The sequence below is a fragment of the Acanthochromis polyacanthus genome, chromosome 7 (assembly GCF_021347895.1).
Source record: "Acanthochromis polyacanthus isolate Apoly-LR-REF ecotype Palm Island chromosome 7, KAUST_Apoly_ChrSc, whole genome shotgun sequence".
NCBI classification, from domain to species: Eukaryota; Metazoa; Chordata; class Actinopteri; family Pomacentridae; genus Acanthochromis; species Acanthochromis polyacanthus.
In genome coordinates this window covers 41,647,470-41,719,558 of record NC_067119.1, presented here as the reverse complement: position 1 = coordinate 41,719,558, position 72,089 = coordinate 41,647,470, and the positions used below count along the sequence as shown (strand labels likewise).

Sequence of the window (72,089 nt, the reverse complement as noted above, 5' to 3'; positions counted from 1 at the left end):
AGTGACTACTTTGTTTCCATTGGTAGTAGCATATCCAGCAAAATCAGTCAGCCTCAGGATGCCTCTTTTAAAGACTATCTCTCAGGTAACTACCTGGACTCCTTCTTCCTGAATCCAACTACCTGTGATGAGGTCTATAAAATAATCATGAGTATGAAGAGTTCAAACTCAGCCGGAACTGACAGGATCTCTAGTAAAATTCTGAAAAGCATCTCCAACATAATTACTGCACCTCTTACGCACTGTATAAGTGTATCTCTACTCTCTGGAGTAGTACCACAAATGGCAAAAATTGCACAAATTATACCAGTTTTTAAATTTGGGGATAAGAATTATTTGAGCAACTATAGACCAATATCAATTTTACCCACTCTCTCCAAGGTTTTAGAAAGAGTAGTTTATAACAGACTCAACAGCTACCTTGACAAGAAAAACATCATTGTCCCATCCCAGTATGGATTCAGAAAGAAAAACACTACATATATGGCAGTACTTGATTTAACCGATAAAATCTATGATGCAATCGACAAAGGCGACTATGGGATTGGCATTTTTTTGGACCTGTCTAAAGCTTTTGATACCATCCAGATTGATATCTTAATCAGTAAATTAAAACACTATGGCATTAGAGGCTTAGCGCTCGACTGGTTCCGCAGCTACTTGCTCGGAAGACATCAGTACGTTTTCATCAACAACCATAATTCATCATACAAACCCACTAACCATTGTGTTCCTCAGGGTTCCATCTTAGGGCCGCTCCTCTTCATCTTGTATATAAATGACTTTGTTAATTGCTCGTCCATATTACACAAAGTATTATTTGCCGATGATACAAACCTGTTCTTCTCCCACAAAAATCCAAATACACTTTACCTAATCATAAATAGTGAATTAGTGAAAATAAATACATGGTTTAAATGCAACAAACTCTCTCTAAATATTAATAAAACAAATTACATTGTGTTCCGCTCCCATAAAAAAAATGATATTAAACAAATTTGCCCAAAAATAAACGGGCAAAACATTGAAAGAGTGAGTGCTACGAAATTCTTGGGGATCTATATTGACGAATTCCTTAATTTTAAAAAACATATTGACGAACTGATCACTAAACTGTCCAAATATGCTGCTCTGTTTTTTAAGTTGAGACATTATCTTCCACTCTCTGCACTTCTCACTCTGTATAAATCTTTGATTGAACCTCATCTACAATATTGTAATATCATATGGTGCAATACATTTCCATCTCACTTAAAAAAGCTTCAGATACTCCCAAAAAAAGTCATACGTGCCTTAACATGGTCGGTATTTAACTCCCCCACAAAAACAATCTTCCATCGCCACAATCTCCTGAGGCTCAGTGAATACAACTACTTTCAGAATGCTTGTATAATGTTCCAGACTGTCCACAAATTAAATAGTAAACTATGTCACCTCATCCCAGTCTGTGCTCCTACGCACACTTACACCACCAGGAATAAAAACCTAATCACTGGAAAAAAGAGAAGACTAAAATGTACAAGTTTTAGCATCGTGTGCAGAGGACCACAGATCTGGAATGAGCTTGATGAACAATTAAAAATGTCACATTCTGTTTCCATATTCAAGAAAAAACTAAAAACTCAACTACTAGAAATGTATGTTTAATGTGCTGATTGGAAATTGTATTAGCACCTGAACCTTTCTTGCACGTGTTAACTCCTCCTTGTCAAAACTACTATTTGGTACTTCAAATTGAATTCAACGTAACCTGAACATTGAAATTGTCTATTGTTTATCTGTACGTAAATTATTTGTTTGTATGTCGTCCATAATTATATGGATATCTGGCCAATATCCTATATTCATGGTAAACTGGGCCCCCTATTTAAAAGCTTTAAATAGTTTCCTTGGGGTGACCCTTTTCACACATCTGCCTGTGTAAAATATTGGAAACAAAAATATGTGTTGTATACACCATGTATTGTATTGTTTTGATGTGTGAATAAAACTAAAACTAAACTAAACTTTCTGGTTTCACAAAGACATGGCAGGTGGAACCAAAGATCTCACATTTGGACTCATCTGACCAAAGCCCAGATCTCCACTGGTCTAATGTCTATTCCTGGTGTTTTCTGGGCCCAAACTAATCTCTTCTGCTTGTTGCTTTTCCTTAGGCGTGCTTGAAATTTTCCAGACTGATTGACCTTCCATTCTTAAAATAATGATGGACTGTTGTTTGTAGTAGCTGATTGGTTTTGCCATAATATGGATTGTAACAGTTGTCAAACAGGGCTGTGAACTGTGGACCAACCTGACCTCTGAACAACATGACTGTCCAGCCCCATTAAGAAGGAAGAAATTCTACAAATGAACCTTGACAAGGCACTCACAAGTGGTCATATGTTTTGTTTGAGTGTCTCTTGTTGAAAATGAGGAGAGGTTTGAAATCTGCTGAGCAAAGAATTAAGCCCTATGAAAGCAGGACAATTGAGATTTGTTGTTTTTTTGACTTCCTGACAAGCTGGGATTAGCAAGAGCCAGTTTCCCATTGCGTGATTTATTTATTTATTTATGTGTCTATTTATTTTAATATCCCAAAAAATAGAAAGTGGGCTAACCTAGTATTTTTTTGAGGTGTAATTCAATTGTTTTCATTTCTGAAAGAAAGGAGCAGATATTTTTTTTACATTTTGGAAAAAGTCAGTAAATCTGCTATGATTTTGGCTGTTTTTCTGTTTAATTTCTACTTTAAAAACATTCTAGAAATATCTTATTTAAGATAAATCATATGATCACAATAAAGAGAAATGAAAACATCAGTTTCCAGTTCTGACCCAATGCATAGTTAATGTGTTTTGGTTTGCAGAGCAGTATTTGTCTTCTGGCAAGTATACAGACATGCATTACACAGAGATGCACAAAAAAAGCAAAATCACTTGAGAAATGATCTGAGGAAAAATCTAATAATAGCTTAGATTGCATGAATAAACCAGGATTCCTTTAAAATGGTAAACGGTGTTACGACTGCGGTCGTTTATGGTTGTGTTTTTTTCTTCTGCGCTCTGTGTGTCCTTTGTATTTAGCCAATCCAATATGAAAATAGGACTGCGCTGTACCACCGCCAGGATTGGACATCACGTTGACGGGTCGGTGCTGGATTGGCTCGGTCTGCTAGGAAGTCGGAGATAAAAGCGGAAAGAAGACGTCGTTTCATGGGGGTCAGGGAGGGAGGACCAGATGGGCGAGTCCTCCTGCGCAAAGTCCCAACCAGCAGTCCATCCATCCCGTCTTTCGTTCTTTGTTTAACTACCCAGGTTCTTCTGTAAAAGAACAGATCGAGCTGCTACCTTTTGTTTCATTCGTTGTTTTCAGGAAGCTTAACGTGGTTTTGTTTATGGCTTTGGCTCAAGCTCATCCATACTTTTAGTTTTGTTTAATACAACCTTTGTTTATATTCGTTTATGGAAAATACATTATTAATTTCATTGGAAAATGCTTCAGGCCTCAACAGGATGACAGTTTCATGTTACATTCAGTGACCTCTAGGCTGGGCGTAACAAGATGATAATTACTTCTTTGAGCACATGTGTATAACAAGTCACATTTTTGCACCCAATTCCCCAAGGACATGATTTTCTGTTAAACTAAATTCAAATCATCAAGAACATTTACAGTGCTATAAAATCAAAGCCTGATCAGTCAGTCTGAGCTTCAAATGAGTGAGAACACCACTGGCCATGTGACATAAATGCAGCATATGTTTCCTGTACATAGCTTCTCCAGCACAGATGGGGCTGTTTAAGGTGGATAGCAGAAGAATCCAATGTTCACTAATTAGATTTCAAGCTACTGCACATGTGCAAAGCCTCTACACACCACAGAATTAAGCACACAACTGTAAGTGGGGGTGTGATGTGATCCTTAGAAGCACTGTGTCATTTTTTCATGAAGGAGTTGATGGTTTTGAAGCTTGCAGACGCAGAAGAAGCATCTTGGAAGCTCAGTTTGCCTCCCGCTGTTCTCAGCATGTAGTGTTTCTCTCCCTTCACCTTCCCAAACACATGCTGAGAGCTGGAGGCGAACACTCAGACATACATGAATCCTTTGTCTGCACAGCATCGCTTTCTGTGTTTAGCGACTAGCCGGCCGACACCCTCATATTTGCTTTTTTATTGCTGAAAAACAGCATGTCAGCCCGCTGGAATCGCCTTCTCTGCACCTCACTGCCACCGCGGCTTTTCATGTATTGCAGTCATGCTGAGGCAGGCTGGATTGTCCTTATGATGTCCCCATACAAACAAACTGTCAAACACCTCCCTCTTGTGTATCTGCACTTTGCATTTGGCAAGGGGAAGGTAACCAGAGGGCTCCGCCAGCAGAGACCAGTAAAAAGTAAAGGTATGAACCATGAAATATTCATGACTGTATATCCAGAGCAAAGCCTTCAGCAGAGCCTCTCACAGCCTGTGATGCTCAGGAGGGAAGCACACGACACACACCGCTGTAGCTAGACATCCCCGTAAACCAGCTCCTTCTTCTGGTTGTTAATGAACCATTGTCCTGATGATTATACTAATCTGCACAGCTCTGAATAGTGTGGAAGTGTTAACATACCGAAATAAAAACAAAACAAGAATTAATGCATAACCATATGTTATTAATTTATATGTATTTCCCTTTAACAGACGCTAACCGTGCCATGCTACGTCACAGACAGTATGTGACAGTGCAGTTTGCCTTCTGAGACCCAAACAGTTCTCACCACATTTTCACCTCGTTTTTCACAAACACCTCTATGGAAACAGCACAACCACAGCTAGAAGCAGAGAGAACTTTCCTTCTGTTATAATGCCATAAATCAGATGGAAAAATTGCGTACATGTTCATTATATTTTTTTTCATTTTTGTCAAGTAAATAATCTAATAAATGCATTTTTTCCTTTCTTCCAAGTGCCAACAGGAGTTACCAGTACTGAAAAAGGGACTCTGCTTACACTTCTAATGTCTTCCTATAAACGCCTCCAGGCTAAAACCACGGCCTGCAGTTCAGCCGAACAGTCCTCAGATTTTTGTCCTGTGATCATTGGTTTCAGCTGAGTCACTCACAGCTTCTCAGTTACTGTGAATTTTCAAATGAAACTTGAAGAAAAAAGCCATTATCATAAAATATCACAATTCTAAGATTAGTTTTAGTTCATTAGAAGCAAATGCAGGAGCTGTATCAGTGTCGGTGTTGTCCAGCAGAGGGCAGTGTAACGCTGCTCACCAGCACGAGAACCAGACCGAAAAACACAACTTCAGAAGGTTCTCAGAAAGCCTAGGAAATGATTTTAAAAAGCATCTTTGAACAGATATCATAATCATCAGAATTAGTTAATGTAACGTAGTTTAGCCCATCTGCTACATGGACAGGATGGGGTGTATGGTCTGTACTAAAACCAGCCACCAGGGGCTGATCTGGATATTCTGGTTAGATCCACACATTGCTCTGGAACCAATCTCAGAATAGACTGGGGTGTCAAACGTATGGACGGTGGTCCAAAACCAGTCCACCAGAGGGTCCAGTCTGACCCACAAGAGTGTAAAAATTACAGAAGGCATCAATTGCAAATTTTAAAATTGTAAATTTAAAAAAAATGTGACTTTGAGGAGTTGTTTTGATCATAAAGTAAAATACTGTATTGTTTAGTAGTGCTTTGAGTGCCTAGAAAAGCGTTATATAAATCTAATCCATTATTATTATTATTATAAATTGAAATGTGTAAGTGATAAACTGAGGCGGAATGTCTTCAAAATGTGACTTATTTTTCTTAGGAAATTTTTTTTGTGAAAAGATAATTCCTTAAATGTGAACATTTTCAGAATGCACTTTTTTTGCACTAAAACAAAGGAACCATTAGGAGTTGTGGTGATTTATAGGTTATTACGCTGTGGTTTTACTGGTCCACTGTAGATCAAACTGGGCTGAATGTGGAACCAGAACTAGAATGAGTTTGGCATCTCTGGACTAGACAAAATAATGCAGCATGGAAAATTCATAATTCACAATGAAAACAGATCATTCAGTCAATTCACAATATTTACTGTTTGTTTTCATCCTTAATGTATCAATAAATAGCTGAACTATAGCTTGCTATAAAAATAGTTATAGAAATGTGTCTTCTCAAGACTTTGTTGGATTTTCTTTAAATGAGGCATTTTAAATCTTCCACAGATCTACCACATGGACATAGATGGATTTATTCAGCAGAAAAAGGTGCTTTGTGGTTTGATACAAGCACTTTCTGAGATTTGTGGGGCTGATTCAAGTCCACGGATGCACTTGATGACAGATGGCAGCTGGCAGACAGATTGTGGTGCAAGTGGCCTCTCAACAAGAGTCAAGGTAAAAGCAAATAATACCGAAAAAATGACAGAAAATAGCTTTTCCTTTGGCTTTTCCAGATGCTCCTCTGTGCTGCTCCATGTTTAGCCTATGTTTCCTATACCAAACCACTTACTGAGGTGACCTGAAGCAGAATTTGTTCTTTTCAAAGCGCTGCTTAGTATTGCTAAATATGTGGTATATTAGTAAGAGAAGAATCAATAATTAAATGTTGGAACATTCATGTAATTTCAGTTTTGTCATCACTTGGTTTTCACTATTTAGTATCGTTTAAGTGTGCAGGATGTTCTATAGTACGAAAAAGGATCCAGATCTATGGAAAATGATTCAGCGCATGACATGAACTTTTAATAAAACACATCTCCACATCATTAGAGTGGTAGAATAGCTTTAGTCATGTTTTGTTCCTTAAGTTCCTAAAAATAGCATTCTGAGTTTAAACACTTTAAGACTTTTTTCAGCTTAGAAATAGTTCATTTTCTCACATATGACAAAATAGATACAAATGTGTGATAATTAGCTTTTTGATTTCAGTGTGTGTGTGCGTGTGTGTGTATTTTTTACTACAGTCGTTGTGAGTTTTCCTTTAAAGTTGGTGCAGATTACTGTGTATATAATGTAGATTTAATGTTACAGGGTGAGCCACCATGACAACTTCATCATGAAATATTTGATTATAATTAATGGAATACTGGACTTTGGAAAGTTTGAAACAGACTCCTGCACATTGTCTAACTTCCAAACAATGCATTTATTTCCAGTGTTTGATTAGATGTGAGTCTGTTAGAAGCTGTGATACGCTCATCCCTGTTTAATGACGTAGAAGTGTGAAGAATTTCTTTACCTTTGATTACTGGACATAACCTGATGGTGACAAACAAAGATGAATGCTAATTCTCAATGTCTGCAAGACGACGTAAACACTTTTGGCAAGTTAACTTTATGATGTCAGTGTTGTGTTTAGAGCTCATTCTATTGCCACAAGACGGGTCCAAAAACTAAAGAACAAGAAAAGCACTCAGAGAGCTCAGTCCTCCTCCAAGGCTGCTCAGTCGTACCATTTTTGACGGCTGAAATCTTGAAGAAATTTGTGGCAGAAATCGCGGCAGCATAGAATGTGTCCATTTATTATAGATGTACCCACAAATAAAATTATCATGCGCTGAGTACAGGTGTGTGTTCTGCATACAGATCTACGTTATGTACGGATACCGAATCACGTGACCTAAATATGTAGCGGACGGCGGGAATTGACGGGACTCAGAAACACCCCCACAGTTTAATCAGTTGTTCCTTGGATCATTTCTGATGGATAAGTCCTGATAAGTCCTCAGAGGTGGATTTGTAGTAGGATCACAATCAGCTGATGTGGTGTTCACTTGTTGTCATGGTTCCAGTGACACCGTCCCGCTATCTGGCAATGATACAGAAATCTTTAACAAATCAGTGGATCCAGACTTTAATTTGCATCACTGCCAGAATCTAATCACTTTGTCCTTGTGTCATTTCTGACCTTTCCTGAAAATTTCATCCAAATTTGTTAATGTGTTTTTGTGTAATGTTGCGGACGGACAGACGAATACCGATCGTCATAAAACTCAGCCTCCATGGCGGAGTAAAAATTACTTAACATAGCTGTAGCAGGAGTAATGGGGAGTGTTTTGTTTGTGTTTTCTGAGTTTGTGTTTGACTGGGCTGTAAAAATCATTTAAAATAAATTCTGTCATCCTCATTTTTACAGAAACACTGAGCATTAACTAATTCATTCGTCTTGGGGCCACTGATTAGATAAGACTGTGAGGGAACACACTCATAAAAAGTTTCCAGGGAAGTTGGTATAAAAGCATAAATAACCACTAATTCAGCTCCTCTTTGATGGGCTTCCCTCTGCATCTGCCTGACATTCACCATGTCCACTCCGGTCCTCTCCCAGCTGTCACTGCTGCCCTGCTCTCCAGGGGTAATTGCACCGCCAAATCATTACCACACTCTCTTATCAAATGGCCACCAAACCCTCTGAAGCCAACAGTTCAGAACCCTTCCACATAAAACAAAGTGAAATCCAATAAGAAGCAGGACAACAAAGATGAATCTTCTCTCAGACTTGTCTGATCAAAATGATTTCGGATATAAATTCTCCGTAAAGGGCCTCACTGTTCTTCTTGTAAATTTCCAAAGGCGAGCTGCGAGTTACAAGGCCAGTATTTCTTACACGGCTTCTCAGTCAAGCCGGCAGTAATAAAAGAACTCATACACCTTTGTTGCCTCTGGTAGAAAAAATATTTCCTGTGTGTGATTTGCCTCTGAGAGCCACAGAGAAGCTGGAAGTTGGGCTGTTTTCAGACACTAATTACTATAAAAAGCACTGCAGCATAGCTCTACTCAGTAGCATGAGCTGAGATTTACTCCATATGTGCAGATAAAGATGGTAATACAGTTCAAATCTGTCATGAGTGAACGGTCACCAGCTCCACAGTAAAGGAGGGAAGAGCTCATGGGTGAGAAGAAGCAGCAGATAAAGTTTCACAAGCAAAGTATTATAGATAGACTTATAGATATATAAAATCTGATCTGACAGGAATGCAATGCAAATCAGTTTTTATTTTGGTTTTGGAGTGGCAGTTTTGGTACATTTATCATTTTACATTAATCAATCAATCAGTAAAAGACTGCAGAAGTAAGTAACTGATTGCATGGCAGCGTAAACAGGGCTGTAGGTGAGGGGAAGCACACCCATCACCCACTAAAACCTCATGTTTCTCCAAAGTATGGGCAAAGGAAGAACCCATTCAGTGTTGGCATAGATCTGGATCACTGTCTTCTAAACTATGAGACAGAGTACTGACCTTGGTGGAGGACTGTTGGCGTGTCCTTCTGTCTCTCTGCTGGAACAGTGCTTCTCTATTCCAGCGCTTTTGCACCATCAGTGACATCCAGAGCAGCTACCGTCTACTCACACTCCCGTGGTTCTGATTATTGAAGCAATCCATTTTTGTGCTTGTTTCATATTTTGAGTTCAGAAACCTGGATAAGCCTTTATCCTGGTTTAGAGAATATGTTAGAGTTTACCAACAGGAGTAATTTTGAGATGGGATTTCTGACTCTTTGAAGGGAGCCGTTCCTTTTGAAACACTGGCTCGCTGTTATATGTATTTATTTTTTAGAACTGGTTTTTATCAGGGAAACAATCGCTGACAGCAGTTATAAGATCTGGATCAGAATAATTCAAACTGACACTTCCCACCAATATACTCTATTGAGTTTTATTTATGTTTTATATATATATATATATATATATATATATATATATATATATATATATATATATATATATATATATATTGCTTTTGTTATATTTTTGCAAATTTTCTTCTATATTTGGATTATATAATATCCTTATTATTATTACTATTAGTAGTAGTAGTAGTTTTATTTTCTGTTCATTTTCCTCTACATTTGGGTTTACATATACAAATTTTTGTTGCTTATTTTGTTTTTTGCTCATTTTTTTTCTATATCTGAGTCTTACAGGGTTAAACAAAATGTTAAAATATAGTTTAATCTAATGTGGTTATTTTCTTTAAATCTGTGTGTTAATATACAAAAAATAGTTGTTTTGTCCACATTTAATATTGAACAGTATATGTAGGTATGCTGCCTGTTAGGCTATATGTTGTCCAATATAACGTGCAATAAATACAGTAAAAGAAGTGGCATATGTGAGTTTAATATTTTCAAGGCTGTAGGTTTGATTTGCTGATAGAAATCCATTCAGTGGGATAGCATACATTAGTTCCTGTTCTTACACTCTTACATAACTAAAGGCTGGGGGGTGATAAAATATCTGTTTCTTCTCTGGTTTGGTGGTGACAGTAAAAGTCCTCCTCCATGTGTTCCCTATCTGTGGACCCCTCGGCTGGATGCTGCTACCAAACAGCTCCTTAATGAGTTTCTCCCGGACCACCGCCACAGTCGCCTTCACCTCTTGTTCTGTAGAATTTCCTGACATTAAGAAAGCTAATTCTCAGACACTTCTGCCCTCAATTTCAAACTAGCCCTAAATCCTCTTAATAGATTACGTGCCATCAATCAGCACACACAAAGGCGGGTGAGGGAGTAAACTCAATATCCATGACTAAGCTTATTTGCCCTGGTGGTGATCTGACAGCCAGCACCGGAGAGGGGGATGTTGGGATGCACTTTGCCACCACATTACATCTCATCCACAACAACAGACAAGGCTAATGAAATAGGATATGGAGAGTTCCCCTCCAACAGCCCGGCTCTGACAATTGCCATATGGGACCTTTAAAAAGCTGCACCTCAGATAGTCCAGAGGGGCTGTCATTTCGCTTCACTTTCGTTTTCAGTGTCACAGAGGCAACCCATAGCCAATTAGTCCAGCGGTCATCAGTGGAAGAGGAGACGGGCTGCGGTCAGCGCTGGTCCTCAGATGGCTGACCTTGGAGCAGCAGACCTTCCCTGCATGCATCTGGGTCTATAGAGGCAGTGGAGCTTAAAGGCATCCTCCCTACTGCACCTCCTGCCCCAAATTAGATAGAAGACACTAGATTACTCACAGCGTCTAATGTAGATCACTTCTGCCCCCTGCTGGCCGGAGGCAGCCTCTCCAGAGGCAGCAGCAGACTGAGGATCAAATGGTGCACTGCTGGTATAAAAGGCAGGACTCTGGAGAGGCAGAGTCAAGCAGAGGCACTGGGACAAGTCGTGGTAGTAGAGTGCACTGAACAACCCTGTGAACAACAAGTTTGTGTGATTTGGACTTTTCTTCACACGAGGACAAACCGGCTCCTTTCAAAGTTACTGAAAGAATCTGTAGAAGTTGGAAGAATAAAAGCTTTTGAAACTGTTCTTGACTTTCAAAACTAGGCCACTCCTGATCAGGAAATTGCACAAAGGACGCACACAGCCTCTTTAATTCACACCCTCTGTAATGAGCTTATGAATTATGAGTTTTCCTGGGGAAATAATGGATTTGTATGCTGAAGGAGCAGCCGGAATGACAGCCGCTATAAATGAAAAAAACGACTCGCGCAGTTACAGTCAGCCATTATAGAAATGTCAGGTCATTTCTTTTGGCTCTGATGCAAGGCTTCTTAACTGCACTATGTTAAATGCAGTCCATTTACCATGTGGACATACTGTAATTATAATCATAACAAAATAATCAGGAAATTGAATTCCACCACAGTCTGCCATTATTATGTCTCACTTTGGCAATTATCCAGTCAGCTGGAGCAGGAAAGCAACGTGGGCTGTGCTTTGAAAGGTCCGTGTTAATTGTCACAGTCGTCACTGTGAAATCAGCCAAAATGCTCAAGTTCAGCAGAACCTGTGTGGAAAAAGTGCTCATATATATGTCACAAACAGACTGAGTGTTGAATGATTGCTTCGTGTTCTGTTAGATTTAATTTTTCCCTTTCAAACAGGATGATTTGTGTTTGGCTAAAAGTGCCTACAGATAGAAGCTCTGTCGGCGGCAGAATGAACCCTGGCAGATGCTGCTCAATGGTTCGTCTGCTCTCCATCACCATATAATGGAACCTGGAAGGCAGTCAACACATCATAGAATGCCATGTAATTGAACCCTGGCCAGCGGGTGAGGCGTTTGTAATGCCAGTGTCATTACTTTTACCCAAACTGTTAACATTGTCATCAAGAGCTCGTTAAAAACATCACACCTCCATATGTTTTAATCAGCCGCTCCAATTACTACAGCAAAGTCCACCCCTGAGGTGCATCTGGGGTAGCCGGTGATGGTAAAAGAAATTATTATGATGTAGGACTTGACATGTGTTCAGGCTGAACAGAAGAGAAGATGGATGTAATGTGGGGGGGACAGAAAGGTGTTTGTTAATGTAAAGAGAAAAGTGCAGCTGCAGGATCAGGTGATATCTGAGTGTTTTATTCTACATATCCTTGAAATATGTCAGACAGATACTTCTGCCTTTTTTCTATATACTGGTATATATTAAACTGCATATATGCAAGAAAATGCTGTATAATAGACTATATGTTTGTGTATGGACGTATGCTTTGACCTCGTATTTTACTTGTGTATATTCTGTCATGTCTATCCATATCCATCCATCCATTATCTATTAGAGTCTCATTAGAGTCACGACAAACAGTCACACTCACATTCACACCTACAGACAGTTTAGAATCACCAGTTAACCTCAGCATGTTTGTGGACTGTGGGAGGAAGCTGGAGAACCTGGAGAAAAGCCACACATGTACAGGAGAACATGGAGACTCCATGCAGGAAGATCCCAGGAAGGAAGGGACACGAACCGGGGAACTTCTAGCTGTGAGGTGACGACGCTAACCACTGACCCACCGTGCAGCCCCCATCCACAGCGCACACACTTACATTATGTTTGTCGGATTTAATGATAATTCAAATGGCTGCGATTTTTACAGACATTGCTACTTTTATGAGAAATGTAGGTTTTATGTTAAATAAAAATCCACAAATCTGCACAAACATAAAACAGTGGAATGATGTTTTCAGTCTTAGTTGGTGTCTGCAGCTTTCCTTCATTCCTTCAGAAGACAGCTTGTTGCCTGATAGGAAAAGTCCAGGAGTGAAACCAAAACCTGAGGGCAACAAAAACAGAATTTTATTCTCCATCTGTAAAAAAATTCACCAAACACAAATACACAAAACAAAAGCAACAAATGTTGAAAACATCAGATAGATCACAGCGTATCATTAATAACTTATTGGTGTAGCGTTAAAGCGTGGCCATTCATGTGCTGCTTCCCTCTTCTGGTTTTAGGTTTTGCCTCCATGAGCAGACAACGTGATCAGCAGTAGCAGTAATATGATCGTATCATTTACTGACAGAGCCACGCATTCAGCTCACACTGTCATGTGTGAGGACTTACAATATTTAGTTTCTGAGTGAGACCACTTCAGTAACTAACACATTTGCCCACATTTTGTTTCCACTTCCCCATATTAAGAAGACAGCAAGTGGAATCAAAGAGCCACTGGTGAAATACTCCACGGTGTCGCTGCCCCACTGAGCTGGCAGCATGTCAGAGCTTTTATCAAGATCTCTCCTCCCAAACAGAATGAACACACTCAAACTGAGAGCAATCCCAGTGTCACTGACCACAGAGATGAGAAAATAAATACACAGATGGACGATCTATGTCTCCCAATCAACACAAAATAAATTGAGTCATCTAAGAGCTGTAGAACGGCCACCAGCACACTGAATCAGATCTCTGCTGTCACAAGTAAGAGTAACGTCAAGTGTTGAAAAGTTTATTTTAAAAAGAGGTGAAGATATTATGTCATGTCACTTCAATAGATTCAGAGACGCTACAGGCAGACACTCCCTGAACAAATGTTTGGTTTAAAAATGGGAATGAGATATGAGTCAGCAGCCACACATTGAGCAGCTAAAGGGCTAATTATGCCCTTCAGAAGCTGTTGGAGACTTCCAAAGTGACTAACAACAGAACTGGAGAGTGAATACTTGATGTATATACGAGCAGAAATACAACTCCATCAGTGTTAATGTTGTTACCAGACAGCTCGATGTGAAAATGAGGAACAGTTTTCTTACAAGTGCAGCTGAAAAGGTGATAATATTCCAAAGTTATGCTCAAAATTAGGTTCCAAAGCCAAAGCTGCCAGAAGATTCAGTGTCTTTCCACTGCTGTATTTAAATTTTTGCAGCTTCTGCGTTGTATGGCCCACTGCTCAACATGCTGTTTGACCCATTTTACACTGGAATGATGAAGCATAAAAAATGTAGCATTCTAGGCACTGGGGAGGTTTCAGGAATATGAGATCTCAAGGGATTTAAAATCCAGAGTAGAAAGAACAAAAACTTACTGTCAACAGTTTTACAGATGTCTCATTTATAATAGTGGTCTATGGGAGAAATGTTTTTATTGCAATGCTGGCACCGACTGGCATCAGAGTGGTGTGGTGGCACCATATGTACTTCCATGACTTAAGCATCCATCCAACCATCCATCCATCCATCATCCATCCATCCATCCATCCATCATCCATCCATCCATCATCCATCCATCACCCATCCATCCATCATCCATCCATCCATCCATCCATCATCCATCCATCCATCCATCATCCATCCATCATCCATCCATCCATCCATCATCCATCCATCACCCATCCATCCATCATCCATCCATCCATCCATCCATCATCCATCCATCCATCATCATCCATCCATCATCCATCCATCCATCCATCATCCATCCATCATCCATCCATCCATCCATCATCCATCCATCCATCTATCCATCATCCATCTATCCATCCATCATCCATCCATCCATCCATTATCCATCATCCATCCATCCATCATCCATCCATCCATCCATCATCCATCCATCCATCCATCCATCCATCATCCATGCATCCATCCATCATCCATCCATCATCCATCATCCATCCATCATCCATCCATCCATCCATCTGTCCATCTATCATCAGGGTCATGGGGGGTGGAGTCTATTCCAGCTAACTGAGGGTGAAGGCAGGGTTCACCTGGACAGGTAACAGTCTATCACAGGGCTACACATAGAGACAAACAATCACACTCACATTCACACCTACAGACAGTTTAGAATCACCAGTTAACCTCAGCATGTTTGTGGACTGTGGGAGGAAGCTGGAGAACCTGGAGAAAAGCCACACATGTACAGGAGAACATGGAGACTCCATGCAGGAAGATCCCAGGAAGGTGACAGTACTAACCACTGAGCACTGTGCAGCCTGACTTAAGCCATCCGTTATAACTTTGTAGTCAGATTGTTTCCTTGACATGGAAAATGTAGATAAACTTTCTTGACATTTCAGACCATTACTAACCTTTTCCAACCTCTAAGTCCCTGTAATGAGACTCAAGTGTCACTGTGACCTTTTAGCCTTTTTTAAAATAAAGAAGTATTACCACCTGTGCAGCATAGAGTAGTTGTACAGCTGGTGTGCTCGAGCTGCAGCAGCAGTGAGGGGTGGGTGGAGAGAAAAGCAGAGACTGTACAGATTTTAACGGAGTTCCAGGAGAACAGCAGTCGCTTCACAACAACATATAAACCAAGTCACATACTCTCATGTATTAATTCAGTATTGATCATCATGCTGCATTTTAATCAGCGGATGATGAGTTTCCTGTATATGTCCAGATCAGTTAAATAATTTACATGTAATCAGTCAAACTGTGTCATATCCATCACATCAGTAGGGCAACATCATATATCAGTTTAACTGTGGCTTGTCAAACCTGTCAAACATTAAATAAAACCTAGAAGGTCCACGATGTATTTGGAGTTACACTGCTTTAGGAGGATCCTCAGCCTTTGTTTGTGAATTAGACCTCAGAAGATTTGGATTCCAGTGTCCATCTACAGGCTACAGAATACGATCAAAGGCGCTTTGGATCTGTGAGAGGAGGCCCTTAAAGCTGACATGGAGGAATCACACTGAGTTAGCACTTAACAACTTTCAAGAGATGACATCTGTGGATCAAACGAAAGCAGCGCCTTCAACAGGTGCAATTTAGGTGAGAGTGATCCGAGGCCCTGTGATCGATACGTAGCTATTCTCTCACTCATAACCAGAGCAGACAGTTAATTATGGCGTCTCAAAGCCCAAACAAAGAAGATCAGGAGCCGAGTAAATTACAATGAAACCTGCATCTTTTGAAGACAGCTGACTTGAATCTCAAGTGCTTGTAAGGCACAAAGAAGGACTGAAATGTGTGACTAAAAAAGTCTTTTTCTCGGCATTGTCAGAGGAAAAAATCCCCAAAAGTTCAAAGTTCTCCCACAAAAGAGCCGTGGAACAGCCTGTCTAGGATTTTAAGTAAATGTAAAGTAAAAAGCAGTGAGAATATAACTGAAAATAGGGTTATAAAGAGGTGGCAGGAGAGATCCATTAAAGAAAAAAACACTCAGATCACGTCTGTAAGACATCAGCATAGTGGGTAGTTAGCATTTATAAGTACAGGCTTCAGTGGTTCTCTGGTAGGACAGGAATTCATATGCAAAGGAAAAACAACTTTTATGCATGTAATGTATTTGTGGGGGAAAAAATCGTAAGTTCCTCATTTAATCTGAATAATTCATCATTTCCTGCTCTGCTGACATTCATTTCCAACATATTATGTGCCGTGAGCTAAGGAGTGAACATGTTTTCTTTGTTATTTAGTAGAAAATCCTCCAAATAGGACGGCAGAACGAGACATTTTGACGTGTCTGCTTATACAGTACTGTCCTGTCCAGTCACGACTTGCTAAACAGCATCAGAGTGCTGATCCACATCCTAGATTAGTGTTTTCTCTTTCTGATGATCATCGGACTTCCTGCATCAAATAGTGACAGATGCCACTCTGTCAAAATGTGATTTTATAAAGTTTAATGAAAGCTGACATCTTAATTCCTGTACATTTACATGTGCTAAAACAAAACTGCAGGCACTGAATTTTCTGGCAGCTTTGGAAACTTTGGAATATTATCACCTTTTCAGTTGCACTTGTTAGAAAACAGTTTCTTATTATCACATCTAGCTGGAGTTGTGTTTCTCGCCAATGTATACGTCAAATTTTCTCTCTCCCTCAGTTCTGTTTTTAGCTTTTAGTCTTCAACAGCTTCCGAAGGGAATAATTAGCTCTTTAGCGGCTAAATGTGTGGCTGCTGACTCTCACAGTATTTATTAAAAACATGATTCCATGACTTTAAACTAAGCAGTTGTTCAGGAAATGGCTGCCTACAGTATCTCTTTAAAAGTGAAGTTTTTAACACTTGACATCACTCTTCCTTCATAAACAGTAGACATGCATGTTGTTTCCTGGCAACATAAAGCTGACTGTACGTTGCAGACTTTTTACAGACTTCATGTTGTAGCATCAGAACCAACACTCTGGCAAACACAACTGTTGTCATTCTTATGATCCACGACTTGTTCAAGATGCTGGTGGCACTACATAAATATACACTTTAAAGCTGCTCTCATTAATATTTTAACAACATTTAATGTAAAGTAACATGTTAGTTCATAGTCTCAAACTCCCCCAGCTCCACCAGGACGTTCAGCTTTATTTGTTCCACTGTTGACAGAATTTTTTTAGCATCTTTGAGTTTATTCTTTTGGTTTTTTGTCCATTCTCTATACACTGCAAGGCTGGACCCGATCCTAGGCATGGTTCACCTGGACAGTTTCACAGGCATCTGTTAGTTAAATAAAAGGTCTCAAGTGCCAAATGGTAGCCAAAGTTTATGCCTACAGCTTCTAACATTCTGGATTATTTGGCAGCTAAGATATGTTTGTAGGCAGTTGGTGGAGACGAATCAAAAGAGAAAAAATAATTTACTTCCATTCATCATGTCGCTCTCAGCTGATGCTAATGTGTCCAATAGATGCTGAGTTTCTAGATACCTGTCCAGGGAACATTTACCCTTTAGCATCATAACATTTAGCATCAGTTTCTCTGACATCTGCGAAGCGTTCACCTTCAGAATCTTCTGAAAACAGTCTTCAGGCAGTGATACCTGAAGCTTAGTGTTTTTGTGCAGCGTGTTTTGGTCTTTGTAGCTGCTAACACTCCACAGCGTGTTCACTAGTTTGGTGTTAGCGTAGTCTGTTTCTCATCCTGACCAGGTTTAGGTACTCTTTAGTCAAATTAACTGCCTGCAGCTCTTCATACTAATGAGAACTATGAGGCTGAAAGATGCTAAAACTCTCTGTGGAGCTGAGCCAGAGATAATTCACTGATTTAAAAGTTTGTCACTACGAATGGCTGCGTTTACATTCAGTCCAGTTATTGGTCTCAGTAGCCATGCTGCCATAACACGATTTTATACACAGTTTTAAGTATCACATTAGCAAAATACAAATGACACGGTCTGAAATAATGGCCCCAGTTTTGGTGTGAACGCTCACTTGGCTTGGTTTTCGATTTTTTTTTTTAGAGTTAAAGAGCTTCAGGGGAGATGGAAACATCTTTTTGAATAAGTTCTGACTTGGTGAACATTAATCTCAGATGACTGATCAGCTGTTTCTGCTCCTCTCTACACCTCCAGACCGAAACATGTCCAGAGATATGAAGGAATAATTACGGGCATCCTGACTGCAAACAGCTCTGGAAGACTCTCTCTACAAGCCAAAGTTCAGTTTGATGCTTTTTAGAGGTTTTCTGGCACTTAGAAAATAACTGGCATCTTTTTTCTTCTTCTAGTCTGAATTGCATTTTCTGTTTCTACATTTTTTTTTTTGACATTTCAAAAATTTGATTCTAATTCTTTTGAGAACACGGCTGTTTATTGTTTATTGTTTTTTGGATCCCCATTAGTTGTCACCATGGTGACGACTATTCTTCCTGGGGTCCCTAAAAAAATAAGACAATTCCCAAAAATAGAAATCACGAAAAATACAACATAAAATATCAAACAAGCAATTAAATTATTCTCATAAACTAACTCAAATCATAAAATAAAAATAGATATAAGCATACATCATAACATGTGCGTGCACACACCCTCTCACACACATCAAATTCTTAAAGGGTCATATAGTATGCATACACAGTACAAGTATAAATACATAGTACAAACACCTACATGCACATACGTACGCACACATGTGCCTACACATACACAGACACATTCAGAGATCAGCTCATTAAGAGCTGTCTCTATACAGTTTAAACTAAAAATACAAAAATAAGGCACTCTGCAGCTTTACAGACATCAATCAACTAAATTTAACCTAATTTCTTTACTCAAAACCGCTTTTTTCAATTCCCTTCTAAATCCTTATCTTTTACACTTAAGAATGAGGCAGTAAGGAAGTCCATATATGCAATAGCTCTGTACAATACAGTTCTTTTCAGTGCATTTGTCCTAGGTCGAGGTAGTCTGAAACGACAGCTTAAGGCCTGTCTGGTTTCATAATCATGTGTGATCTTGATAGGTACTAATCTAGAAAATAGGCTACTGGGTTTACATGAAGTAGAGATATTATTCAAATACAAAATAAGGCTGCACGCCAATCTCTCCTCTACTTTCATCCAGGAGAGTTTATCATGCATATCAGTTACATTATTCCTAATAGAACAGTGAAGTGCCAATCGTGCAGCTCTATTCTGAGCGAGCTGGAGTTTAGCAAGTTCTTTTTTTGAGGTGCCAGACCATATTACAGGGCAAGGGTGGGATAAGACTAATGATTGAATAACAAGCTTGATTGTTGTGTCAGTTAAAAAACAAGCACATTTTCTTATGATTGAAATACTTCTACTCATTTTACTGACTATATTGTTTATGTGAGTAGACCAAGATAATGTTTCATCTATAGTAATGCCCAGCAGTTTGGCTTCTCTAACTTGCTCAATAGCTGCACCATGTAATGAGAGGACCAACTCTTGATTAGATCTAAGTGAGTAGTTAGACCCAAGTACCATGCATTTTGTTTTAAAAATATTGTTTTCTGTAACTCAGTCAGCTATCAGTGTCAGCTCATCTTGAAGTGTCTTATTAACTTGTTCAGTACTGTTTGCAGATGTAAAGATTGTTGTATCATCCGCATACATTACTATACCCGCATTTCTTAACACATATGGCATATCATTTACAAAAATAGAATAAAGGAGAGGTCCAAGGCAGCTCCCCTGGGGAATACCACACTGAAGTGTCTCTATATCTGAAAAAGCACCATTAAACTTAACACATTGTCTCCTGTCAGTCATATAACTTCTCAGAAAATCAATCGCAGAGTTATTAAAACCATAGGCTGAAAGCTTCAAAAGTAACAATTCATGGTCAATCAGATCAAAGGCTGCACTAAAGTCCAGAAATACAACACCTACCACTGACTTCCTGTCTATCTGTGTAAGCAGGGCATCAGTGAGACATGTAAGAGCAGTGCTAGTGGAGTAGCCTCCCCAGGGCCGGCCCTAGGACTTTGGTGGCCCTAAGCAAGATTTTTTTTGTGGCCCCAAAACATGCACAGGGCAACTACCAAATCACGTGCACAGCTTGTAATTGGGTTAAAACACACATGCACATGATTAACAGCAAATATTCAGTCCACTCCTGAACTTCCTTTTTGGAGCCATGATGCCATCTCTAGTGCTACTGCTTTTCCATCTGTGGCTTCTCCAGACCAGTGTAATCGATCAAGTTTGAAACGTGCCGTGGTGTCACAGTGGCCTAACTTACGCATGAAGCATGGAGTCACCAACTGACTGCTGGTTTATTTTTTTTCTTTCCTGTATTTTTCCCGTATAGTTTTCTAATAAGCCAGTTTAAATTGATATGTTACCATGATGATTTATGTTTTATTGGAATAAAGACAGGCATGGGCGTAACCACCATCTCAGAAGTGAGGGGGACAAATTTTTCAGAGCGATTTATCATTCTCTTACATTTAATTGCACCGTCCTTAGTGGCTAAAGAACCACATAATCCCTAACAGCCACAGTACAATACCAGGGGACCAACTAGGCTAGTTCTTTAAACTATAAAGTATAAAACTTTAAACTATAAAATCTAAAGTTTTAGTGGCCAAACTCTAGTTGAATTGACAACAATGTCCCTTGAACATCTACTGGACGAGTAGCCAAAGGTGCCAAACACTGAACATGAAATGATCAGTACTGCCTGGTTTCTCCCTGCAATAGATATCTTATTTTCAGGAAGTTATAATCTCTCCTTACCTGTAAAGACCCTACATCCTTGTCCCTGCTGCTGGCCTCTGATCCATCTCCTCCCTGACTCTGCTCTTTCTGTTATGGCAATAAACATAAAAAATGTGGTAAGAAAAATTCTGAAATAGCATTAGGAAGAGTAAAACTTGCAGTAGAATTTAACCTCAAAATCACTTTAACCCACAGATACATATATTTTTCTCAGCCACTTATATATTTTTTCACCTCTGCAGACCCTGCATGGTCACATTACTGCTGGCCTCTGGTCCATCTCCTGTCTGACTCTGCTCTTTGTTATGGAAATAATCATTAAAAAATCTGAAAATCAAAATTCTGAGATAGAATTAGAAAGAGAAGGAGTAAAAAATAGTTGTAAATTTAACCACTTTTATACCATAGATAGCCTATTCTTTTTTCTCCTCCCTGACTCTCCTCTTTTGGGACCAAAAGACTTAAATACATGGAGAGCAATTGTGAGCACATCTTCTGCCCAGAAATGAAAGAGGACTGGGTTTATTCCAAGAATAAACTAACTAGCAGTAATGTAACAGAGGCAACCACATTTAAATTGTTAACAAGCTTAACATATTGATATATTGCCACGTTTTACCTTGTCATCATTTAGCTAACAAGTCTAACATTGCTTGCATCCAACAAGGTCACACAACTTACACGGTTTGTTTGGAAAAAACTGTGTAAAGTTTTTTGCTTCTTGCTGGCTCTGGCTGGTTTGCTAAACATTACTCCAGACGCACGTTCAGCACTGCTCAGCACAGCAGCACGTCTCCTGTGGAACACCTGCGTTAGCATGCGCTCATGGTGCATTCAAAGACGGCTCGGGAAAACACGTTACTGGATGGTAATAACGGGTTTAGCTGTTGTAACGGCTGAAAAAAGTGCAGGGGGACAGAGGGGACAGATGTGGAAAGTGCGGGGGACATGTCCCACGCGTACCCCGCGTCCGTTAGTCCGAAGCAAGTAATGTTAGATGGCAGTCTGTGGGTCAGACCATCAGACACAGTTAATTCGGGGGCCCCCTAGTGGCAGCGGGGCCCTAAGCAGCCGCTTAATTCGCGTATAGGGCAGGCGTAAACTAACCGTGACGTCACACGTTGGTTTCAACGCCGAGAAAATGAAGCCCGGATTTTGCTACTTCCTGGTCGCCGTTTTGGATTTTTTGGAGCCAGTGACGTAAAAAGCGTCATCAAACAGACTGGACCGGAGAGCAACGAGGGGCAGGATTGGCTGAGGACTCTCTTATCCCGCCCACGTTTTACCGCAGAGGCTTCTGTTGCTGTCTATCAAGTATAGCCACGCCCCCTGGCTCCGCCAACTTTAACGATTTATTTAAAATTCAGTATTGATTTATTTTAAGATCGGCCACCTGATCTCTCATTTTGACCATGAAAACTAACGGGAAACAAATCCTGAGCTGTAGAAAATCAGTCTATCAAATTTTATTTTCTCCAAAAATGAATTGGGGTCTATGGAGAAAAAGCTTCTTGGAGCCAACCCTAGCGGACGGCGTGATGTCACAAGTTTTTGACACTTCCGGGTTGGCTTCAATTCTGGAGCCAGATGCTACGTCCACTATATATACAGTCTATGGTATAGGGAGAGCCGGCCCTGAGCCTCCCTTATATGTGAACTGGATCTCCCGAGAAACTTTAAAATCAAAGCTGCAAAAGCAAATCGTACTAGAGCAAAAATGAAGCTCTACAATCTGAAAAAAGAAACACATTTACTTTACTTTGCTGAGAAAAAGAATCATAATAAAGCAAACTGATGGTGTCTTCAACACATTTCACTGTCAGGTGGTTATGATTGTTGACTTATTCCACAAAGAATGAGAAGATTCTTCCATGAAAATGACAAAAACAAAAAAACTGCTTCTACGTGTCAGACATATTTTATTAAATTGAAACTGTCAACAAAAACAGTCACATTCAGTTTTTGTCAGTAATTATTAAGGAAACATGAAATTTGGATTAAATATAATTTAAAAAATAAATATTGTGTATACATTAATGGAACATCTAATTATGTCTGATTATTTCACTTTTCACATCAGTAGCTCTGAACCCCGATACAATCTACAAGTCTGTTTTTTAATTTACTGGAACATTCAAAAGTTATTGTGAGGAAGAACAAGTAGTGCAGGTTGGAAGCAACTTGAGTGTTTCATGGGATGAAGATGAATAAACTGTGACAGGATAACTGACAAAATGATTTAAGAACGGACACAAACACGTTAAAAGGCAGTGAGGATGCTCTGCTTCATAGACAGATCTGTGTTATAACTCCACTTCACTGAAATACTGAAACATGTTGTAACTAGAAAAGCACTCGGAGAGTGCAGGCCTCCGCCAGGCCATCGCTCAATTGTACAGATGACCAATCCGAGTTTGTTTGTCTGTTTGTCTGTTTGTCTGTTAACAGCATAACCCAAAACGTAACGGACGGATTTAATTTAGTTTTAACAGTTTGTGCACAAAGCATAACATGCATGTACAGTGTACATGCATGTACATGCAAGCAGCAGCTTGTGGGTTTCCATACCATAAACGCTAATCCAGCTGCATTCCTCAGTGATTACAGGAACATGAAGGTGAATCCAGGACCAGCATGCTGCTACTAGAACACACACTGATCACTGGATCCCAGCCAGTCCTGGAGGCTATGAAAAGAGCAGAACGCTGTCTGTGAGAGTGACTTCCATCAGCAGAGAAGAAGAAGAAGAAGAAGAAGTCTGCTGTGGGGTCACCATGAAGCTGCTGTCTTACTTCACCCTGCTCACCTCTGCGGTCCACGCAGGCCTGCTGAGGAAGCGAAACACCTGTCCTCAGGTGTGTGACGTCTCCCAGTGTCCCGCTCCTCCGACCAGCTGCTACTACGGTCTGGTCAAGGACTCTTGCGGATGCTGCGCGGTGTGCGCGGCCGGGGAGGGAGAGGTCTGCGGCGCCCGCCTGTCCTGCGGTGATGGCCTGAGGTGCGACTCCGTCCCGGGGAGGCCCGCGGAGCTCCACAGCGTGTGCGTGTGCGCGTCCTCCGGGCCGGTGTGCGGCAGCGACGGCAGGACGTACCCGAGCATCTGCCGCCTGAGAGCCGAGAACAGGAGAGCCGAGCTGGGGGAGACTCCTCCGGTCATCCTGATCCAGAGGGGCCGCTGTGACTCTGGTGAGCTGTGGACCAACTCTGTCTCACTCTTTACCTTTAATTCATTTATTTAAAAAACCTTCACCTGCCCAGGTTTGACATCAGCAGTAAAAGTATATATTTCTTTACTTATAATCTTTTCATTTCTGCAAAAACACATAAACAAGAATAGACCAACGATAATGACAAAGTTATCAAGAGTTAAGATATTTATTTGCTATTTGGACACATAAACAGACAATTTAGGCACACGGGAATTCTTGAAGTGGAGTTAAAAAACAGACAACACAACTTTAAAAATAGAATTAATAACAGAGACACTCTACAGGAGCAATATAAGGAATAAATACAAAAAAATAAGAGAACCAGATGCTGCAGCTGACCTACGAAAAGGTTTCAATGTCAATTACCCATGTATATATATATATATATATATATATATATATATATATATATTCTGTTCTGGGAGTGCTGAGTGTGTTGAAGCTCCTCTGTCAGTTAAACATCCTCTGAACAAATATGGATTCAGATGTTTCATTTTCTGTTCCTCTGGTGTGTGGTACCTTATCATCACCTTACGCTCTTTACGTTCACTTGAAAAGCTGAAAGCCGTTCTGCAGACAGCATGACTGAAAATGATGTATTCTTATGTCTTCCTTGGATCTACTGATGCTCTGCATATTCATGCTCAGAAATGCAACAAGCCAAGGCACAGCAGCAGGAGGTCCGATGCATGATGTATTCTTCCACCTCTGTGGACGGCTATGATAAGAAACTGCACATTATGAAAATGGATAGGACAGGACGGGAAATGAAGAGGATATATTTGCACAGCAGTGTGATGCTGGGATTCCCTGAGGAGAATTAAACACCATCAGTGGTGAATGTGTGACTGCATTTTGGCTTGTTGCGTTTCTGAGCATGAACGGCATCAGACCTCCTGCTGCTGTGCCTGATAGAAAAATCTCTGATGGGGGGCTTAAAAGCTGCTCCCATTGATCACATTCTGGGGTCATTGATGTGTGAGCGTCTTTGTTGAGGCCATGGTACAGGACACCGTAAATCAGTTTATATTCTAAAGCAGGGCTGCTCTGAGAAATGCAACACATTCCCAGCTAATTAGATTGACACCATTTGTGTCTGCTATGTTAGCAACAATTAATGTCACGTAACAAATGGAGACGGTGTTCAAATGGAGCTGTAATAAGGTCGTACCTTACACTCAAACACCAGCAGAAGGGGCAGGAGCAGTTGTTGATAACTAGTGTGTTTTAGTTTGACAAATGCTGGCCTTGTCTCTCCTCATCTTAAATCTGTTCATTCTTCTGCAACAAAGCAGTGAGGCTTTATGTTGTGTGAACACCGTCAGCCATTAAAACTTCAAATCTGCATTCAAAATTCCCTGCATTGAGCCAAACTAAAATCCATGATTTAATAGTGAAAATTGTGTGTAACTCCATTTACTGGGGCCACGTGCTTCTGAACTGATCTGCTGATCCCCAGTAAAACTCAGTGGATTCATTTAGAGTTACTGTAACGGAAAAAAAACTGTCTTTGTAATGCATGATGTCAAAGCAGTGCAGGTTAACCCAAGCTGAGGTGCAGAAACGCACAACGTAACGCTGTGCACCACAGTGTGCATGTTTCTGATGTCAGACCGCGGCACACGCTGCAGTTCATGTGTGAATGAGAACAATATAGACTGCTCGATAGACTCATGTTCCTAACGTTGATGCAGACATTCAGAGATCCATGTAGGCACATATAACTGATGTTAACACTCAGTGTGCTGAACCAGTGAGGCTAGGCAGAGGAAAGCAGAGTTTCAACAACTTGGAGGTAGAGATCACATGTACGCTCATACTGAGTACACACACACTGTCATTTTTTATATATATTTAGTATTTGTTACCTCCGCCAGGAGGTTATGTAATCACCGGAGTTTGTCTGTTTGTCTGTTTGTCTGTTAACAGCATAACTCAAAAAGTCATGGATGGATTTTCACCAAATTTTTACAGAATGTCCGGAAGACCAAAAGTAACAATCGATTAGATTTTGGAGGTGATCCGGATCACTGTCTGGATCCAGGATTTTTTTGAAGGACTATGTACAATTGAGAGATGGCCTTGCAGCCATTCTGTAAAAAATTGGTGAAAATCCATCCATGACTTTTTGAGTTATGCTGTTAACAGACAGACAGACAGACAGATGGCCTGGCGGAGGTCTGCGCTCTCCGAGTGCTTTTCTAGTTCTTCATGTGGAGTGCAGAAGAAGGCAAATGTGCAGTCATTAAGTCAGGTCAGGTCTTGTAATTCTTTGCATATGCAGCCTAAAACACACCTAGAAACATGTTTGAAAGTGTATGTAATGTATGATTAAATAAATACTGTCATTAAGATGATTATCTTTGCAGGTTTACCTTCAGCAGCAGTAGTACAGCAGTGACAGTGGGCTAAGTCAGGGAAGATCATAGAGCACATTTAATACTTACAGAACATATTAAAAAAGAAAAAACAAGTGTGATTTGAGTAAATGGAGGCCAGCAGACAGTAGTGTTTGTGTGTGACGATGCCACCGGTAGCTGTCCAGTCTAAGACACACTTTGCTGAACTGTTTAGCTCTGTAAATGCGTTATCTTTTGATTGGAGCTCTGCCCTGGTTAGTCCAGTTCATAACCTTTTGGTGCTGTATGGATTAGAAAAATGAGACGCACCATTTAAAGTAGTGAGCTTTAGATGGGCTGGTGTGTTCTGTTACCGTGGGACAGCACTTGGCTGCTGTTTCCCTTCATTTCCAGTCCTTATGCTAAGCTAAGCTAACAGGCTTGATATTTACTGTCAGCTGCTTGACAGCCTTGTCAGCAGCAATACTCATTCTGAAGGTACCTGGAGAATAACTCCACTTAAAATGTCTTTCTGTCTTGTAGATGTTGTTTAAAAGTCTTTTCTAGAAAGACAGCCCAGTAGCTATCCCAAGGAATCACTTTAATATTAGATGATTCTTCACTGTGAAGTTCATGTCAAGTTCAAATGTTTAGTCTGTGCCTTTTACCTAAAGACTAGAGTGATAGCAGGCTGGTTCCCCGTCTTTGTTTCAGCTCAGATTTGTGGGTACATGGGTGGAGTGGCTGATGCCAGGCTTTAACTGTCTGAAAACACGTGTGACAACACAACTTGTTGCTGTGTAGCTGCAGCAGTTTTCTGTATTATGTCTTGTAAATGAAGCCTGCCCTGTTACTCATTGATGTAAATTATTTTAAATGCCAGCTGACACTAATGTTATTCACAGTGATAATGGCCTACAGCAAAACCCCCAGACCGCAAATCCTTATGGACTAGCAGCTGTCACCACGGAGCCACCAGCGTTGTATAAAATTAAATAACTGTTACATAATGTATGTGTGTATGTCTTAGCATGCTGGATGGTGTCTGAGCTTTCATTTTTCAGCAGGTTATCACATTTCAGAACTGGTTTAACCTTAAGTGACCGTTTATCTCATTAAATCTGGAGTTAAAGAGTCAGTTCACCCAGAATACAATAAATACATTAAATTATGCTTCTCACAGGATTTTTTTTCGAACTTCTTTATTCAATTCAAAAATGAATTCAGTGCTTTGTAAACAGTACTTGACCGAGGGTTGTAATCATACTTTCAGATAAATTGTCTCTGGAGTCCATCTTTGTGCGAAAAGGTCTGTTTTCAGTTGAAGTTTTGCAGTTAAAAGTTCCATTATATAAACTTGTTTCAGTCTCTGTTTCCATTCTATTTTCATTGGAAGAGAAGGTTTCCTCCAATTAACAGTAATAATCTTTCTTGCAATCAGCAAGAGGATGCGAAGTACATATATGCGATCTTGGTCATCAGTGTTGTTAGGAGGAATTCCAAAAAGAAAAAAAACATTGGATCCATGGTAAGTTTAACATTGAGAATGGTTTCCATCTCAAGCTTAATGTCCTGCCAATACTGAAATAGTACTGGGCAGTCCCAAAAAATATGTGAGTGATCTGCCACCTGATTACAGTTTCTCCAACATAACGGGGAAGTGTTTTTTGAAAAAAAAATTATGACTAAAGGGGTCCTGAAGTATCTAATTTTTGTTTTCCAATCAAATTCTTTCCAGAGATTGCTGTTTATACCTTTGTGGCTGATCTCACACTTATTCTTCCATGTCTTATCTTCAATAATAACATTCAGTTCCAGCTCCCATTTATAACGAACGTCAAATGTGTTGTCTCCTAAACTTTCCATCAACTTTTTATATATAAACGACACTTTTTTGTTGGGCAAGTGTTTTTCTTCTACAATTATGAAATATTCTTCAATACCTGTGGGGTTTATTTGTTTGTCCCACTCAGTATGACTTTGCAGATAGTGTCTTATTTGCATATATCGATAGTGGTCTTTAAAAGGCAAAAGAAACTGGTTTTGTAATTGGGCAAAAGATTTTAAGTTATTTCCTTCAAATAGCTGGTTAATTGTGCATAGACCACTACTCTCCCATCTTCTAAATCCACTATCCCACAGTGACGGCTGGAATTCAACATTACCGGCAATAGGGATGGCTCTTGACAGGTTAACTGTACCTTTTAGTTTTTTTCTTACTTGGTCCCATATTCTGAATGTATGTTTTACCCATACATTTTTCAATTTCAGTTTCTTCCAGATGTTTTTACTCAGAAGTGGTAAGGCTGATAATCGTACAACTTCTACCGAATTGTAACCCAGCCTACCTCCCGTTCATTGTTAATCCACTGAGTTATAGCAACCAATTAGCAGCACAATAATAATATTTCATGTTTGGAAGAGAGACTCCACCTCTGTGTTTAGATGAACACAACACTTTCAGTCTAACTCTCGGTCTTTTATTTTGCCATATGAATTTAGTGAGCATTTTGTCCAACTGAGTGAATGTGGACATAGGAACCCATACTGGTAAAGACTGAAATAAGTACAGGATCCTCGGTAAAATGTTCATTTTAATTGTCTCAATCCTACCAAATAGTGACAGAGGCAGAACCTCCCATTTTGAAAGATCTGCCTTAATTTGTGTTATTACTTTATTAGAATTGGATTTGTAGAGTTGCATTGGGTTTGTTGTTAAGATTATCCCCAAATATCTGAGGCCATGATGGGACTGTCTAAATGAAGCTATTGTGTTTAGTTGAGTTGGCCACGTTCCAGACAGCATCATTGCCTCAGACTTATTCTCATTCATTTTGAATACTGAGATATTCCTGTAGGCACTTCAGAAGGGTTGGAACGGAAGATTGTAAATTTTGCAAGTACAACAGTACATCATTAGCAAATAATGCAAGTTTGTGCTCCAAACTGCTCTCATCTCTGATACCCCGTATAAACTGGCTCTGCCTCACTGATTCAGCTAAAGGTTCAATGCTCAAGGCGAACAGAACCGGGCTCAGTCCATCGCCTTGTCTTGTTCCTCTGCCGAGGTTAAAAAAATCTGAACAGTATCCATTAACTCGTACTCTAGATCTCGGAGTTTTATAGAACATCATTATCCAATTGACAAATTCATCCCCGAAGCCCATAATTTTCAGTACTTGTTGTAGGTATAGCCAATCAACTCGATCGAAAGCTTTCTCGGCATCTAAGCTGAGAAGCATCGATGGTTCCTTTCTTAACATAGCTAGTGATTGCAAATTTAAAGTCCTTCTTATGTTATTTGAACCATGGTGACCATTAATAAAGCCTGTTTCATCTGGCTTTATGAATTGTTTAATGTGTTTTTGTACTCGTTTGGCCAGGATACAAGTTAAGATTTTTAGGTCAACACATAGGAGACTTATAGGTCTGTACCCAGTACAAAGGGTCGGGTCTTTTCCTTCTTTTTTAATCACCGTTATTATAGCATCTGTCCAGGAGGCAGGTGAGTCCTTGTTATTTAGAGCGTAGTTGTAAGTTTTTGTCAAAACTGGAGTTAGTTCGTTTATAAATGTCTTGTAGTATTCGCTGGGGAATCCATCGATTCCTGGTGATTTGTTGTTTTTTAATTTGCCAATACTCTCTCTCATTTTAGATATTGTAATGGGTTTTACCAGATCAGTAGTCTCTTCATCAGTTAGTTTTACCATGTTCAGAGGTTCTAGGAATTCTTTAACCCATTAAGCTTCAGTGTTCCACCCGCGGAACACTTTGAGATCTGCATAAGCATTTCCTTAAATGTCTGAAGCAGCAAACGCGATTATACAAACACTATACACCGACGAAAAGCTTAGATTCTCATGAATCTGCCGGTATAAACCACTTTCAGATGTGATTACCACAGCGGTAATATAAACACATTTGTCCGACAAACAAAGAATATCCATCCATCCGTTCTCTATTCACGGCTTCAACGTACACAGCGCGACTCACATGTCCGGGTTTATTATTACACACAGATGAAAATATTCCACAAAAAACGGCCATAATCCAACCTTGGACATCCAGACGAAACAAGCCAGTAACATATTTTGTCCAAAACATGTCTTGAAGTCGGTATAAAATCCACGAATCGGTCGTTTTCAAGGAAATGCACCTCGCGATGCGCGTCCAATATTCCCTGTATTTCTCGTCATATTTTTTATTTACAAATAGAATATTAGCGATTTTATGTACTGAAAATGGCTGGAATTGACTGCACCTTATAGGGCTATTCTTTTCAGATTTGTCAAGTTGGTTTTGGCTCTCATATAAAGTTTTATAGTAGGCTGCAAAGGCCCCCGCTATGTCTTCAGGTTGTGTTGCTAAATGGTTAGTTATTGGGTGTTTAATTTTTGTCACTATTCGACTTGATTGTGTTTTTTGTAGTTGGAAGGCAAGTAGTCTACTTGCTTTATTACCCATTTCATAATATTTTCTTTTAACAAGCTTTGTAGGTAAGTAATTCATCTAATTTCTGCTTTGTTTCTTTTAATAAACTGAATGTTTGTTTGCTTATGTTCATTTTGTAGTTTTTTGCTTCTCACAGGATTATAAAATAAGCCTGTGATACGACAAACAGAAGTCTACTGGCAGCAGGATATGTGCCACATATCACCTGTTAAAAAACAAAAATAAATGTGTTTTGATGTGACAACGCTAGGATAAAGGTCTGGTTAGCTTTACAGAGAGTTCAGCTTTGGGTTAAATGGAGTACTTTTTAAACTCCTTTAACCCTACGCTTTTATTCAAAATATTCTACCTGAAAAAAATCCAAATCCAGCAAGCAACAGCTACACAACTGCAAAGCTAGAATTAGAAAGCAAAAAACAGCCTTGGGGGAAAAAAATGTGACACTGATGTTATTGAGCCTGTTCTAAAACATGTTCAACTGCAAGTTAACGAAATGTGATGCAACAGATGGGAAACACAACGCTGCATCCGTTTTAAACATAATAATAGTAGGTAGCATCATCATTACACCTTCAAAACTCTACAAGCTCTTAAAAAATGCAGCGAGCTGCGTTTTGTTACCAGATACAACCTATAAGGGAAGCTCCAGAGTGGAAAGGGTTAAGGACAGTTGTTGCCATGGTTACGATAATAATCAGGAAGTTAAGGGTTTGGTGTGGTCGTGGTTAATGCTGGACTCTGACTACAGGAGTTTTTAGCGTGAAAATCTGAGCAAACATCTTGTCTGAGGTCTTGATCTAAATCGATGTTGGGTCCAGAGTATTACTGTGAGTTATGTGACGACTGGCATACGTTTGTCCTTCCACCTGTCTGTCCATCCGCCCGCCTGTCCATCCTTCCGTCTGTCAGCAACATTACTCAAAAACGGACTAACAGGTTTGGATGTATATTTCAGTGAAGGTCAGAAATGACACAAGGACCAAGTGATCAGATTCTGGCAGTGATGCAGCTTATAGTCTGGATCCACGGATTAGTTAAAGATTTCTGTATCATTGCCAGATAGCGGCACAGCATCACTGTAACCATGACAACAAGTGATTGCTACGTCGTCGATCGTTGTTGACTTACCAGGACTTTTTCATCTCAATTGCTACAGTGACTGAGCAGCCTTGGAGGAGTACTGCACTGTCAGTTTACAGATCCAGTCTGAAACCTCCAGAACTGCTTGCAGACTTATGGCCACAGTTAATACCAAACATTATTTTATATGTATGTGTCAAAATTGGCAAGGTTCTGATTAAAAATGTCCAGTTGAGGTGTTCAGCCAAATACTAGTTGTACGTGTATTTTTGATGTAGCAGAATTTGTCATATTTCCAGAAGACATATAATAACTGTGAAAGAACCAAAATGCATGATTGGTGTTTTTTGTTTGTTTGTTTGTTTGTGACAAAGCCGTTTAGGTTTTAATGATTCAATCATAGAAAATTCAGAGTAATGGGAATCTTTGGAAACTCGACACTGCCATGATATATCTGGTCTTTACAAGTGTATGGAAACTTTAATTCGTACGTATAACAAAACTCACTAAAGTCCTCACTCCTTTGTTGAAACTGATGTTTTTGAAGGAGAATATTCCTAAACTTCATAAAAATCGTATTTTGTCCTTTGGCTTGCAGTAGTGACTGACTTTAGGTGGCTGAATTTGTTAGACATCCAGTTTTATATATATATATATATATATATATATTTTTTTTTTTTAAATACGCTGATTGGACGTTTTTGATTTGCATTTTGTAGCAACCACACAAGTCATGGGAAAATGCCGATTTGTCACGTGTAGTTTTCTTTTAAGGATAAAATGGCCGTATCATCTGCATCTCTTTATTTTCTCATTCATGCTAGCTTAGCTTTCTGTTTGGGGAGTTTGCTACAACCACTGATGCTGGAGCTGACCTCACAATGCAAGCTAACTGTAGCTCTTTATGATGCCAGATAAGGTAGCTAACATTTGGGCTAACTCACCCTGTAAGGCCAGAGGAAAACAAGCACAAATGTGTCATCCTAAACCCACTACAACAAGTTAGAGAAGGTAAAACGTTGACAGTGTGGCCCTGAGACTTGCAGATAGCAGCCTGTATGTCAGCAGGCCTATTGGTACATTTCATTACTCCGCTGCTGCTCAGCAACCGATGTAATCAGAAAACAGACAAGCCGTTATTACCGACGTATCTACAGCTGCTCTGCTTGTGTGTCAGTCTGTGTATAAGCCAGAACATCCATTGTAATACTGAACACAAACTGCTCATAGGAACACTGAACCAATAACTGTGACCTCCTGTCTCTTTTGTGTATCTGAAATAATGGAGATGTTGCCGTTACATAGCATGGATCAATTTACTTTTCAATATTCTAAAGAACCAATAAACTTAGTATTAAATGCATGCATTTATTATTTATTAAGGTGAAAACAACATTTACGCTGCCATTCATTCCATTATTCCTGCTAACTGCTATTTGTAAATACAGGTTAAGGTCAAAACACTCTCAGTTCACTTATTTCACTGCAGGAACATTGCTGTCCTTCCAAATGTACACTTTGCAGATTGACTGCTAATTCATGAATGAAGTAAAGGAGGATAAAAAACAAAAGAGGCTCATCTGAAGAAGTTTCAGGATGTAGTAAACAACATTTCTTCATTCTTTACAACCAGACGCTATGAGACAGTAAAGTTATTGTGTAGTTTGAAAAACTGTAGCAAGATTCTTAATCTGTTAATGATCCTTCTTTTTAAAAGCAGTGCAAATATACATGCAAAAATAAAAGTGCATTTTTTTACACACCTTTGTAATTTGTTCTTCTTTTATGACCAAGAGCTGTTTATGATCCAAATATTACATTAAATAAGTAAAATAAAAATAGTATTGGTCATTTAAAGTGATCTGAAACTCATGATATGCAACACAATCTTTTAAATCTCGTTTATTCACTTTGTTAAGCAATGGATGCTCATCTGTTCTGCCGTTTCTGACCTGTATCCAGAAACAAGAGCAAGTATTTCTGGAAAAGTTGTTACCACTGATAGTGCCCCCATTGGTCCTGATTATTAGCTGTATTTCCATTATATTTCATAAAAGTAAATTCCAGAATCATCCTATTAGTATAACTATTTCTTCGCTGCTACATCCCTCATACATAGCTTTCAGCTTATTTCAGTTTGGACCACAGTGGTGGACCAACAAACCATCGAACAGAGCAACACTGCAGTCTGTACTACCCTGCTGCTATCATGGCCAACAATGTCCATAACCATACCTGTGGACATTTTAGTGCAGTCTGCGATTTCAGAGAAAGATTGTTGATAGCTTGTTAGCATATTTAGATAATTAGCATGTTCCAGTCATGCTTTAAAGATGATACACATTATGACTGGCTGTACACTGGAAAAGAGAAGGGATGGATCGTTTAAAGAGCAAATTTTGTCTCGACGATTGTTTGTCTTTTATGTGTGTCTTTGCAGATCGATTTCAGCGAAATATAATATCTAAAAGTGTTGATCTGCGATGGACAATTTGAATTCAGAGTGCCCTATGAACACGTTTCCACCTGTTTTACAGTTTGGAAGCTCAATAACAGATTAGATAACACATCAAGCGTAAACTATAATCACTGACTGTCTCACAAGTTGGCATGGCCGTACAGTGTAACTGAGATGATAGTGGAAGCTACAGTTTTCCCTGCCAGTGTGGAGCAAACTGTTGATTTGTTAGTGGAACTCTCTGACAGGCAAAAAATAGTTGGTGCGCTGCCAAAGTAGCTCTTGGCAAAAGCCGCTCTGCCATTTGCATTTAAGGCTGTTTCTGCAGAGACAAGTTCGTTTGTGCAACTTTGTAAACACGCAATCAGTCAGAGAATGTGGTGGATTCAGGACAGAGATGTTAGCAGAGGGAGCAGAGGAGGAGGACTCTGGAGAATATGTTTAAGAGGAGGTTCCATCAGTGCTGGTGTCCCTAACAGGTCATACTTTACAAACCTCAGCTACTCTGCTCCTTTGATATGACATCAAAAAACAGGCCGTCAAAGAGATTAATAAAACCTAATCTGCATGAACACACAGACACGTAAAGCTGGGTATGTGCTATTACATAACCTCATCTCTGTCCTGATGAAGTTGTTTGTTTGTGTTTGTGGTTTGTGGGTAAAGCCGGTAAAACTGATAGTCGTAAATGCTCCCAGTGGGCCAACGGCACGTCACTACCTGCCTGATGAGCGAGAGTGTGATAAGTGTGGAAAACAAAAGCGAATAGCATGCAGAGATCAGTGAGGACAATCTGAGAGACAGTGGCAGGTATGAATACTAGGGGCTGGTTAGACGACTAAAGGCAGATGTGTGGGTGGGTGTAGGACACTGCAGGGCAGGGAGGGAATACACCTTAGCCCCAGCAGACGTCCTGGCTTGTCATAGCAGGAAAAGCACAGGTGTACGTGATAACTTGTAAATGACTGCGTTCCATCCAGGTGAGCCACTGTCAGGATCCTTGTATTGTGCCGACTAACTCTGTGTATCTTGCTGCTAACAAGGTAAAAATCCTATAGTCTAAACTTTGGCCACACCCAGAGGAAAATTTTACTGCTCAAAGCTTGCTCTTCTACAGCTCAGGAGACAAATTGAGATTCTCATGTCAGCCTCATTTTAGTTTCTATTTTGTCTAAAGGTTTCTCATACGTTTCTCCTACAATTCACTAGGAGAAATAGGTGAGACAGGATAATTAGAGGGAGTCATACTTGAGACTTGTGGGAGATACCTTGCTAATCTCAATACAGTGTGTTTAATGGCTCCTTTATTTCTCCTCTGGAAAAGAAAATGAACAATAGTGGAGCTCCTACAGAGCAATATGTGAGACTCACTCACATCTCCACAACAGACTCAGAATCGAGCCCCAGCCTTCTGGGTGTGAGACAGCCACTCTACCCACTGAGCTATGCCACCCTATGCATATAGTAATCTGCACACACACACCTTACAAATGCTGCAACAAATAAGAAGTTGCCAGGATACAGCCTAAACATCTTGAGGCACTTATAATAATATATGGTGACTTCAATCATGTCACCCTCTCCTCCCACTTGACTGGATTTATCATTCTAAACACCACGGATCATCCACTCATAATATCATGATGGGCCTCTCTCTTGACTGCAGGACGGAAAGATATAGAAGATCTTTGTACCCACAGTGATCAGGCTTTATAATTCTACAGCAAATAGCAGATGAGCTGACAGACAAATGAATTTCCCTTTTGGGATGAATAAAGTAATCTGAATCTTTATTAATTAATTAAAAAAATATATCATGTGGATTACAATAAAGTCAACATGCTAGATGATTAAAAACAACCAAAACCTTGATCTGAGTCTGAGAATTCAATGAGCGCTTGTGGCGAGCTCTTCATTTGTTCTGTCTGAGCTTAGTATGAGATGCATGAACTGAAGCTGGGATGAGAACAGATTGAGTTCTTAGAGAGAGCTCTCTGATTTCTCTGCCTGAGATCACAAAGAGACACAAAAGTTGAGAAACTCTGAGAATTATATGAGAGCTTGTTGAGATCTCTTCTGAAACTTTAAAGGAGACTAAACTGAGATTTAGTGCATCTTATTGCTCAGGAGAAAAAAATGAGACACAGGAGAAATAAGCCTTAGTCTCAGTTTGGTGTCACACAGATCTCAAAGTTGTCTAGGAGAAGTAAATGAGACATTTTTGAGATCTCTTTTTGAATTTTCTTTTCCTCTGGGCATATTTTTATGAGTTTAGGCTTAGGCCAAAGACTGAATCTCCAGGTTACATCAGTCCCAACCTATAGAGCAAGCCTCGTAACATCCAGGCCTGGAAAGTAAAGTGAAGCTAGAAGTCATCTAAACTTTTCTTTCTGACTTTTCTGGTTAATAAAAAGAAGTCTGATTTTGTAGAAATCTGTGAGAAAGTAACACAACGTCACACTAGATTTGTTACCTCAGTTAACATTTTCTTTAATATGGTCTTCATCACTAGTTGCAAGTCTCTTTCAACACAGAATGCTTTTTTTCTTTTATAAAATTATGATCACATTTGCAGTACAAAAGCACTCAGAGAGCACAGTCCTCCAAGGATGCTCCGTCGTTGAATCGTTTCTGATGGATGAAATCTTGAAAAAATTGTGGCAGAAATCACAGCACCATAGAATGTGTCCATTTAATATAAATGTACCCACAAACACAATGACCTTGTGCTGAGTACAGGTGTGTGTTCTGCATGTGTACGTTATGTACAGATACTGAATCACATGACCTAAATATGTAGCGGGCGGTAGGAACAGATAGAACTGGAAAACACCCCCACAGTTTAATCAGTTGTTCCTTGGATCATTTCTGATGGATAAGTCCTGATAAGTCCTCAGAGGTGCATTTGTAGTAGGATCACAATCAGCTGATGTATTGTTCACTGGTTGTCATGGTTACAGTAACGTCGTGCTTTTATCTCACAATGATACAGAAGTCTTTAACAAATCCAAACCAATGGCCATCATCACATAACTCCACCCTTCCTTAACAGAGTAATAATTATCAATAAAGCAGGGCATGTTTAATGTTACTGACAGGTGAATGCTGTAGCACCATGCATAGTTTCCTCTGATTCTCAGTCCAGTCACTCTCTCCATCCATGTGGTTTTAAAAGTCTATGATGGTGACTAAATGTCAAACATGAGGCTTCCCGACAGTGGTCCACAAGCCAACGGATGATGCCACAGTGGCTATGTCCATCTTCTCTGTACAGTCGATGATGTAAGCCTGTTTCTTTACCTCAGATCTGGCCCACATATGTGTGTGTCCGGTGCTGCTTTCACATCTGGAACCGTTTTCTTGTGCGCACAAAGGTAATCACTTTATGCTGACATTGGAAGATAACTTAAACCAGCCCAGACGTAAAACTCTATAGACGAAACTCAGACTGAGGAAGCAGGCATCTACTGGGTCGAAGTTTCACTCCAATTTTGCTAAATGGGTTGGAACTGATGTAATCTGGTGTTTCTAACCATGTATTACACAGACGACATGCCACACTCAAAAATCCCATCTCATCTGTCCATTTTCTATACACCACTTAGTCCTCATTAGGGTCATGGGGTCAGCATGTTTGTGGACTGTGGGAGGAAGCTGGAGAACCTAGAGAAAACCTACGCATACACAAGGAGAAGATGGAGACTCCATGCAGAAAGATCCCAGGAAGGCCGGGACACGAACCAGGGATCTTCTCGCTGCTAGTATAGACTATATAATAAAGATACATTATATATGTACTTTATTATACAGTCTATGGCTGCAAGGTGACAGCGCTAACCACCAAACCACTGTGCCACCTCCTCATTTTAAATCAAAATTGCTAATGGTGTATGAGGGAAATGATTTTTCTACTGGCCCACATGGGATTTCTTTCTTGCAATATCACCAGGAAAAACTGGCAGCACAGCTTAGCTACGATGTCATACCCAGCTCTTAATACATCAGAGCTCCAGGCAGCCTCATGCTCTGATGATCAGCTGTTTTTTCATACCTACAACTTTCTCTCACATATGCAGTAGCACTCCTCAACACATCGAGAACACACTGTGATGAACTATCCTTATCTGGAGAGCTCGCCTTTAGCATCTCATCTTATCATCATATGAAATGGAGGCTGCATGTCAGCAGAGCTTTAGGCAAAACGCTAACATCAGCTCTGAAGCAGCAAACTTCAATCTGCTGGTGGCACTACAGTCAGTGAGAAATGAAGGGGAAACTAATGTTAAGATACATCATGGGAGAACACTTTCAATTTATACAGTCTTGAATAAATGGACTGTATATATATTTTTAAACATTTGACCACTGTGTTGCTTAGTAGTTATTTCTTTTCTGAATTAGAATCACATCGATGTTTCTGTGACTCGTCATCTGCTACCAGAATCTGAATTTTCATTCAATGTTTTGGTTTATGGCCAAACATCAGCAAAACTAATGACATTCCCTCCCTCCACAGCAGAACTTTGTGTTTATTAGCAAATACTAGCATGCTAATATGCTCAGCTAAGACGGCAACACTGCAACATTTCTAAATGTCAACTTGTTTGCATGGTCACGGTGAAGATGGTAGCATGCTAATGTGAGCATTTAGCTCATTTAGCTCATTTAGCCGTACAGATCTGCTGCTATGGCTGCAGATTTCAACACTGAGCTTAAAACAGGTTCTGTGCATATTTTGCTTTTGTTAATTTCCTTCACTGTGGGCTCATTGTACTGCAGTATAAAGTCCTGCCTTCTATGGAAACAGCACAGCCATGGCTAGAAGTACGGAGAAGGCATGAATGTGTGTAGAATTAAAAACCTCGTGCCCACAGGTGTTTTCAGTACTGGTAAAATGGTGACTACATGTCATGGATATTTTACTACTTAGGTTTTAAATTCGTTTCCATATTGTCCCCCTGCCTGCTCTGTAAACACAGCCTGCAGTTCAACCAAGAAATCCCTGGATTTGTGTCATGTGACTGTTGGTCACAGCTGAGTTCGTTATGGCTCTTCAGATTTATTGATTGTTTTGGTTGTTTACATATATATATATATATATATATATATATACACACACATATATGTACTGCAGGAACTCTTTTAATCTTTCATCTCTTGTCTTGTATCCTGACAGAAATGCAGCATCCGGGAAGTATGCGCTACAAGTTTAACTTCATTGCTGATGTTGTGGATAAGATCGTTCCAGCTGTGGTGCATCTTGAGCTTTTCCAAAGGTAAAACTGACCAAGAAAATTAAATTCGTTACCGTCATAATTCATGTTTATTCAGATGCAAACTAAACTTGTTTGTTCTGCCAGAGTGCCATTTTCCAATGAGGAGGTCTCTGTGTCCAGCGGCTCAGGATTTATCGTGTCTGAGGACGGCTGGATCGTCACCAATGCTCACGTCCTCACTAACAAGCAGCGGATCAAAGTGGAGCTAAAAAGTGGTGTTCAATATGACGCTGCTGTCAAGGACGTGGATCAGAAGATGGACATCGCCCTCATCAAAATCGAGTCAGATGTAAGTGCCCTGCTGTTCCCCTCAGCCCCCCGAGGGCTCTGGACTAAACGCTGTCTTGTGTTTTCACTGGCCTGGCAGCTTGTCATTAGAGACTTACATCAAAGTGTGATAATCCTGCCCAAAAAGCAGGGCGGAAATTCCATGGAGAAAGTTATCAAGGGCTTTTGCTCACCAAAATTACACTCTGTTCTTTAACATGGTCAGCTTGTTGTCTGAATTCCTCTGGGCTGGTGTTTGGTCATGGCCCCTAAATTCAAAGCGCCGGCTATGTTTTTGTATATTTGCTGTTGTGAATAATACATGTCGCTGCTCAGACATGCTCATAACCAACCAGCTGTTTGGTATGGTAGAGACGGCTCTACTCCCGACTACTTCAGTCAGACTCCACTCAGCATGAAGCACATGATTAACATTTTTCGAACTGATCTGAATACAAGAACACCTTAAGATCACAAGGAGCAAACCAGAGGCATTACTGGATTTGACTGCTCCAAAGGTGAAGGAATTTGTCTTGTAACAACCAGGGAGTGGTGGCAGCTGTACAACGTTATATCTCTCTGTAATACATTCCTCGTAGAAAAGGTTCTACAGCTTCCCTAAAAGGTAAATTTGTCGTTACATAAGGCTTCATGCCCCGAGAGCAGCTGTAGATTCAGCTGAGCATTCCAACTAAACCCACAGATAAATCTAATCAGCCTGGAACACAAGGAGGCAGACAAAGACATGATGAAGTTTACTTTCAGTTTACACTCAACAATCCAGTCCTGAAATTACACAGAGCAGAGCTTCTAAAAGAAACACAAAGCAACAAACACAAAGTACCTTTATGGTTGTAATGATCGCCTGGTTTGTAAGGTTTGTCAGAGTACGCCATGTTCTGGGGAAAAACAAACATTTTCAGACAGAAACATGAGTTTCAAAATTTCGTGGCAGATGCAGTTTTGACATTTGGAAACTTATAGCAAAGATCTACATATTATCAGAGATTTCTACAATACAGAATTCACAGTTTCAAGAACAGTAGTACAGTAATAAAAGCAGTAGCACTATAAACACCTGAGAACCCTCTGATGATGAAGTTTTCTCCGGGGGCATGTGCAGCTCAGTGAGCTCACAGACAGACTGAGGAGACAGGATGAGAACCACCATCCCCAGGTCAGAATCAGACTCTTGTTCTGGCCAGCCGTCTGCCAGCCTCGTCTTCAAACAGGTCTGGTGGTGCTCAGACAGCTTCTCATTACTCACAGCTTGTTTGAAAGAGAAAACATCATCATTCACATGAACAGAAGAGGTCACCGAGACAGGGCTGCTCTTAATAACAGCATTATTAACGGCTGATATTGTTTTTTTGCGTTCATCATTACGTCATTTTCTCCTATACTTCCAAACAATCAGACTTCTTTTATCGATCACAGGAGTCGCCCCCTGCTGGCTGTTAGAAAGGCTGCAGGTTTAATATGCTACCACATCAGCTCCTCTTCTCAGATCCAGACATCCGTCTTTTATACACAGTTCATGATGCCCTAAAGACCTAAAAGCTAATGAATGTGGTAATGGCAGCCTTCCAGCCGAAATGCGCTCCTGCTGCATTCATTTGATTGATTCTTGATCTTTTTAAGGCTCATGTGTCTTTGGCTTGTTGCAGGGTCCTCTGCCCGTGCTGCGTCTCGGCCAGTCCTCGGACCTTCGTCCCGGTGAGTTCGTGGTGGCAGTGGGAAGCCCCTTCTCCCTGCAGAACACCGTCACCACCGGCATTATCAGCACCGCCCATCGCAACGGTCTGGAGCTGGGCTTCAAGGACTCCGACATGGACTACATCCAGACTGATGCCATCATAAATGTGAGCGAGAGCACAATTAGTCTGACAGAACCAGTGTTTCTGCATTTTGTGCAGTCTGTCTTTAAACAATAAGTAAGGAAATGTTTTTGTTGCTCTTCTGATTCACAGTATGGCAATTCTGGTGGGCCGCTTGTCAACCTGGTAAGAGGATTTATAGTGCTGTCAGGCATAAATCAATAACACCAGGACATTTCCATATTTGTGCTATGTGGGCGTTCGTTCTTGTTTTATTAATAACAGTGAGGGCTAAGGTCATGATTTTGTTTTATTTAACACCCAATGTCTCCAGTCTCCTTCCTCAAGTTCAAGATTAAGCCTCCAACAAAATATTTTAGGACAAGACCTGATTATTAGGGCCTTTCTATTGCTACTATGGAATAAAATCATACAATCATTTATCAAGGTTGCTGCCTCCAGCTTCCTTTCCCTAAAAATGCAATGCTTTCTGCAGGAGAATAGTTGCCATACCAATGCTGCCTTTTATGAATCGTCCTTCCCTGTGAAAACACAGATAAGTTGCTACAATAACCAAGACTGATGGCTTGTCTAGTGGGTAAAAAGAACACTTAATAGACTATGAGTTATGTTATGTGCATTGGAAGAAAAGAACATTTCTCTCGCTGCTCTCATTTTGTTTCTCAAGCTGTGAAATCAATGAAGGCCACAATTTCATGGCTCTCTTCCCGTTCTGTGTTGAACAGGATGGAGATGTAATAGGCATAAACACTCTGAAAGTGGCAGCAGGAATCTCTTTTGCCATCCCTGTGGACAGAGTACGTCAGTTTCTTGCAGATTCCTACAATAGACAAGTCAACGGTGAGCCTTGTTGGTCTTTAGGAAGTAGTTTATGATCTTAGTTACTCAGTCTGTCAGTAAATCATGTTTTTATTTATTTACCTTCAGCTAATGCGGCACAAAAAAAGAAGTTCATTGGTATCCGGATGCTGCAGCTCACACCTCCGTAAGTAAACATCCAATGAACTAGTTTTCTAATGACCATGTTCATCTACAGAAGCTGCACATTTTTAACTAGAAAAACACTCAGAGAGCAGTCCTCCTCCAAGGCTGCTCAGTCCATGGATCATTTCTGATGGATAAGTCCTGGATCCAGACTATAAGCCGCATCACTGACAAAATCTGATCACTTGGTCCTTGTGTCATTTCTGACCTTCCCTGAAAATTTCATCCAAATCTGTTGGTCTGTTTTTGACAAATGTTGCTGACAGACGGACGGACAGACAGACAAACCAACACCGATTGTCGCATAAGTCCGCCACGTTCCTTGGCGGAGTAATGCGACTTAAATGAAAACTGCTTACCTTTCACAAATACTGTATATAACCACAGTGGGTTAAAACTCATTATAGAAAGAGTAGAAACTGCCAGATTTATGGTTTGTATTACAGAGAGCAGTATCCAGCTCTCATAAAACCTACTTGGTTGTACCATGGACCTCTGAAAGTCTGAGCCTGCATCAATCCATAAAGATTATCCATCCATCCATCCATCCATCCATCCATCCATCCATCCATCCATCCATCCATCCATCCATCCATCCATCCATCCATCCATCATCTATACACTACTTGGTCCTACAGGGCTACACATACAGACAAACAATCACACTCACATTGAGAGGAAGCTGGAGAACCTGGAGAAAAGCCACACCTGTACAGGAGAACATGGAGACTCCATGCAGAAAGATCCGAGGAAGGCCGGGACATGAACCGGGGATCTTCTAGCTGTGAGGCAACACCTCTGAAACAGAGTGATGATGAGGTGCAGCCAGTCTGTTCCACACAGACATTGTAAATGGTCTAGCTATGCAAAACTAATGTATATCCAGCTTATATATTATACATACAAAATGTTGAAGAGTGTGACATTTTCTATTTTTAAATACATTTTCTACCAATCAGTAAATTGTTCGTGACATTGATTATAAGTGTAGCTGTTTATGTCCCTCTCATAAACATCATTATCATAGTTATTAACTGCTGGAGAGGAAGTTGTGCTGTTTCTGCTGAGTTCCAGCATTAATGTTACACCAGAGAATGTTCTGTCAGCTCCTAAATCACAGATACAGAATGTCTCGTCTTCTCCAGTGCACAGCTTTTTCTAACTAGTTTACATTTCAGAATATGTCTGAGTCAGAAATAGATATGGACTAAATATCTGAGCCGTGTCTGTCTTGGTTTTGTGCTCAAAGATATAAAGAGATAACACTTGTGGAGTTTAATCACACATCAGGTTTCAGGGCTCACACTGATGCAGCCGATAGCAAACAACAAGTCTCATCTCTCCCACCAGACTAGAATGTATTTTTAATAACCCATTTAATAAAAATGTGCTGAATTGAAATGTCTGTTTCTTAAAAGTTAGAAATGAGTTGAATTAATGTTATTTTCTCGTCACAAATCAGTCTGGCCCTCTAAGGTTTGAGAACCCTCGCCATAGACTTTACACTGGGATTACTTTGCAAACATGAAATTTCTCCTCGAGGCCCTGGGAATGGTTTGCAAACATTTGACTTTCATGGATTTTAAAATTCATAATTCGAGCAGTAATGATTAACTATGATTGAAATCTGAGGTGTCAAAAGTTAAACGACCATCAGAAGTTTCACAGATGTGTCTTTCATAAAGGCTCTTCTCTGCAGTACTGTGAGTATTGACCGGCTGCAGTGGAGGTGAGCGACAGTATGCAGCTCTCTGATGTTTGGCAGGTAGAACGGTTACTGTGACTGGAATGCTAGCATGCTAACGTTCTGAACACAGATGTGACAATCTGACAGTTTAAATTAGGCCTGAGTATTCCAACAGTTCCTACTGAACAGCACATGATGGTTTACAGTACGCGTCAGGCCAATCTATGGACTAGTTCTTCAGATAAAATGTGAAACGTCATGTGACACCTGAGGAGTAGTCAGGAGACTATCAAACCCACTCAGATTCATCCTGTGAGGAGCACAAAGATAAACTAATGATTGTCTACTCACCAGTTGTTGTGATATTTCAGTCAGAATCGAATGTTGGACTGATCAACCATCACTGCCACCTTATCTGCAGAGCACTGTGGGGAGGGGAAATGCACTTTATCACAACAGATGTCATTTTATTTCACAGAATTACCAAAGAACATGATCCCTGCTTTTGGCTAATCCAGTAAAAATGCAGAATTCTAATCCAGGGTTGTCATAAAGCAGCCATTACATTTCCATCAGAACTTTAGATAAACTAAACCTCGATGTGTCTTCTTGTTCTTGTGTCTGTGTCCAGTTTGATCAAAGATCTGAAGGAACGTGAGCACGAATTTCCAGATGTGAGCTCAGGGGTTTACATCTATGAGGTCATACCTGGAACAGCTGCATCCAGGTAAGAATCAAGCTACAGTCTGCTTCTCCTTCACTGATCCTAATAAGCTTTAAAGCTGCACTAATCTGAATTTTGATGTATAAAGTGATTCAAATGACTGTTGTATGTGTACTGTACTGTGAAAGGGGCCGCTGGTAAAGACAAACCCACAGGGAATGATCTCCAGCAGTGGAGGATTTCAGCTGTTTGGTTTTTTTTACGACCTGAAACTGAACTGTTTTGCTCCACTCCTACCGCCCCCATCCATGACTTCAAGCCACAGCATGTAGCTGTTATATGCAAAACAGGTGAAACACGGTGCGGTAGCTGCCCGGCGGTTTTCAACAGAAAGCAGCTGTCTGTTGTTGGGAATGAAGCTAACGAGGACACAAGAAAACAATGCAGAACTTTCTAAAAGATACTCTACCAAAAGTGTGGAGTCACCTAGAAATGTCATTATTTTTTAAATAAAAGCATTTTTTTAATGAAGATAACATTAAAGGAATGATAAATCCATTGTAGACATAGTTAATGTGCTAAATGACTATTGTAGCTGTAAACAGCTGATTTTTAATGGAATATCTCCATAGGGGTACAGAGGAACATTTCCAGCAACCACCACTCCTGTGTTCTAATGCTACATTGTGTTAGCTAATGGTGCTGAAAGGCTCATTGATGGTTAGAAAACCCTTGTGCAGTTATGTTAGCACATGGATAAAAGTGGGAGTTTTCATGGAAATCATGGAATTGTCTGGGTGACCTCAAACTTTTGAACAGTAGTGGATATACAAAGTGTCCTAAAAAATTTGACATCATTTTGCAAGACAATAATTTTGGCAATTCTTGTTGAAATAACGTCAAATTTTCACAGAATGTATAGAAACAGATCAAGATTTTATATTTAATGTTTTATTTTTGTTCAGTTTTCAGGTTCATGCCGTTCACTCCCAAAGAGAAGTCATTTTGTGTCTTGGAATATGTTCACACACTCACTCAAGTCTGTGCAGCCGGCCTTCAATGCAGAATTTGGAAAAAATCTCACCAGCGAGCAAACAAATTTGGACTTGGTACCAAAAATCTAAAGAGGAAGGCTGCTTATGCAGGGCTAAAGGATCTGGTTGACCATCATCCACAGACGCACTGTGACTTCTTTTTGGGAGTGAACGGCATGGCTCAACCTGAAACAGAACAAACATAAAACATTAAATGTAAAATTTTGGTCTGTTTCTGTACATTCTGTGAAAATTTGATGTTATTTTCAACAACAATTGCCAAAACTATGAGCCTGTGAAATGATGTCATTTTTTTGGACACCCTGTATATGATTTTCTCTGGATCAGAGGGGGGGGCTGACTGGGTCATAATTTCTACACTGGTCAGTTGGTCCACAATGAAAAATGTGAATATGAAGTGTAGCTTTGTTAGTTTGCGCATCAGATTTCAGTCTTCTACACCGTATATACACTGTTTCTCCAATGCCAACCTGCCATGGTACCTGTTTAAAGATGAAATGCGTTCATCTTCAAAGGAAGATCCTACAGCAGAGAGCTGATTTCTCATTAGGAAGGATTACCTGCAGCTAATCAGACCCAAGCACATTCAGAGCTTGGTTAGGTTTTACAAGATGCAACAATAGTGCTGTGAACTGGCATTTGGAGGCCTCTGGATATTTTCTGAGCTTCAGTGCAGTTCTCAAGACTGCAGATTGAACTGCCGTCTGGTTGCTTATTATACTGCTGCTTCCCACCGGCAAAGCTCTGACATCTTTCTCTTGGTAGAAACAGGATCACTCTCTCTCTCTTTCCTTAGACTCTGTATTGTTAATAGTCCAACGCTGCCTCTCCTGACATTGAGGCCTGAAGCTTTGGACAGCACACAGCAGCAGTCTGACAAACAAGCAGTACAGCAGAGCCTGACCATTTACCGTGATAATGCTGAACCGTGTGCAGCACTTCTCCATGCAGGCGTATTGTCTGGTGAAATATCGAGCATATGTTCCACAAATCAGTCTGTATGAGACCGTCAGCGAGAATAAATGCCTCACATGTAAATATGAGCCAGAGTAGTGATCTCCAGAGCGATGAGCCCTCCTCTTCTGTTGTTGAAGATGCTGAGACAGGAACAGGTTTGTCTAAAACAGGGGTGTCAAAGTCATTTTAGTTCAACGGCCACATTCAGCCCAGTTTGATCTGAAGTGGGCCGGACCAGTGAAATGATCAAAATGACAAAAAAACAACAAAAACAAGACAAAATATTACTAAAACGAGACACAAAATGACAAAGAAAAGAAATAAATGGCACAAAACAAAGCAAAAAGAGACAAAAAATTACACAAAAAAAGTTACAAGGTGACAAAAAAATGGACACAAACGAGACAAAAATGGCAGAAAAAGGAACAAAACAACAAAAATTACACAAAAAAACACAAGCAAGACAAGAAGGAACCACAAAACAACAAAAAATAACACAAAACAATGAATAAAGTAAAACACAAAATGACAAAAATATGACAAAAAACACCAGTGAGACAAGAAGGAAACACACAAAAAAAGAGAAACAAATGGACAAAAACATGAGACAAATGACAAAAATCAGACAAAAAAGACAAAAACAATAAAAACAAGACAATATTACTAAAACAAGATACAAAATGACAAAAGAAACAAATGGCACAAAACAAAGCAAAATAAGACAAAAAATTGAAAAAAAAGTTACAAGGTGACAAAAAATGGACACAAACGAGACAAAAATGGCAGAAAAAGGAACAAAACAACAAAAATTACACAAAAAACACAAGCAAGACAAGAAGGAACCACAAAACGACAGAAAATAACACAAAACAATGAATAAAGTAAAACACAAAATGACAAAAATACGACAAAAAACACCAGTGAGACAAGAAGGAAACACAAAACGACAGAAAATAATACAAAACAATGAATAAAGTAAAACACAAAATGACAAAAATATGACAAAAAACACCAGTGAGACAAGAAGGAAACACAAAACGACAGAAAATAATACAAAACAATGAATAAAGTAAAACACAAAATGACAAAAATATGACAAAAAACACCAGTGAGACAAGAAGGAAACACAAAACAAAACAAAAAACAAGAAACAAACGGACAAAAACATGAGACAAATGACAAAAATCAGACAACAAAGACAAAAACAATAAAAACAAGACAAAATATTACAAAAATGAGACACAAAATGACAAAAATGAGACAAACAACATGAAATAAAACAACAATGACAAAAAATTAGACAAAAAAGTGACAAAGTGACAAAACAAGTGAGATTAAAAGGAAACGTGATGAACAATCTAGTATTTTACTTTCTGATCAAAACAACTTGTCATGGTCTAGAGATGATTTTAAATTTATAGTTTTACTAATGTACAATCTGCAGTTAATGTCTTCTCTGTAATTTTTACACTTTGAGGGCCGGATTGGACCCTCTGGAGGACCACTTTTGGACCTCGGGCCTCATGTTGGACAGCCCTGGTGTAAAAAGTCAAACATATTATCCTGGGGGTGTGACATCCAGCCTGCTGTGTTTTTGTTAAGGGCTTTGTCTGTGACTAATGTCTGATGTCTCCACAGTGCTGGAATGACCGATCATGACGTCATCATCAGCATCAACGGGCAGCCCGTCCACAGCACACAGGAAGTGAGCGAAGCGGTCCGGAGCGGCGCCACGCTCTCCGTGGTCGTAAGAAGAAAGGACGGGGATGTTACGCTCATCATCTCTCCAGAAGAGACTGACTGATTGTTGTGCTGAAGGAAACTTGATCCCAGCTTTCTTTCGTTCCTTGGAGCTGTTGTGAGGTAAACGGCTGCCGGTGCTACTTCCTCAGTCTGGTGCTATTAAACATTGGAACTGACAGAACGGTGAAACGTGACATCTCTGTTTGTTTCTCGTGTCACTGATCATGTCATGTATCGTGTTCCTCTCTGATCTGCTCAGATTCATCAGATCTGAGCATTCAGTGAGTCTGTTTTACATTTTGCTTTTATTGATTACTTTTGCACCTCAGCAAAGTGTGAAACTGCTCTGATATACGTCAAGAGCTTCAGAATTTTGGGCATTGGAGCTTTTTATGCTCAGATGAATGATGTGCATAAAAATAGGTGTAGATACTGTCGTAGAGCAGCATCAGTGACACCAGGGAGTGTTTTAGTGATTTCAAAAGCTCACGGTTTAAAGACACATCATGTCCTGACTAAATTCATACTTTCTGTCTCCGTGCATCTGCAAGGGTCTGTGTGACGGAAATGTCATCTCCTGCTTCAGACCGTGAGTCTGCGACCGTGCAGACTGTACGGTCTGACTATGCCAGACCATCCAGTCTGTAAGCAGCTGCTGGTCACAGCCAGCCTTTACACAGCAGCCCTGCATGTTCTGTTCTGTTCAGAGGGGAAATGTGTGCCCCAAACCTTCCTTTAGTGTGAACAGAACCCCATGTATCTCTGCTGTCCTCTTTCAAAGTGCACATCGGCGATCCAGAAACCATGAATTGACCTTTATGCTGCCAGTCACATTTGCAAATACACCACCATGTTCGTGAATGAAGCTGCACTGAAACGCCTCAGCATCCTCTTTGTACTGACAGCAGTAAGAAGGAGATGAAGACCACGAAGAAGTAAGGTGTCATTGGATGGAACAGGTGTGTAAATCAAACAGATGAATGCTCCCTGGATGGAATGAACATTTCAGACTTCCAGTTAAACGGCTGCTTCATTTAAGTCCATGCAGAGAGTTCTGTTTTTCTGAGAGGCTTTTTAGAAATCCACCTCAGCACCACAGGAAACAGCAGTGAATGGGTTCCATTAGTGCTGCTCACACATTGAAAAAGGACATTTCTCCATCAGGGTGTTTTCCCAAAGACAGAGTACCGATTACTCTGGATAACCCACAGGCATCACTGCGAAGTATTAGAAAAGCTGCTCATGGGTTTTATTCAGAATAATGAGGATGCTGGTGTTTTGTGTGTTCTAATCTTTTTTGTTTGTTTGTTTGTTTTTCCGGGGTAGATTCATCAAACTAACTTAACTGGACGTTGTTGTTAGTCACTTACATCCACCGTTTAATGCTGACTGTATATAAAAATGTGAAAACACAATTTAGGAGGGTGAGATATATTAAATATTAAATACTTAGCCCATTTACAGTTATCATGAACTGTTTTTTGTTTGTTGTTGTTGTATGAGGCTGTAAACATGTTTCTTCCTGTTGTAAGTTTGGGCATTTTAACATGGTACTGGACTCACTTTTGGAGTCAGCCTCTAGTGGGCATTCAGGGAAGTGCAGTTTTTGACTCTTCCACTCTGACTTTATTCTTCAGCTGCAGGGGTTTGCTGGTTTGTGTCGAGATGATGTCAGTATTTTAGATTAACTGTTCCAGAAAGTCTAAACAGCTTCAACAATGTAGACTGAAGCTTGTGAGAAACTTGTGTAGTATAAAGGACCTCCAGTGATCCAATGGAGACTGAGGCCAACATGTTCCTCTGTATGTACACTGTATTCTTATGAAACTAGTGAACTGTGATTTTCTTTAACTGACACGGCGTACACACATGGATACTCAGTGTGTGTGGTGGTATGAACATGTGCTTGTGTGTGCTTTGTATTGTCTTTAATTATGCATTTATGTCTTTGTAATGGATGAAAATCTAATGTGTACTGAGATGATAGCTTGAGCTGAATAAAAATAGGTCAAAACCTTAAAACATTGAAATGAAGTGACTGATTGATTGCAGCTGTCATTACCCATAAAGCAAATCGTAGCATGACACTCTGGCAAAAGCTTTCATCAGATCATCACCAAATTCCAGATGAGTCTGAACAGCTGCCTCCAAACGACATACTTAGTGGAGTAAACCAGTTCCATTTAAAACTGCCTGGATTCGTAGTTAAACAGACCGTACACTAATGTTCCTGACAGAGTCAAATGAAGACCAAAGCCAACATTGTGTGTCACTTAAAGCTGAACTACCCCATCAGGACTCTCAGCCAAGTACTGAGTTTGAAATAACTCAAAATTATATCCAGCACTCACCTGTGTCCTCGTACCAGTAGATCATTAAAAAAAAAGTTGTTTGCTTTGGTTTGGTTTTTTTAGTTATTTCCTGAAATATCCTCTGCATCAAACATTTATGAAACAAGAGCTTGTAGTGCATCTGTAGAGGACTATTTCAGGTGGCAGATTAATACATCCCTCTATTATTTACACACAGATTAATCCTCATAAAGTGGGTGCTGCAGTCTATCCCAGCTGACCACAGGTCTCCAGTCTGCAGGTGAATAAATGTGAACATAAACTCTACATTCAGCTCTGCAGACAGGAAGCACATGTTTATTTGAAACCCTAGGGTTTCTCCTTCTTTCTTTATACATTTTTTGAAATTTATTTTTGGCGGCGTAAAAATACTTGAAAATGTGTGAAAATTTCTACACATCAGGACCAACAAAAAATTTGACATTTTAGGGCGTGAGTGTCAAACTTTTTTTAGTTCAAGGACCACATTCAGCCCAGTTTGATCAGAATGACAAAAGTCAGACCAAAAACAACAAAAACAAGACACGAGACAAGAGGGAAACACAAAACGACAAAAACAACCACAAAAACAGGTAACAAAAGGACAAAAACAGGAGACAAACGACAAAAATCAGGCCAAAAAAGACAAAAATACAACAAAAACAAGACAAAATATTACAAAAATGAGACACAAAATGATGGGACAAACAAAACAAAAAAGCAACAAAAGAAATTGACAAAAAGATTACCAGGTGTCCATAAATTGACACAAACGAGACAAAAATGTCAAAAAAGGAACAAAACAACAAAAAAATAGCCAAAAAACACAAGCTAGACAGGAAGGAAACACAAAACGACAAAAACCACACAAAACAACAAATAAAGCAAAACACAAAATAAAAAAAATATGACAAAAACAAAGGGCTGCACAGTGGAGTCCTGGTTAGCACTGTCACCTTGCAGCAAGAAGATCCCCGGTTCAAATCCCGGCCTGGGATCTTTCTGCATGGAGTTTGCATGTTCTCCCTGTGCATGCGTGGGTTTTCTCCGGGTACTCCGGCTTCCTCCCACAGTCCAAAAACATGCTGAGGTTAATTGAGTACTCTAAATTGTCCGTAGGTGTGAATATGAGTGTGATTGTGTGTCTGTATATGTAGCCCTGTGACAGACTGGTGACCTGTCCAGGGTGTCCCCTGCCTTCACCCGAGTCAGCTGGGATAGACTCCAGCACCCCCCATGACCCTAGTGAGGATAAAGCGGTGGATAGAGAATGGATGGATGGATGGATGACAAAAAGGAAACACACAACGAGAAAGAAAAGGACAAAAACAACAAGAACAAGGACAAAATGAGACAAAACAAAAAAACCAACAAAGAGACATTTAGGACCAAACGTGACAAAGTGACAAAAAATAGACAAAACACAAATAAGATAAAAAAGAAACACAATGAACAACAAAAACACTTTTGAGATGGCCTACATTGTGAGGTAGTTTAAAGAGTACTGATGTAGTATTCTGTTGCTCTAATCCTGTCAGGATCAGGACGGACAGCTTGGAAATGAACTAACGCAGTGGAATCAGACAAACAGGCTTTATTGGGCAGCCAGGAGCTCAGACATTACAGCAGGATGTCCACTAATTACCAGGTTGATGATTCTAACTGGCCCCTCCAGGTCACCAGCTGATTTGTGACTGTCTTGAAGCCTCGAGGTTGTAATGTGGCAGTCACTAACTCAGACATGACAAAAGAAGCAGACATCTGACTGAACATGTGACACGTGTCACATATGCATCAATGGAGGAACTCAGGCTACTCAGTCTAATCCTGTAACACGAGGCCACGCTGCAGTAAGAGTAGAGGCAACACACTCCTTCATGGACATCCTACCAACACCAAAGACCTCTTGATCCAATCAGGAGAAATAAAAATAAAACACAAAGTACCAGATTCTCTTTATTGAGTCAGAAGGGCTGTGAACAGTGAGACATGAAAAGAGACAGTTTGGAGTAATCCTCACCATCATCAGCATCAGCACATTAATCAAGAAGCTAAAGAGCATGGAAAGGTTGTTTCTACTGTGATTCAGGAGACACATGCTAGTTGAGCTCATAAAGGAAACTTCAGGTAAGAATGCCCCCCCCCCCCCAATATCCCCACTAAGCATGAAACAGAGAAATAGATAAACAGTACAGTGGATTAAAGTCAAAGAATACAAAGGATTCCACAGATGATCAATATTATATACAGTATCTTACAAGGCAGGAGGCTCCAGAACATCCAAGATTTCAAACAGGCATGAGCCCAGCATGTGTCTGTACCAATGTGGAGAGATAGATTTGGATTTTTGAATCAGATTTAAGGAAAGATCAGATAGCTGGAGAAACTGTGTTCACGTCTTCCCACTGGATTGTTAGAGCATATAACCTGCCGTACTGTGAATTAGGTGGAAAACTGCAGCAATATGTAAATAGTGCTCTAATGCTTCACTCTAGAAAAGGTGTTAGCCAGCTGAAAATATGCTGCCTGCTGAAAGCATCCTGCTGATAAGAAGAGTTGACACGTTGACGGTCGGGTCTTCAACTTTTATGATGAGAGTTAAAAAGGGTTTTACTGATCCTTAGGTAATGAAAGCTGCTCTATCAATGAAAAAGCACAGAAACCTCAAGTTCAGGGAAAGACGAGAAATTTGACAAAGTGGAAGATGAAGATTTGAATATTTAATGTGAGACCTGAGCCTCGCTGTAGAAACTCAGTGAAGATCAGAATTAGCTTTAGCTTGAGCCATCTGAATGGATGGGGCTCTGCAGCTGAACGTAGAGGAGGTGAATGCTCCCACAGCAGTGATTTGTGGGCTTTTAGAAAGTGAAGGAATGTGCTGCTTGCTCCGTCTTAAAGCGTTTGTCGACTCAATACAGAAAACCACTAAATCATCGTCTCGTCAATGTGACAAATGTGACTGCTCTCCATCTTCAGCCTCGTGTTCCTGCATGCTGCAGTGTTAATCAGTCTAAGCACAGCTGGAAGCGGAAGAAAGTAGAAGAGGTGAGCGAACTACAGAACATCTCTAAGATCACTGCTCAGGGTTGTAACTGGTCAGCTAAACCCCAGATGTGCTGAACTGTGAATGAGCTGCATAAAATGTAGATTCACATGTACATCCAGACTGAACTGCATTTTCTGATATTTTCCTGCAGACATTCATCTACAAACCGTCCAGGAGACGAGCCTAACTCCCACCCTGGGGCTACAGACTCCTGACATGCTAACATTTGCACTTCAGGAACACGTTGTACAGACCAGTTCATGGTTTCCACTTCCATGTTTGTGCCCAAGGACAGCTGCAGACTCACATGTGCTGCAGAACATACCAACACAGGTTCCACACATGCAGACTAAAAAAACAACACGACAAACTCTGACAGCAGAATGAAGGGCTGCTTCGGTTAACGTTTGGCAGGAAAACAAGAAAAAGACTAAATGAGAAATCAGGAGTGTAATGCTCAACAACAGCAGGTGGAATACAGTGCAGTCATTATGGGATACATTCAGAGTGTGACGTGCATTCTGTGCACGCCGTCTGTAGAATCTGATGAGCTTCATGGACACAGATGGTGAACTGAACATCCATGTGAACATACAGATGTGGAAACCACACATTACCAACAGATTTTAGATTCCTCACTCTGAACCAAGGAAAAAAACTGACTGATGTTTGTCCTGATCTGGTAGCATTCACTCTGGCTTTAAACCAACCGAGAGCACTGAGCATGAACCACATGAACTGACAGGGACCTTAGCATTGTGCAGAGCTGGAACCACCTGACCAGGTAAACCTAGAGGACCCAGAACCCCAGGGCTCAAAGCTCTCACATTTAATCACCACCACTTCAGTTAATACAAGCTTCACTGATCCTTTCAGACACAAATGATGTTGAGTGGTTGGCCTTTGTGCTTTAATCTCTTCAGCTGTAGAGTCCTTGTTGGTTTCTGGGTGAAAACATTGAACTGTTATGGACAGTGGGACTGTGGGGGTCATTAGGGGCCAAACGATGGCTTTTTATGCCGAGGCCTTTCGCACTTCAGTCCAACTATAAGTTTGTGGCCCGTTTCCTCCGTCCTTCAGCACATGACTGAACATTCTGTAGTTTTTGTATGCATTTGGAGTGTTACTGTAGTTTTCTATCCTCCATCATTAGGAGTGTAGAAGCTGACCAGGAGGAATACATCAAGGACAGAGAACTACTGTCAGTCGCTGCTTAATTTGTTTTACTCACTAAATCCACAGGATTACAAAACAAGGTCACCAACGCTCCTTTCACTTTCTGTTACCGTGGTTACCTGGTGATCTGCCATGCTGCAGAGTCATTTAAATCACTTATCTTTTAAAAAGCTAATTAAAGTTTAATGCTTTAGGTTTCATATTATTAATTTTCTGCCTTTATCTTGTTCTATATTATTATCACTACAATCAATAACTGATAATTTAACTCATTCTACGCCTGTATTTCTTAAATTTTACTCATGATGCTCAATGTTTTACCTTGAATTTGTGTTTATTTTGTTAATTACTTCTATGAAAGGAGCTGTTGAAATAAAGTTTCATATTTTATAGAAATAAAATAACGTTTTGAAAATGCTTTAAACAGAGCCAACAGACCAATGAGCCAAAACATTAAAACCACATTCTGTTCTGTTCCAGTTTTGTCCTTAGACCCGCTGAACCTGGACTCAACCCGATCACACAGGCTCCTTCAGAGGTTTATCTCTCTGAGGGATAAACCTGCAGCAGTGCATCCCTTAAACACCGTGTCACTGGTTGATGATGCTGTTCCTCTTCACACCTCACAATCCCAGCTGTTACAGAGAAGCTCTAACCTATAATCATTTTATTCTTGTCAAAGTCTGTCAGGTCTCTTCACCTGCACATTCGTCTCTCAAACTGAAACTTACTCATTGTCTGACATGACTTCTCTAACTTCCACAGCTTTTTGTTTTAGTCTCAGCCTGCAGCAGCTGGAACACCACGCCAAACAACTCCCCAAACATGTCAGCTGTAGAGGCATCCTCTAGACTGAAGTCCATTTAAAGTCCATTTCTAAATGGTTCTGCTGCAGTTAGTTTGTGATGTGAAAGACGGCAGAAAAGCACAGTGACCGAGGAAGCAATGTATGGGAGTCATTCAGTAACAACAGTCAAACATGCATGAATTTCCACAGAACAGAGGTGAGCTGTGTCCCACCTCAGATGTTCTTAGAAAGCAGGTAAAACACAGCAACTACACAGTAAACATACAAATCATTTCTCCGATTTCTTCCCCCAGCGCTGGTCCTCGAGGTTTAAATGATGCTGGACAGCGTTGCTCACAACAATCACTGCGTTACCGTCAGTCATGTGACTTCTGTGTAGAACTCCTGCTTTGTTTTGTAATAATCTGTAAATAATACAATGTGACTACTAAAGGCAATAATGCACTGGTTCTTCAGAATTCCGATCAAGCGAATCAAACTAGAAACGTCAAAATGAACATTTATCAGACAGAAGAAGAACCGTCATGGCCACTGCTCTGGTGGAAGCTGGGAGTCCAACAGTCATTCTTATGCATCCTGAAAAGTGGAAAATTCAAGTGAATTAAATTAAATGCAGCAAATCATTTCTCATTTTTCTCTCAAGCCCTTGGGAACCCTTTAGGAGCCCACAGGAGCTTCTGGGAAATCTGTCAGGGCCCTCAGGAGGTCTCTGGACTCCACTCAATGCCAGTCAGAACCAGTGCAGCCACATCACTGGACTCCTCCAGAACACACATACATGTTGGACCAGGAAGTGTCCAGAGTCTCAGTAGTACGTACACCAGTTGCTGTAATCGCTGGGCATCAGGCCGCCAGTGATGAGCAGGATCAGGTCCACAAACCACCAGATTCCCAGGCCTCCTAAGGTGAGCAGCTTCCCCACTGCGGTGCCGGTGTGGCCCAGGCAGAAACGATCGACCCCGAAACAGCCGAGGAAGAAGGAGTACAGCAGTGTGGTGATGAAGTAGTGTCCCGTATATCTGAGGAAAAGCAACAACAGACGATTTAAAGTCAGCAACTGTGAAATAAAATGAATCAAGAACACGTGATTCAATCCACTGGACCGCAGTTCCTTAAAAATGTCTGATGAAAAGTGTGACAAGTGACTAAATAAACACGGCCATGTTTAAGCAGAAGTAATGGAAATACTAACAGGGTTTAGGAAGCAGCAGCAGAACACCAGCAGGTCTGATCTACAAGGAGTGCATTCATTAAAGCAACACCTGCTCTGGACTGTACAGTGAACAGAGCACAAATTAAGTATTAGAGGATTCACAAAGGTAGCATTTATCCAAGTCTTGGACTGCAGTGGAGTCTTTGTACAGGTGCTGGTTTGACTGTGTCCTCGCGCTGCAACTCTCACATCTATGCAGTTTCTACAGCAATTAGTCTGATGAGCTGATGAACGCTGAGAAACGCTGAACATGAGGGGAAGTAGAAGCACGGCAAGCAACGACATGGTGGCTCTGTAAATGTGTCAACAGTGCCCTCTAGTGGTGAAGGCTGGTAAGGTGTTTGGTGACGGTACAAACATCTCATGGTGAACACGGCACCTTTTCATCAAACCCAGTCCGCGTTATTCAACCTTCAACAGCTCTAACTGTTGATTACAATTCACCAACTGTTAGGTGCTGTAAAAATAATAATAAAGGAGGAATTATGAAAGTATCACCAAAAAAGATCATAAAAGAGCAGCTTCATTTCAAAATAAAAAGGCTGGTCTTTAATTATCCAGACATGTTTAAATAAAAGGCAGCTTTCATGGCTGTTTCTGTGGAGACCACCAAACTAAAAAGACCATCAGTGTCATTACAAACACTGCAAATTCTGTTGGCTGTAAATCACGCTAATTCAATTTTAGCAAAACTAACAAAATTAATGTGTGCAAAAGAGTGGATTTAGTGAGACTTACAGAACCCTAGGGTGGCTTTGGATTATTTCAAATGCATTCACACAAACTATTTTAGAAGGTTAAAGGGTGTTTTGAACAACAGCCAAGAAAAAAACAAATAATGCCATGGAATTTCAGATAATCATACAAAAATAGAAAAATTAGAGATGCAGTTAATTAGTCAAACCCAAAGAGGGAAAACTATTTAAAAAATGAAAACAGAATACTTTATTCACGTTGGTTAACTAGAGCAGCACACAAACATGCTGAGGTTAACTGGTGATTCTAAACTGTCTGTAGGTGTGAATGTGAGTGTTTGTCTCTATGTGTAGCCCTGTGACAGACTGTTACCTGTCCAGGTGAACCTTCACCCTCAGTCAGCTGGGATAGACTCCACCCCCATGACCCTCATGTATAGACCTTTTACTCATGTTAGTTACCTAATTTGTGTGCACCACATTTTGTTGTCATTTAACATCATAATGTTAATATTGTTTGTTATATAGGTACATTTGATTTTATTATTTAATGCTGACATTTTATTTCTTATTGCTCGTTATCGTGCACCGTCCAGTGGAAGCTACTGATATTTTCGTCATGCCCTGTATGATGACAATAAAACCATTCTATTCTATTCTAGTCAGGATGATATCAATTCACTGCATTAGAAGTTCTCTTTTTTAAAAACCACATCCGACCTGAATCTGGCAGCAGCAGTGAGCTGTTAGGAGCTGTGCTGCTGCTGGCAGAGAAGCCGGTCCTGGCCAGGCTTCTAGCAGCTCTCCTGCTGACAATCTTACAGCTGCTGCCCTGACAAACACAGAAGGACAGGCTTTCACCCATCTCAGCTGTCAGAGAGGAAACAGGCTCAACCAGACTGACACTGGTTAGACTAGGTACAAAAGTACAGAAAAATGTAAACATGAAGCTCAGCCAGCGGTACTAATCTGTTACCAGTTTGTAAGATTCAGTTCACTTCAGTTTTATCTACATAGCACCTCAGTAGCTTAGCACAGGCAAAGACAAGGCAGCAGCTACAGAGAACTATCCATCATCTATCAGTCCTTTGTCCTTTATCTTTTGGAGGGTTGTGGGGGGTGCAGCCTGTCCTAGTCCACTTAGGGTGAAGGCAGGGTTCAACCTGGTTCCCCAACACAGAGACACAGACAGCCAAGCACACTCACACTAATGCATAATTCAGAATCACCAGTAAGCCTCAGGATGAAGAGACAAGGTGAGACGTTCCCTGGTCTGTGTGTTTGTGTGTCGGTACGGTAGGCTGTGCTTTTTCTATTTTTTCAGGCTGTGTCTGGTGGGCGTGGCCAGGTACACCTGTGGCTCCTTACAGTCAGTACAGAGGGTTAAAAGCCAACCTGGTCATCGTCTCCAGGCATCGATCAGCTGCTAGTATCTTCTGTCTAACCCAAGACTGTGGCGTTTTGTTTAATAAGCTCGTCTTGTGTTGAACTTTGGTTTTGTTATTTTCTGTAAATCTAATTTTTGTTTTACAGTCAGTTTTCCGGCCTCTGTACTGGGCTTTTTGTTCCATTTGTGCCCTAGCTTTAGAGGATGTAACACAGGGAGAACATGCAAACTCCACACAGAAAGAGCCCAGACTGAGATTCTAACCCAGGATGTTTGAGCCGTGAGGTGACGGTGCTAACCACTGCAACACCGTGTCCTGCAGCGAACTAAATTAATAAACAATTTGTGATTTACGATTGCTGAAAAAAGTTCATTAGCTGTCGGTAACAAACAAAGGAAAGCTCATCATGATTATTGGACTAACAGCTCTTGTCTCTCCGGCTTTGACTACAACACCAGTGCATGGTTGCTTAGACAATCCAATAGTTTCACATATTATCATTATTGTTTGCTTTTCTGCGGCCAATCCAACTCTGAAACTAAATGCCAGACTGGTAAGAATTTATCATCCACCCAGCAGAGAGAAAGCTGATTGATTTTGGTGATCCTGCAGCCTTTCCTCTGTTGCTGACATCAGTTTTTACTTTCCATTTCCTAATGAACATACCTCCCGGCCTGTTTCTCATACCAACAGGCTGAAGAAGATTGATTTTTAGAACCATCTGCACCAACTCTGGCTGCTCTTAGAGAAATCTTCTGTCATCTGCCCAGTACAGAGTTTAGTGTGACGATAACTGGGCAGATTTCTGCACTCTGTCCATTGACTTCTTCCTATCAGTAGATGTCAGAGCATCCAAGACACAGATGGCCGGTTATTTTATTATTGTCACCAACAACATTAAGTCTGGACTAACAGTGGGAACAAATAAATACCAGAGGCTTGATATTACAGACAGGATAAATCAAAGAAAAATGTGAGCAGCAGATTAAATATGAAGCTAAAATCTAAACAAAGAAAGTATGATATAAAGTTCTCAAACTTATCTGAAAGACTGACTGCAGTCATTCACTGCTAATGTTAAACTATTACTATTCAACCCACACCAGTGGCTCAGCAGAGCAATAAGCCTCAGCCTGAGCACAGAGCACAGCTGGATCCCTGAGCGTCCAGCTGAGCTTCAGTTCAAACAGAGCAGAGACAGTCTGGTTCTCAGGGTGGGCAGACAAAGCAGCCTGAAGGACTCTGGATGACTGCATGAACGTCACACCAGCTGGGTGAGTCAACCTGTCTGCAGCCCACTGTCACACCCAGAGAAGCAAAAACAACAAGACAGAAGAAGGAACCCATGTGTGGCTCAAAGGTAGACACACTGCACTGACAGCAGACTGAAATAGAAAACATCTCATATCGAGCAAAAAGTGACTGACAACAGTTAACTGGGAGGAATTAATTCTACAAAACGTAAATAAATGAAGCTGCAGTCCACACGGTGACTCACTTCTCACATCTACTGGGGCAATAAGTAGAACTTCTGCACTTTCCTCAGATTTCTCAGGTTTGGAATTTCTTCAGAAAACTACAGGTTAAGAAACAGCACTGATGCTGAAACACAATCAACCTCACTTCTGCCACGACAGCTGCCAAAGGAGCTGAGAGCTGCTGCCATGGAGTGAGCCTGCTCTGCCACCGTGTTCAGAAACACCGGTCCACTGAATGTAAGGACCCAAGGATTTTCAGCAGAACATTACGCTAATGAGATGATCAGTTTCACACGCTTCAGGGGTTCTAATGGTGTGGCTGATCGGTCTGTATATGAAATAAGTATGAATGTCCATACAGATGAAGAACCAAGTGATCAGATCAGCCAGTAAGTGTCACTAGGCCGGTCCATTCTGTGGAACATCATGACCTCATCATCATTCTGCTATGGGGGCAAAAACATCTGGCTTGTTTGTATGACCAATCACAGTCACTGTGGGCGGGGCTAAGTGACGTATGCAGCTTTGGTGTTTCCTCAAAATACTGACAGAATTCTTGTGGTGGAACATTTGGATGCAGGAAGAAGAGAATTGTCATTAAACTGGCCACTAGCAGAGCTATCTTCCTCCATGGTCCACATTGTCATTTTCATGTGGTCGATTACTGTTCTTAGGTTGTTGTCGTTTCCTGGGTGAAAAAACTGTAACACAGACTGCCACACAAATGATCAGCCAATGGCAGTGAGGTGTGAGGCGACATTAACAAATGCCTTCTCCAACTGTACACACACGATATTTTAACTAGATCTGATTGATGTCCAGTGTAGAAAGTGGATGTAACGAGTACAGTGAAATAAAAGCATCAGTACTTACAGGTTATCAAGGATTGTAGACGTAAACCTGCAATCTGGTGAGTCAGACTAGCTGGTTAGCCTGCAGTTAGCAAAGTGGCTGATTTCTGTTATTTTTGGTCAGACAAATAACAAATGTTTACAACAATTCATGTAAAAATCTGTTTTTTGGAAAGCTACAGGAGCTTGTTAGTATGACCGAGCCACAAAAACCACACCAGTAGGAACACAGCTGGCTGAAATAAACTGGAATTAAGCTTTGAGCTGTGAAATCACCTGAAATACATATTTTGGAGAAAAAGACAAGGTTTACTGTAGGCCTCTGTCTCATTTGTAGGCACATAGGCCTAATGAAGTTAATTTCATAATGTACCTTTTCCAGTGATCCATCTCAGGATGACAGTTTACAGAATTATTTTTTGCGTTACTAACCATTTTCTGACAATAATAACGAGCTACTAATGTCAAGAACATTTAATTGTCTACACATAGCAGAACAAATGTGACGTCTTTGAACAGATTCAGCTGTTCTGTCATCTTGTTGAAGGGCTGTCTCTGTCAGTAACTACAGAAATCTAGTACCTAAGTAGATGCTTTAAGAGAAGAAGTTTATGTGAGTAAAAATCAGCTAAGGAGTAATAATGTGTAACAAATCGTCTAGACATTCAAATTCTTTTATTGATTAATTAAAGGACATTTTATTACACTTTGATGATTGCCTTAACAATAGAAACATATGAAAAGATAGTAAACTAGGCACGTTTTGGACAAGTTTCCAAAATTACGCTTATGTATGTTACTTTTGTATGTTACTTTTGACGGAAGAAAAGTTCACTTTTGTTCGTCAAAAAGTAACATGCATAACCACAGTTTTGGAAACTTGATAGGCCATTTGTCAAAACGTGCCTAGTTTACTATCTTTTCATATGTTTCTATTGTTAAGGCAATCATCAAAGTGTAATAAAATGTCATTTGATTAATCAATAAAAGAATCTGAATGTCTAGATGATTTGTTACACATTATTACTCCTTAGCTGATTTTTACTCACATAGGTTTATGAATTCAACTCATTACACTGAGAAGAAGCAGCACCAAAATAACTGAGGCAAAGTATGAACATGCAGGCAGCAGCCGACATTTAGAAAAAACGAAGTTAATCCATGAACATCAATGAAACACAGGTGATAGAGGAGTAATGCTGCCTTCAGTCAGATATCTTCCATGCTGCTGTCAGAAGGACTTCCAGGATTAATGACTGTTTTATCTGAAGCTTCCTCTACATGTTCAAACTGACACAGACACACTGTTGGATATCCGTACTAATGCTATCCAACCATTCAGTATCTCATCCCAAGCTACTAAACAGGATTTTAGTGAACAAGTGAATCATCTGCTGAAAGATGCTGCTGCTTGGTGGTGGAGGGAACCGGAAACAGCAGCAGCTCTAACGCCAGGTGAGCACGACTGATGGAAAGAAAGCGCTTCTGTTAAAACTTCTCATCTGTTACTGAGGAAAGTTTGTTGTTTCACTGCAGCACAAAGGGACACTGAGCCTTTTCCACTATCCTCACAACAGACCAGACTATTAGCTGTAGCCCCTGTAACCAGACACAGGATGGCAGCAGCTGTAGCTCCTGAACGCTTAGAAGATACACGACCGTTCAAAAGTTTGGGCTCATCCAGACAATTCCATGTTCTCCATGAAAACTCCCACTTTTATCCATGTTCTAACATAACTGCACAAAGATTTTCTAACCATCAATGAGCCTTTCAGCACCATTAGCTAACACAATGTAGCATTAGAACACAGGAGTGATGGTTGCTGGAAATGTTCCTCTGTACCCCTATGGAGATATTCCATTAAAAATCAGCTGTTTACAGCTGGAATAGTCATTTAGCACATTAACTATTTCTACACTGGATTTATCACTCATTTAATGTTATTTCTATTGAAAAGAAACTGCTTTTCTTTCAAAAATAAGGACATTTCTAAGTTTTGAACAGTAGTGTATTTAAATTTAAAAAGCACAAATGGGACTAAAACGGATCACTGAGAAATCCAGTACACACACGAATAAAAATGAAGTGCTTATAATGTTAATAACACCAATACATGTTTTAGTCAAAAGATCCAAGCTAAGAAAACACTGTACTTTGAACATAAGGACAACTACAAGCTGTGACATCACCGTCACCAAACAGCTGATTATCCATTTAGAGTTGTAGTTCTGGCCACCTGACAAATGCACTCTGAAGTTTGGAGCGACAGAAAACAGCTCCTGTAAAGCCTTAAACAGTTCTGAGTCCAGTGGCATTGCTTACTTGATGCAGGGAACACTTCCTCTGCTGAGGAATTCTCTATGTCCAGCACATTCTATATCATCCAGCGCCGTGCAGATGACCTGTGTGTGGTTCACCTCTTTCTGAGTCTGGCCACCCCACTGGATAAAGACAAAAACAGTAAATGAGTTACATGTTCTGAATCACTCCGCACTGGACAAGGTTTCCAAAAGCATCACTCACCCCAACGCAGCCGTGGCCCAGCTCCTGATAGGCGGTGTAGTTTCCTGCATGGTCCACAGGGTCCTGACAGTAGATGAACTCCTCGGGTCTTCATCAAGCATACAACGCACAAAACAAGTCAAGAGTGAATTCAGTCACAAAAATACCTACAATGGCCAACTGTAGTTACTTTTTTATTTATTGTTCCAGTTAAATTGTAGGTAACTGTGCCAGTGTCTGTTTAAAACACTGCAATAGTCAACAAACGTACATGCACTGCTTGTCAGTAGTGAAGTTTGTCTTACATGTCACTGTTACTCTGATGTAAGGTCCTATTCAGCCCACAAATAAAGCAAACAGTTGGATGGAAGTAAACGGCGCTAACTGACATGTCTGACAGTGAGAGCCAGAAACAGTCTGAGCAGGACTGCTAAAATATATTTTAAGATCACTGTAATACAACCGAGGGAATGGGGTGCTTTTTGTGACATTTCAAGGACAACAACATACACATCAGAACTCTCAGACCACATCTGAGCAAGTGAATACTTATTTCTGCCTGTAGAACTCTTAATCCTCTGCTGTCCCACTCCTCTGCTGCTCAGGAAGGTGTTTGTGTACATTAAGGCATAGCTACTCAGTGAAGACTCTATAGCTGCCAGTACTGTATGTCAAGCTAGAAATACACACTACCCCAGCATTCACACAAGTCTTTTCGAAGCATCCATTTCATATTGTAAGTGACCATCGCTCTCCTGTCACACATTATCTTCCTTAGTATCCTGCTTTCAAGCTCAGCAGTGGTAAACAGTGTGATCTACGGTAGTTTGGGATGAGCTTTTAGATTCATGTGGCAAGACAGTGACTTTTCGAGATCACAGTGTATGGAACAGCAGACCTCCGTGTTTCTAAACCACTAAATTTGGGGAAAATGCAATTTAAAATGATCACAGCTGGTCAGTGAGTCCTATCAAGCAAAGTCTACCCAACACCTGTCTCACACTAACATCCCCAGAGCACAGAACCTCCAGTTAAACATCGGCTGGAAAAAAGAAAAACAAACATCAAAGTTCATCTTTAAATGAGTTAGTTTACAATTCTATGAATCACTAGTAAAATGCATAACAAGGGCAACATGAATTATAAAGTCAAGTTTATATTTTACCTAGTAGTGAGTTCTGCATGCAGAAGACAAACAGAAAGTGGACAGACTAGTGTGTTTATGGTGTATGTGTTGAAATGTTACAACAGCAGCTGGTAGCAGTTAGCAACAGCTAATGCTAACATGCTAACGGCTCGTTCCAGCAGGTCTACCGTTAAATGTTACTTACAGAAAGCTGCAGAGGACCACCGGGGACGGAGGTCTGTACTCATAGAGCGTGTAGTTTGAACTATCCATCGGTTCATATTTGATGACCTCCGGCTGCTCGCTGGAGGGGAGGGCGGTAGCTGCCTGACCCGGAGAGGAGGCAGGAGTCTCCGTTGTCGACGAGTTCTGGGAGTGGATTCCTTCCAGACATTGTAGCAGTATGACCGTCAGCAGCAGTAGAAACTGTCCGCACAGCAGAATATAGCTGACTGAAATCATTGTCACTCTCAGAACACTGCGCTGCTTCTGATAACACAGCTAACCATGTTAGCAACGATGTTTAGCTACATGATAACCGTTTAGCTACATGATAACCGTCTCCCGAGAGTGACGTAATCAGGAAGCGTCTTGAGCAGTAAGGATGTAGACGTCACATGAGCGATCTTATTAGGGTCAATATTTAATTGTCCATATATATATATATATATAAATATATACAAGATATATCTTGTATATATTTTTATAAAAAGTTAGAAAAAAATGTTTTTTCTGTTAATTATGATCATGTCTTTACAAATCCATATTTATTTATTTATTCTGGAAACAGTCACTTCTTAATAAAAACTGATTGGATATCACTAAAATGTCAACTAAATAACTGTCTGAATTTTTCTAATAACCGCCTTCTAATTAGCTAAACAATAATAAAATGAGCTTATTAAATTTTTGTGTTCTTTTATTAAGCTGAGATAATCATGACAGATATTTCTTTTTGACAATATATTAAATTCTATATAAAAAATGACAAATTGTATCTGTGTCCGAGAAATCACTTTCAATTAAGTTTCCCATTCCAAAAACACCTCTCAAGGAAGTGTGTTAATTCCAGATCACATGACCTGCTCCACATGATGTCATTTCCTACTGAAGAAAAGACTGGAAGACTCCAGGCTTTCTGACTTACACACGTGGACAAAATTGTTGGTACCCCTCAGTTAAAGAAGGAAAACCCACAATTCTCACTGAAATCACTTGAAACTCACAAAAGTAACAATAAATAAAAATTTATTGAAAATTAAATCATCAAAATCAGCCATCACTTTTGAATTGTTGATTAACATAATTATTTTAAAAAACAAACTAATGAAAAGGGCTGGACAAAAACGATGGTACCCATAACTTAATATTTTGTTGCACAACCTTTTGAGGCAATCACTGCAATTAAACGATTTCTGTATTTGTCAATGAGCGTTCTGCAGCTGTCAACAGGTATTTTGGCCCACTCCTCATGAGCAAACAGCTCCAGTTGTCTCAGGTTTGATGGGTGTCTTCTCCAAATGGCATGTTTCAGCTCCTTCCACATATGTTCAATGGGATTCAGATCTGGGCTCATAGAAGGCCACTTTAGAATAGTCCAACGCTTTTCTCTCAGCCATTCTTGGGTGTTTTTGGCTGTGTGTTTTGGATGGTTGTCCTGTTGGAAGACCCATGACCTGCGACTGAGACCAAGCTTTCTGACACTAGGCAGCACATTTCTCTCCAGAATGCCTTGATAGTCTTCAGATTTCATCGTACCTTGCACACTTTCAAGACACCCTGTGCCAGATGCAGCAAAGCAGCCCCAAAACATTACTGAGCCTCCTCCATGTTTCACCGTAGGGACAGTGTTCTTTTCTTCGTATGCTTGGTTTTTGAGTCTATGAACATAGAGTTGATGTGCCTTACCAAAAAGCTCCAGTTTGGTCTCATCTGTCCAAAGGACATTCTCCCAGAAGCTTTGTGGCTTGTCAACATGCATTTTTGCAAATTCCAGTCTGGCTTTTTTATGAGTTTTTTTCAGCAGTGGTGTCCTCCTTGGTCGTCTCCCATGAAGTCCACTTTGGCTCAAACAACGACGAATGGTGCGATCTGACACTGATGTACCTTGGCCTTGGAGTTCACCTTTAATTTCTTTGGAGGTTTGCTCTGGGCTCTTTGGATACAATTCCAACGATCCGTCTCTTCAATTTGTCATCAATTTCCTCTTGCGGCCACGTCCAGGGAGGTTGGCTACTGTCCCGTGGGTCTTGAACTTCTGAATAATATGAGCCACTGTTGTCACAGGAACTTCAAGCTGTTTAGAGATGGTCTTATAGCCTTTACCTTTAAGATGTTTGTCTATCATTTTTTTCGGATGTCCTGGGACAATTCTCTCCTTCGCTTTCTGTTGTCCATGTTCAGTGTGGTACACACCTTTTCACCAAACAGCAGGGTGACTACTTGTCTCCCTTTAAATAGGCAGACTGACTGATTATGAGTTTGGAAACACCTGTGATGTCAATTAAATGACACACCTGAGTTAATCATGTCACTCTGGTCAAATAGTTTTCATCTTTTATAGAGGTACCATCATTTTGTCCAGGCCTGTTTCATTAGTTTGTTTTTTTAAATAATTATGTTAATCAACAATTCAAAAGTAATGGCTGTTTTGATTATTTAATTTTCAATAAATTTTTATTTATTGTTACTTTTGTGAGTTTCAAGTGATTTCAGTGAGAATTGTGGGTTTTTCCTTCTTTAACTGAGGGGTACCAACAATTTTGTCCACGTGTGTATTTAGTATAAAATAGTCAACAGGTTTACTACAATATCTTTATTAATAACTTTACATTTCAATTTAACTCAATTGTATATCCAATATTTAAATTGTATAATATATAGAAGAATCTGTCTCTAAAAATACCATGTGGTGTTTGGTTATAGGTGGCCATGTTGATTTTAGGCCTGAAAACAGCAAAATGTTGACTATCATACAAAAAGTCCCACAATTATATATTGACCCAATAGAAGAGGAAGCAGCTTTAGTTATTTCTCCAGCTGCAGGCCAAAGTTTCTTGTCTCTTTGTATACATTACTGTCACCTGAATGATATAATAAATATGCACAGTAATTACAATTTTAATACTCTGAGTACCATTTCTCATCTCAAAAAAGTCTACTATGATACAAAAGTCCTACAATTATAAATTGACCCAAATTTTGTGCTGAATGTTAAATATATGACTGCTGATTGTTAGAAAATAGATTTGACTATAACCTGAGTAGGTAATTGGGTGCTAATATGGTGACTTACAGGTCTGAAAACATCTGGGCATCCTGGTTAAAAACGTGGCTGAGTTTGGCTGAAAAGCTAACATATTGCTGTTGTATGGACTCTTTTAATATGAAAGTGCATTTTGCATTTCGTTTGGAAATCAGGATTCTAGAATCTGGTTGAAGAGTAACGAGACACAGTGTCTAAGGTATTTCAGTCCAGGTTCTCTTTCTGCAGTCTGTGATGACTGAAGGTGTCACGTCATCTGCTGGTGGTGGTCCACTGTTTTATGGGCACAAAGTTAATGCAGCATCTACCAGGAGATTTTAGAGATCTTCAAGCCTCAATCTGCTGACAGGCTTTATGGAGAGATTGATTTACTTTTCAGCAGGACTCAGCACCTGTCCACAGAGATAAAACTACTACCAAATGGTTTGCTCACTATAATCTTCCTGTGTTTCATTGGCTAGCTGAGTCCATTTAGGTCCAGTCAGTTTATTTTGGGATTTTTTGATTGATCCTAAAATCAAAAAATCCAGTATGAAATTAGTAAAATACTTCTATTAATTTCATACTGGATTTTTGATTTCATGAGCTATCAGCCATAATCATTAGAACTGAAACTATATTTCACATTATGTGATACATAGATACATGCATATTAAAATGGAATGTTGATTTTGACCTGTCTAACCTGTCAATTTTATTTTTAAATCCTGAATGTAGTTTTGTTATTTACCAGAATACTGCTGAAGGTGTGTACATGTCAGCTTTGCATACATGTACACCCAGACAAATCTAATGTTCTGCAGTAAGGAAGACTTTAATGTTCAGTCTTGTGTCTCCAGCTGATTCAACTGTGGTCAGGATGGAGGCTTTCAGTTTTTGAAGAAAAAAAGGCTAAAAAAATCTCATGGACAAATACCCTGTTTAAACATTAAAAAGCCAACATGTTTCAGATATTCTGGTTAATAACTTTTCATAAAGTTTCACAGTGGAATCATATTAACGTTCCACTGAGGTGTTTGATTTATACTTGCCTTATTATGCCAAACTTCATTTAGAAATCTGCCCTTTAACTCAAGGTGCAGCAACCTGAACGTGGATGAGACATTAACTCAGCATCCATGTTAAGAACTAACTGGGAGATGAAGATGTGATGGTGAGAAAACCTCAAATAAATGAGACACACTCAGCGATGCACCTTTATTACTTTAACATGTCTTCACTCTCTCTCCTGTGGTATTTGTTTCTGTGTGTGTGAGCTTAAAGTTTTGCAAAGAGCTAAAGAGATACGACAATAACTAGAAAACAATATTAGAACCAAGAATGTGAACACAGATCATGTGAGGGAATTTCAATGATTTAATTTAAAAAAGAACATATAATGTCAAGAATTCACCTTCATGGCTGGAAAGACAACAGAGAGCAGACAGGACATGACCTGGTCCATCGTATAGGGCTTTTTATTTGTTTGTTTTAAAACTGGGCTTCTCCTCTGTCAGTGTCAAAACAGATCCTGTCCAAGTAAGCAATGTTATTTAAAAAAGATAGAAACACACAGCAGTGTCAAGAACCAGACCAGCAGACGTTCATGTAGCTCTAAAGTCACTGTGTCCATTCAGAAGCACAGCAGAAAGCTATCCGTTTAGCCAGGCTACCAACAATGATGCTTCAACCAAGAAGGGAATCATACGTGTGGAGTCATTCCTCTGTGTGTAATAACATGTTCTGTTGGTGGAGATGGATCTGCTATCCTCACCCCTCTCATCCCCACCTCACCCCAACCCTGAGCCTGGTTCTGTCGGCGTTTTCCTCTCCTTATTTTAGGGTTTCTTTTTGGTTCTTCCTACTGTTGCTGACTGCTTGGCCACAGGGAATCCAAGGAACTGTGGATTGTTTGGTTCTCTGCTCTGTTTATAATCCATGAGGTCTGTACTTCTATATGCTGCTTACACTACCGGTCAAAAGGTTGGGGTCACTTAGAAAAGTCCTTATTTTTGAATGAAAAACTTTTTTTTTTCAGTGAAGATAACATTAAATAAATGATAAATCCAGTGTAGACATAGTTAATGTGGTAAATGACTATTGTATCTGTAAACGTCTGGTTTTTAATGGAATATCTCCATAGGGGTACAGAGGAACATTTCCAGCAACCATCACTCCTGTGTTCTAATGCTACATTGTGTTAGCTAATGGTGCTGAAAGGCTCATTGATGGTTAGAAAACCCTTGTTCAGTTATGTTAGCACATGGATAAAAGTGTGAGTTTTCATGGAAAACATGGAATTGTCTGGATGAGCCCAAATTTTTGAACGGCAGTGTAAAAAAAACTGAATTAATTAATGAACAAGAAAAAATGTTAACAAGGTTAGCAGCAGTCATGTTAATAATGAGGAGACGACAGCACTCAGTCTGTACATCGACCCTGTAGAAAGAATTCTGAATATCTTCACCATGGAAGAAAGTTTCTTCACCTTCCTAAAACTGCACTCGCATGTTTATGAAAGGTCAAACCACACAGAGAAAGTTTTAAAACTATCATGTGGACCAGACCTCTATAAGCTGCTTAAGGTCTGAAAGGTTCAGCTAGGAAGGGAATATCATCTACAAGCAGGAGAGTTTGAGCCTCCCTGGCATTGGAAGCAGAGTTCAGTGACTCTTGGTTCAGACTCAGGGTGCATCTAATCTTAATAAAATCCCAGCTTAATGTTATTTATGAGCCTTTGCTTTATTAGATTACATGTTGAACTAAAACGCTCTTTGCAGCGCAGTGATTAAATCTGAAGCCTTGTTGGTGAAACAGTGCACACGTGGCCACTTTTCTGTTTTATTCTGAGTCTGGTGTGAGCAGACCTCATGCAGGGACGCCTTAAAGCAGCAGAACGCCTCTAGAGTCAGCACTGCTCTCCTGCTCCTGACTCCTCCTGGCTGCAGTCACATCCGTCTGCTGAGGCCTTCTCCTCCGTCTGAGGCACCGTTAGCAGCTCTGGAGTGAGATATTTGCTGCCACCGCCCCCATGTAAGGAACAGATGAAGATATGAAGGGAGAGGAGAAATAATCCAGGCTGTGGAGGCTTGGACAGGTTCTGAAATCCTCTCTGGACCGCAGCGGTGGGATGAAGTTTTGGACCGATGCTGC

The 72,089-nt window shown here is 40.2% G+C and overlaps 2 protein-coding genes across 2 annotated transcripts; one reads left to right on the top strand and one right to left on the bottom strand.

The window, feature by feature from the left end:
* Window positions 1-23,812: 23,812 nt before the first annotated feature.
* htra4 (HtrA serine peptidase 4) lies at window positions 23,813-51,112 on the top strand. The gene is made up of 9 exons (XM_051951387.1): window positions 23,813-24,255; window positions 39,784-39,883; window positions 39,968-40,172; window positions 41,818-42,012; window positions 42,121-42,153; window positions 42,714-42,828; window positions 42,916-42,973; window positions 45,291-45,386; window positions 48,974-51,112. Exons 1-9 carry the CDS (start codon window positions 23,844-23,846, stop codon window positions 49,137-49,139), a joined length of 1,380 nt encoding a protein of 459 aa, XP_051807347.1. The 5' UTR covers window positions 23,813-23,843; the 3' UTR covers window positions 49,140-51,112.
* Window positions 51,113-53,351: 2,239 nt separating this feature from the next.
* On the bottom strand, window positions 53,352-66,275 carry tm2d2 (TM2 domain containing 2). The gene is made up of 4 exons (XM_022219480.2): window positions 65,898-66,275; window positions 64,588-64,675; window positions 64,387-64,505; window positions 53,352-57,457 (listed from the first exon to the last, which is right to left on the bottom strand). The coding sequence occupies exons 1-4, from the start codon at window positions 66,152-66,154 to the stop codon at window positions 57,244-57,246; spliced, it is 678 nt and encodes a 225-aa protein (XP_022075172.1). The 5' UTR covers window positions 66,155-66,275; the 3' UTR covers window positions 53,352-57,243.
* Window positions 66,276-72,089: the final 5,814 nt, after the last annotated feature.

Excerpts from the sequence above, each read along its gene's own strand:
- tm2d2 (XM_022219480.2), bottom strand. The coding sequence starts at position 66,154 with ATGATTTCAGTCAGCTATATTCTGCTGTGCGGACAGTTTCTACTGCTG. Across the intron at positions 64,676-65,897 it reads GTGGTCCTCTGCAGCTTTCT|ACCCGAGGAGTTCATCTACT; the intron begins GTAAGTAACATT and ends TGCTTGATGAAG. Across the intron at positions 57,458-64,386 it reads GGAAGTGTTCCCTGCATCAA|ATATACGGGACACTACTTCA; the intron begins GTAAGCAATGCC and ends GCTTTTCCTCAG.
- htra4 (XM_051951387.1), top strand. The coding sequence starts at position 23,844 with ATGAAGCTGCTGTCTTACTTCACCCTGCTCACCTCTGCGGTCCACGCA. Across the intron at positions 39,884-39,967 it reads CATCTTGAGCTTTTCCAAAG|AGTGCCATTTTCCAATGAGG; the intron begins GTAAAACTGACC and ends TTGTTCTGCCAG. Across the intron at positions 40,173-41,817 it reads TCATCAAAATCGAGTCAGAT|GGTCCTCTGCCCGTGCTGCG; the intron begins GTAAGTGCCCTG and ends GGCTTGTTGCAG.